Source organism: Monodon monoceros, unplaced genomic scaffold (genome assembly GCF_005190385.1).
Source record: "Monodon monoceros isolate NGI ecotype Baffin Bay Population unplaced genomic scaffold, NGI_Narwhal_1 Super_Scaffold_5, whole genome shotgun sequence".
Lineage (NCBI taxonomy): Eukaryota > Metazoa > Chordata > Mammalia > Artiodactyla > Monodontidae > Monodon > Monodon monoceros.
In genome coordinates, this window is record NW_021703782.1 from 6581907 (window position 1) to 6653995 (window position 72089).

Below are 72089 nucleotides of genomic sequence, written 5' to 3' on the forward strand. Positions count from 1 at the left end.
CTAATCTAAATCAAGTAAGTCCAAGAAGGACTCCATTGAAGGAGTCACCTTTCTAAGCCCAGTGGCTTGCTCAGTCATCTTATGTAACTGAGCTTCAACTTCCCCAGAAGTGTTAATCTAGGAGCAGCAGGTGGTGTTGGTCAGGGAAGTAGGGCCCAGCCAGAGGAAGAGAGTCCTGAATCACAAATGCCTCCTGGTTATTCCTGTTTGAATCAGGACTGAAAAAGTGACAGCCATGGATGCCAGTCAAAATTTTAGGGTCTGTAGACCACACAGGCAGTTTTATTCTTGTCTTTTTGTCCTTTTCTTTTTATAGAGCCTAGATGCAATGTTCACCAAGTTTGGGGTGTTAGCCAGAGAGAGGAAAACAGACCAAAGAAGAAATGGGGGACAAAGAAAGGATTTGTACCTGGGAGGGACCCAGAGAGTCCTATCTGGTTTCAATCCTCCCTTTTCTTTGATACTCATCAATCATGAGGAGAGCAAGCGTTGGACAAGAAAGGGAATAACGGATGGAGAGGTTAATCATATACTCGGCAGAGGAGCTCGGTTTTAGGGGGACTCAGTTGCACAATGGGTCTGGACTTGGAAAGGAGGAGACAATGGAAATTTTTATTTTTCTCGCTAGTCTGGGCACTGAGACAGACATCTGAGAGAGGTGACTTTGGCAAGAATTTTAACCTTACCTGGCTTCTGCCAGCTTTCCAAGGATATGCAAGATTTTTCATTAATTTTAGTTTCTTTGGCTATTTAAGGGAATAATGTAACAGCTTACTAGAAAATTCCTCAGAGTCCCATCAACCCTGGGAGAGACCCATATGAGTGCCCTCCTTCAAGGGTATATCTAGGGGCATCTGTAAGACCACTAACTTGACGGACTTCTGTTTATTGTCACGTAGTCTCCTCAGAGTGGAAAGACAATTCAGACAGAGAATTGCTAGAATGAGTACTTAAACACAGGAGGATAGAGGGGGGCAGTAGGAGTTATGTCAGTCTTTAATCTTTCATTTTAGGTACCTCTTGTGTCTTTCATTTTTCATTAGCCTTTAGCAACAAAACTTTTATTTTATTTTATTTTTATTTTACTTTATTTTATTTTATTTATTTATGTTTTAGGCCACACCACGAGGTATGTGGGATCTTAGTTCCCCGACCAGACATTGAACCCGCACCCCACTGCAGTGGAAGCACAGAGTCTTAACCACAGGACCACCAGGCAAGTCCCAGCAACAAAATTTTTAATGAAGCTATTTTGGAATTTTGAAGCCTTTCTGGAGGCTTCTGTATGCCAATTAAAACAGGCATTCCCTTCTGTTTGCTTGATTTTGGAGTCCTTGCTTTTGAGTGCACTTCTTAAGTAAAGGGTCTTGTCTAATTGGAACGTTTCCCATAATGGCCTTGTAATTCTAGGTCGTTTTTAGTAAGATTTTTGTCATTTTTGTAGATATCTACAGTTTCTGGGACCATAGTTCTTAGACATAAAATAAGTAGGTGTGTCAGAAGGCGATATACTTAACTTTTTAGGATTTGAGGATCTACATAAAACAAAACAAACAAATGTATGCACCTTAACACACCAACAGTGACCAAGAAATGTTACTGTAGAGTATCCAAGAGAAGGCCCTGTGTGCACCACCGGCAGGAGCTTGGGACAGGGGAAAGGGCCGAGCCAGCAGGCCCCCCGGAAACAGAACTGCAGACTAGTCTGGGTTTCCAAAAAGGGGAACTGTGGACTGGAAAGCCAATTAAGTAGGGAGCTCAACACAAAGAGATCATCCAATTTAGCCAGTGTTAAGGTCTGATGATCAGTCTTATAAAATTAAAATTAAAACTATATTTCCGTGAGTTTGGGGCATCCTGTGAATCTGATGGTTATCAATTGAATCATTTGACTCAATTCTTAAAGCATCTTGGTCTAGATTAAGTTTGTTTGATAATGAGCTCAAGGGGCTCATCAATTTTTCAACAGAGGATTCAGTTTATATCTTGCTTTCCTAATCTGTGCTAAGATACTGGAATTAAGGACTCTTAAAGTGAAGCGTGTTAATTAAAGCTTATTTATCAGGACCTCATAATCAGACAGATTTGTGGATGACTTTCCCATTCCAAGATGTAATAAAGCTAAAACCCTGAGCTTCCTTCAGAGGTGCGATTGTTGGGTTGATTGTTCTGCCATCTGACAGCACAACCTCTTATCCCAGAAGTACTGATTTAGTCATTTTACCAAGAAGTCAGATTTAGTACTGATTTAGTCATTTTACCAAGAAGTCAGAAGTACATAACGAGTTCTGTAAGGTCTTCCAAAATAAGTAGGACTCTGTCTCATATTACTTTGAAGCAAAAAGTTTTTTTTTTTTTTTTTTTAAACCTTTAAGATCAGAGTGATCAGGAAGCCAATTTGCTAACCTGAGAAAAGTAACCTTTTCGCTGGGCTGACGAAGTTTGGGAAGCTGTCTCTGAGCCTACACTGGTTTACTGGCTGATCTACATGTTGGCATTTACTTTGGATTGTGTGGATGTTAAGGTTTCCTTTTTCTTTATAGCTATACTTTGCTCATAGCAAAGCATAAGGGCCGGGCTGAGGAGTGCTCCTTTCCAGTATCCAGGTGTCCTACCTGGATGTCATACCATCACATCACAAAAGGAGAAATCCTTTCATAATCCTCTGATGTCTGAACTCATTAGAGGTATTATCTACACTTTTCAGATGAGTAAACCATACCTAATGGTATTTATCACGAGAGACTGTGATTAAATATTTTCCCCAATAGAGGGTGCATAGGCCAAACATTTTAATAGATCCAAGAAAGATTCACATAGATTAATTAATTGCTCTTTAGCCAGTCTGAAAAGGACAATAAGATAACCTGATTTGGGGGGGGGAAGATATTTTATTTTTCCACATTTTATTCTCTCATACACATCTTTAGATATCAAGGACAGAACATGTTGTCCTAATTAGTATGGCACTGAAAAATGTTAGAGAAACTTGTTCTGATTTACTTTAAATCCTGAATATAGAATATGATTTTTTTCCTTTTTATTTTGATAGTTTAAAAACATTTTTATCTTTGATTATCTTACTTAAAGGTAACCTACTTGCTAGCTATGTAAACCTGAGCAGGCTACTTACTAGCTCTGGGCTCCAATTTCCTCATCTATAAAATAGGAGAAAATAATAATAAATACCTCCCAGGATTGTTATCATAGTAATGGGTTAATTTTCAAAAAGTGACTATAGTAAGGCTTGGAACCTAGTAAGAGCTATGGGTTTGCTAAGTAAAAATTAAACAGGGATAACATGTCCAGAGAAATAAGCCTATTTTTTTCCCCAGATAATTTCTAATGAACATTCTTCAATTAGGAGAAATAAAAATATAAAAGGGTGACCCCTGAGTAGAAAAATCAGCATTTTCTTTCTCAGAAGTATTTTCAGGTGTTGATTTAGAGTGTGCTCTAAGGATTGCAGCTCATCCTCTCTGGGCTGTAACCAGAGTATCAGCTCTTCAAGGGCTGGAGGGGTATCTTACTCATTTTTATCCTCAAGCACAACAAAGAATCTTCCAGAATCCTGGTGTCCATGAAATATTGGTTGAATTAACAAGCATTTAATGTGTTCTTTTTTGGTAAGTTTCCTGGAATTTCCAGCTTGGTCAGACACCCCCTCTTCCAGACATCTCTGGTTAGTTCGGGTCCCTATGACTACGGCACATCGACCACAAAGTTGCCGTGGTGGGAGAATTCTGACATAACCAGGAGTGCCTGGAAGAGCTCAAGGTTGATAGCACAGAAGTAGAGGTTGATAGCTTATAAAAACCTTACTGTCAAGTTCATCGTCCTCCCGTTAAATACTTCTAAAATAAATTTTGAAAATAAGGCCATGGCTTTGGTGTCCTTCCGTTTGCATCAATGTGGGGAAGCATGTAATCAAAGTATCTCATGCAAAAAAAAAAAAAAAGAAAATGAAAAAGAAGAAGATTTTTGATAATGCCTGAAATTTTAAAACATTTTGTCTGATGGGTAGAATAGTTTTTAGAAGAGATCACTTTAGGGAAATTCAATACCTTAAAAAAATTATTTAGCAAAGTGTTTATTGAACAATCAGGAAAATAAAATAATCTCTTGTCCATATTTAAACCATTTTCTAGAGGCTGCAGAAATGCACTTAAATATTACCATTGTTTTTTACATACTTATTGATGTCCTAGGTTCTTATGGAGACAATGTACTAAGCATGAGAGTGATCAGTTTTAGTTATCATCGTCATTATTGTCGAATTTAACATCTTTAATACCCTTCATTCCTCACCCCCTCCTCCCAATTCCCACCACCATCCACTTCCTTCTTGGTCTAATCTAATCTTCCTCAGACTTGATCCCAGCCTGACTTAAACGAATTCACGCTGCTCTGCTCCACTAAATCCAGCAAGAGTTATGGTTGTGGAGTTTGCTGCCAGAAACCAAGCCCCAAATCTCCTTCATCGTTTCCTTGACCTGCTAGAAATCCAGTAGCTAAATGGGAGCTGCAAAACTGACCCTACAGCCACTTCTGCATACACTGGACCTCCTCCGAAGTTAATAGCAGCTATTACTGCAGCCTCGGAAAAGCGTTTGCTTAAGAAACTGTAAGAGGGTAGTGGGGGAAGACAAAGCGATTACAAGAAGGAAGAAGTGTATGAAAGCTGGTGAAAGTATGAATGACTACAGAGCCAAAGTTGATGGATGAGCTCGTAGGGGAAGGGATTCGTCTGGACTCAGGGGTCAGTGATGGAGGAAAACCTGTGCAACAGAGACAGTACATAGTGAAGTAACTATGGAGACAAGACCATTTTCTCCCAAGACTCTTCCACATCTTCTTTCCTTAACGATTTTCTTTTTGATAATATCATCTCAGGAAACCACCTTGTTTTAACCTGCCAGGGTTCTAGAAATCCATGTTTCTTCACGACACCCTTGTTATGGCCCTAGGATGCGATGCTGTTGGCAGTAGATATATTTAAGTGAGATGTCTTCCAGAACTGAGGAATCCCAGTGGCTTGTGTTTCCGGTCAGCTGTTAGTGTCTGCGGCTACCCTCTGCGATGTAGGTTGTTTTGTGGAAAACACAGGATTAAAGCAGACACACAGCGTGCTTGTTCTCAGGGCCTGCGCTAGTCTGCTACGGCTGCCACGACAAAATACCATAGACGGGGTGCCGTAAATAATCAAGATTTACTGTCTCACAGTTCTGGAGGCTGGAAGTCTGAGATCAAGATTTCAGCAGAGTTGGTTCTTTCTGAGAACGGAGAGGAAGAATCTTTCTAGCTTCCGCTGGTTTGCTGGCCGTCATTGGTGTTCCTTGGCTTGCAGAAGCTTCCGCACAGTCTTTGCCTTTATCTTTGCGTGCTGTTCTCCCTGTGTGTGTCTGTGTTCAAATTTCCCCCTTTTGTGAGGATACCAGGCACATTGGATATGGTGCTCACCCCCCTCCAGTATGACCTCATTTTAACTAATTACACTCGCAACTGCTCTGTTTTCAAACAGGTCACATTCTGAGGTATTGGGAGCAATGACATCATCCTGTGAATTTGGGGGGTGGTGCATAATTCAATCCATAACAGTGCCGGTTTGGGGAAATTTCACTTAATTTACTGTTATTGGAAAACTATCATTTTGATTGGGTGTTCCTTCTTGGATAGGCTTTTTCTTAATGAACAAAATCCATGAACTTAAAGACCTTTAATTAACAAAGTACGATTTCCAAGCTACTCAAATAGAAACTTTCATGTGTGTCTCACATGGAAAAACCTACCTATATGGGGTGAGAGTGGGGCACTGAGGTAACCTGGAGGTGAGTGAGGACAGGTGCAGCTGATCACTGGGGTCCAGCTTGCCTCTCTGCAATCACAGAGCCCTTCTCTTTCTTTCTTTCATTTTATTTTTATTTATTTATTTTTAAATTTATTTTTATTGAAATATAGTTGATTTACAGTGTTGTGTTAGTTTCAGGTATATAGCAAAGTGATTCAGTTATGTATATATCATACATATACATATCCAGGCCCTTCTCTTTTGAAGTCAGGCCAATTTATCCAAAAGAATCCTAGCAGTCTGTTTTTAACAGACTGTTTCTACACTACACTAACTGGAATGAATTCTCTCCAAACACATCTTCACCCCTTCGTCTGTTTGTTAAAGGAAGCCCTTCACGATGACTGCTTGTCTTCAATCTCTGGACATGGGGTCTAGTGACAGAGAACTTGTCCAGACCTTTTCTATATCACTCAGTCAATGAGGAGCAATGGGGCTGGGGAGAGGTCATTCTGTTTCTGTTTTGTCTCTGGAATAAATTTACAAACCCTGTGAAAACATTTACCAAATTTACTGTTCATGTATCACATCCTCCCTGCTCTCTGCATGTATATACACACACACACACTCTCTCTCTCTCTGCTGTGGGAAAGTCTTAGGGGCTATCATTGCTCATGGAATCTTCATTAACTCCCCTGAGAAATTTTAAGGTATTGGTTTATACTCAAAAATGAAGAGTATCTTATTTTTAACTCTGAACTCCTAGTACATGCAGGGAATAACACTGTGAGTCTGACTAAAAGAGGATGATTCAGGAAAAGCCATAGGGTTAATTCAAGCAAAAACAAGAAGACAATCACAAAAAGAATTTTATTTGGGATTTTTGAGTATCTAGAAGCTCTAATTCATTTTTTAAATACTGTGGAGAAAATATGCAACCTGCTTTCCCACCCACAAAAGCTGATGTCAGAATTCTCATTTATTACGATTCTTATTGGAAAAGGATTTCCATTATCCAAGTAGGGATTCTCAGTCTTACACACATGTGCTTGGGTGGTATAGAGAACTTTGAATCTAATTTTTATAAACATATAAAATATGTGTATTTATAAAAGGGAAGATAAGGTAAAATGTGATTATTTGTTTTGAGCACATTCTAGTTTTCTTATTTCAAAACTAAGAATTTTTTTTCGGGGAACTATACTCCATATTTTGTAGTAACCTATAAGGGAAAAGAATCTGAAAAAGAATATATATATATTCAGTTATGTATATGTATACCTAACTGAATATATATATATAACTGAATGATTTTGCTGTACACCTGAAACTCACACAGCATTGTAAATCAACTATACTTCAATTTAAAAAAAAGAATGTTTTAAAAAGTATTTGTCCAGACATTTTAAGATTCCTTCCAATCGTACTGTTAAATTAATTAAACAAGGAAACCATTAGAATGAGGGTGTCTAATGCCTTAGCAGCCTCTGTAAGCCACCAAGACCTAAGCCACCAGCAATTCCTGTGAATGCCTGCAGGGCAAGAACTACCAATCGCAACCCGCCAGCTCCACTTTCCCAAATAATGCAAGCGTGAAGCTGTAGCAGGTCAGATGAGTTATTTACTTTGCTTCTGCATTTTCTCCACAAGACCCTTGTCCCAGCTCCTCTCTGTGGAGTACTCCTAACCACTTCTGGGTTGGCACTGCCCCATTCACACTGATGTTTGCTCAAATAAACTCTTAGCAATGTTAACATGTCTCAGTTTATCTTTTAGCAGTACCATTGAGGCACTAGTCTTCTTTTATTAAACCTTGTTCCTGATTTCTGTGGCACTACGAGAGAGTGATTCAAGAGGGGCAAGTGAGCATACACAAACACACACACACACACACACACACACACACACACTATTGCCGGCATCCTTCTTTAAGGAACGTGTCTTGTCCTTAAAGAGTGTGTTAAGGATTGTACTGGAGACAGAGTGCTAACATTGCTCAGATTCTTTGCGATTACGCAGGACTTTGTGACTAGTTGTGGTCAATAGTTGTGGGTGGAAATGATGTGTAATATTTGTTACCTTAGCATAACGGCCTCTTTCTCAACTAATACAAAGATCTGCACAAGATACATCACAACACACTTTCATTTTTCAGATATCAGCAATTTTATCTTCCCGGTGTGAGAAAGATGGAGAAGGTGTATTCTGACAGTCAGGGGCTCTCAGTTTGGGATCATCTTTACAGCTAGGAAACAGGAGGGGACCAACCCATCTTTCTAGCTGACATATCAGATGAAAGATCAAAGGGACTGTCTTATCTTAAGAGGAAATGTCACCACTTAAAATTTCATGCTGCTAACTGATGACTTTTCACTTACAGGACACTCAGGACTACCCAAGATATTGTCTTTGCTTAATTTAAATACATTTTTAACTTCCAACTCCAATGTTTAAACATTTGAATCCTTCTGTTAATCATACATTTTAAGTAGCAGAGCCAACACTGGCAGCTGTTATATTATCTCAAAAAGACAATGTACCCTAAAATCAATTAGGCTCATCCCATTTGAATATTCAACTTATGATCATACAAAATTTAATCTCTTGAAAACGGGTTTTTGACAATAATCAGACCTACTAAAATTATCTTCCAAGAAAGTAATTGCCTGAAGGCATGGCATAAACGAAAGAAGCTGGCCTTACCTCCATATTGCCCAGAACAATGCACCCTCTCTCTCTGCCTTGATATTCTGAGATTGTAGCTGCCATAACACCCAAGAATGGGGGATATAATTGTTCCAATTGACATACTTAGGAGTATGAAAAAAGAAGAGAGGAGAGCGGAGTAAGAGAGGTTGGGATGCAGGGGCGGGTAGGATGGGACGTAAATGTTCACAGGGTGTCAGGGTGGGTCTCGTTGAGAAGGTGTGATCTGAATAAAGGTTGATGGAGGAGAAAGAGTGACCATGAAGGGATCTGGGGAAACAGTTCGAAGAGGAGGGCTCCGGGAAAGCCAAGTCTCTCCGTGGGAGCGTGGGGATCACGAGAACCGGCAGAGAGCTGTCCACGGCTTTCCCTCCATTGTGATGCCAGACCTGGGACTCTTCTGAGCTGTAGAGCTGTGAAGCCCAGTTTTCACGTCATGGCCAGAGGCAGGGATGGCACACACTCTGCCCCGGATTCCTTCCCTCTATGGCGTAACAGCACGCACTCTGCCATTTTTGTGCATGACTTTAAATACATGAGTCAATACTGCAAGCATTAGCTGTGCAAGTTCTTGGCTAAGGAAAGATTAATTTTTAACCTGATCTGAGCCTAAGCCTGAGGAATGAACTCAGAAATGGGGCAAATGAAACTTTACTTTGGGATTTGGATAATCGGAAGGATGGTTTCCTATCAGTATGAAATGTGTCACTAGGATTTTAAGTCTCTATTGGATAGTCAAAGTGGCACATATGATTACTAGTCACCCAACATATTCCAGTAACAAAATGTATTCTTAGTGGCTGATATGAGAATCCTTCTAAGGGAGAAATGCAACTTTTTTTTCTAAAACACCCGGCTGGATAAGCCCTTGAGGGTTCATAGGTTTTGATGAAGAGCGTGAACTGTTAGGCTATAAAATTGGAGGTCTGAGTCAAGATTGTTTATTGCTGCAGGAGACTTGGATCTGATTGTATAGGAGTTACAGGTGGAGTTAAAAGGCAGATGGATAGCGTAAACACTGGTCGTTTGTTGGTTATGTGATTGTACATTTTTTATTAAGCATTATTGACATATTCAAACCTGGCATGGAATGATTCCTAAAGCACGAGAACTCTTTGATAAATGTTTCCTGAGTTTCTATAATAACGAAACACTAAAGGACTTACAAAGATCACAACAAGCCTTTTAATCAACGATTAATTCCAGGAACAAATTGTAAAATTAAATTCATTACAGGAAAGCCTCGTTTACTTTATCATTGTAACAAATGAAAAATTTGCAAGAGAGTTTGAGGAAACTTATAATCAAAGACAAGGACGAAGCTCAGAAGCCAGGGTGTGAGTGACAGTGTCATTTGATAAAGTTCCCTGAGATGTCTGTAGTCATTTACTTATTGGGTTGGAGAAGCTCAGCTAAGAAAGTTTAATTTATCAAACAGATTTATCTTTTCAAGATGTTCTTATAAACAACATAAACACCATATTGTCTAAGATGAGCTTCTGGCCATACATAATTAGGAATTGACACTATAATATTTCAAGCCATATAGCTAGTGAAGTTAGAATCAGATAATTTCCACTAGCTGGTTAAGGTTATAAAGAATGGTCAGTATGACACTGGGTATTATAAGTGCTCTCAGCTCCTGCAGGAAAGTCTCTGATTTTCTCTCACCTGCTGTGTATTAGGATGACTGTTTAGAAGTCTAATGTGTTTGCTGCCTCTCTGTGAATTAGAAAAGAAGAGGAAAGGAGAGAAAAGAAAAGAGGATAAATGTCTTAGGCTGAGTGACCTCAATAAAGGGAGAATGCAAATCCAAACCCACTGCCATCCGAGTGCTAGATATTCAGGAGAGAAAAATTTCCAGCATAGACCATATAGATGGGAAAGAGACATCACCGGCCATTAAGCTGGGGCAGAAGGAATTCATTTACATCTTCACCGTGTCTGGAAATTAGATGGCGGAGGTGGTGCTGATGAGCAGGTGGACAGTATAGAGGTCGGGGGAAGATCAGTCCGTTCATTTATCTAAAGAGGACCAGCCTGAGCACGAGGCCAAAGTTCACGAGAAAATGCTGAAGGAGAGCGACAAGTCTCTGTTCCACAAATTGGGAACCAGTACGACCGAGAATGAGAATGAGTGTGTGGACAAATGGGAGAGCAGGTCAGAGAAGAAAGAAACCATTTCAGGCGTGGTGCCTCTGGACTCCGTCACCTGTACCTCTAATAACAATAGCAGTCACCTCCAGACCAGCCAGGTCAACGACAGCTAACCTTCATTCAGTCCTTTCTGTGGGCCGGGCACGGTTCTCAGTGCATTATATTATTTTATTCTCGCAATAAACGTATGAGGCTGGGAAAAAAATAAAGAAGGCCTCAGGGGAGAAATGGGAAGGATTCTTATCCAAGTGAACTTGAACTTCCAAGGAGGTACAGGCGGTATGCCTAGAATGCTTTAATTAGAAATGGGCTCTGTTGTTGGGAATGAATTTCCTGACAAAATACCATCTTTCAATGATCTGGTTAGTTACTCATCGCCCGCTACACCCAAGCAACAACCCTGGGCCACCACACTGGTGAAGAGTTATGTAATCCCATGATTGCCTTAAGTGAATACTGAAGACATAAGCAGTGAATCCTCCAAACTCTCAAGTGTTTTCATCCATACCATAACTCCTGGTCATGGCCGTTACTTTTTTTCTTCATGTATTTTCTTCATTCAGAAAGAATGATTCAAAAAATTTTTAAATGATGCCATATCATGCCACTCCCTGATTATATGCTTCAGTGGTTCCAGGACTCTGTGTTTCAAAGCACTCAATTTTACTTGATAGAACTTTCCTCAATCACGTGTTATTATTTATTTAATCTGTTTATTTGCTGAATATCTGTTTCTTCTATTAAACTATTAGCTTTACGAGGACAGAGAGCATATCTGTTTATCCAGCCATTATTTTTTATTCATACTTCTTGAACAAGATAAAAATGTTTCCTGACCACATGGACCTTACAGTTTACTAGGAAAAATTTTTAAAAATCAAACAGGTAGTAATATAAAGTATGAGTTGCAATTTTAGAGACAGCAACGCCATGAGGGTGCTTGGAAGAAAGAGCTAGCCAGTCTGAGGGATTGGATTAGGTCAGAAAAGAATTTCTGGTGTAAATGATACATAAGCCGAAACTTAAAAGGTGAACAAATGCTAACCAGGCAATGAAGATAGCTAAGAATATTTCTGGAAGAGGGGAGAGAAAGAATTATGCTATGGATGCTTTTGATACGGTTCAACATGGATGTGCTTGGTGTGTGAGGTGAGTGACAAAAAAGGAGACTAAACAGATAGGAAGGGTGTTGTGAGCCATCTCTGAGCTCTTACGAGCATCAGAAAAACCATTGAAGTGTTATAAATTAGGATTCAAAGGATCACAGAAACTCATCCAGGTACTTGGGCTTCTTTTTGAGAAAGACCTGGGAGAAAGGATAGAGGTAAGCAAGTCAGACAGTTTCAGTAAGCCAAGCGAGTAGCTAGGATGACTTGAAATCGGACAGGAGTGGGGCCGTTGGGAAAAGAGAAAAGTCTAAAAATGATTAGAAAGTAGGTTAAACAAGATTTGATTTTTGACCAAACGTGGGAATGAAGGACAGAAAAGAGTCAAAGGAGACTCTGAAGTTTCTGGCGTGGGCAGTGGGGAACACATAGGAAGAAGCTGGTTGGAGAAAAGGTGAGGATGATGGAGTTCAGTTTGGGATACATTGAGCTTAAAATGCCCAGAAGCCAGCAAAGTTGCAGTGTCCACTAGGCAGGTATGCACACAGCTGGGAGGCTTCACAGAGAAATCGGGCACAAAGATTTGAGACTTATAACCATGGAGTTGATAAAAATCACCAGGAGTGCCTGTGCAGAGCAAGCAGAGAAGATGGCCTCGGTAGGACTAAACCGTGAGGAAATGATTCATATTTAAAGGGCAAGCGTGAGAAGAGGACCTTTAAAAAATATCTGAAAGGAAAAGAGGTTAGGATTATGGAAATCAATGGAAGAAAGTGTTTCAAGAAAGGAATGGTTAACAAGTGGTGAAAAGTCCCCAGCAGATCTGTCAAAAGAAATTTGCCACTCACCTTGACAGGAGTGGTTTCAGTAGGGAAGAAAGCTGGATTGCAGTGGGGTACCAGGGATTGGGGATTAAAATGCATAACTGTTATAAGATGCTTAGCTGGACAGGAAGAGAGATAGGGGGATAGCTGGAAGGGAGTGTGCCGTTAGCAATTTTTTTAACTTTTAATGGAGGAGATGCTCAAACATGCTTCATACTTACACAAAACAATCAGTAGAAAGTGAGTGGTGGAAGACACCAGTGTAATTGAAGAAAAATGTTCAAATCTTTATATTCTGAAATATATGTGATTTTCTAACATGTGGGTAAAATCAAACATCGGGAAGTCATGCTAAGTATGGCAACAGTATTCTATTTTCAAGCGGTTTCCATTATCTGTCAAACATTGTAGAACATTTACGTTAGGCACGAAATTTATTTTGGCTCATAATGTCCTTAATATAAACTTTGTTTGGATTTCATTGTTGACAAGATGTTTGAAACTGGACATTTTGGAGCATAGCCATCCATTTGTTACGCATTTCGTGGTGAAAGTCTTCAACTTTCTGAGGAAAAGTATTGAGGATTATGTTAAACAGCTAGAGGCGGCAAAGCAAATTTCTTGTTCTGGGTCAAGTAAAGAAGTCTGTGGTATCAACTAGTTAGATATGTTACACTAATGAGAGCAAAATTAGCCTTGACCCATTTCTGGCAGGTCTAGAAAAACATGAGATATAATTTCTACCACACACAAAGTGTTGCATCAGAATAACATAGGGTATCACTGTTGAGCCTAGAAAGGGCCAGGCTTATGTTGTACTTGGACAGACCCTGCCTCCCAATGGGACCAGAAACCTCAATGACTCTCCACGTTGAATCAATTCAGAGATTTTGGAACTATGTGGAGATTCAGACTGGAAAGTCAGGGGCCACCATTGATGATCTCAAGAGGTGACAAATTCCACCAGGATATGCAGTTGGTGAAGACTTTCCATGTGAGCAAATCAGCTCTGATACAAGGTGCATAAAAATCACAGAGAGCTCTTATGAGGATCATTGGAAAAGAAAAGAGAGATGAATGTCACTCTCATTTCGTCCACATTTTCTTTTCTCTTCCTATAGATAAATTTGCGAGAATCATTCCAGAAAAGAAAATGAAAAATGAAAATCGTTGCTAGTCCAATAATGGAAACTGTTGTGATTAAGTTTTTGGAAAGTGTGAAATGGAAAGAGAGTTTAGTGCAGATAGGGTAAACAAATCAGCCCACCACCCGTTTTTGTTAATAAAGTTTTATTAGAACACAGCTTCACCCATTTGTGTCTGTCTTGACTATGGCTGGGGCACACTTTAGTAGTTGTAACAAAGACTTTATGGACTTCAAAGATAAAAATATTTTCTATTTGGCTCCTTAGAAAAAAATTTGCCAGCCCTCTAGTCCAGTGAATCAGTTTAGTTTTTCAAAACTTTCTTTCTGTAGGTTCCTCTTTTTCCCTGCCTATGAAAATATGCTGAAGCAAATAGCAAGTGCAAATGATTTAATTTATAATTGTGTATATGAGACTAAAGACATAACTACTTCTCAATCAGACTTCTCTGATTTCAGTGGAAACGGATGGGGCGCAATAGGAGAAAGTGAGTGTGTAAAGATAAAGAGTGACAGGAAAATAGCTAAGAAAGCATTGATTCATGAGGTCAAATGCACTTCCAAAGAAAATATCTTCAATTTTCATATCCTTTCAATCCTTCGTCAGATAACTCATACACTTGGCATTTAAGAGGCTTAAAAACAATCAGATCAAATGGGTCTCATTCTTCTTGGTTGTCTTGCCCTCATCAAGTGGTAATTTCTTTATAAGGAAGGAAACAAATTTAGGGGAAGAAAACATGGTGTGTATTGAAGTGGCTTTTTTTCTACTTGGTAGGAGTGACATTAAGTCAAAACTCTCCAAATAAAAGCTAGAATGCTATTTCCTATTATTTGCTCTGTCAAACTGGGGCTCTCCTATGTCCATACTCTTCAGAAATTTTTTTTGTGGTAGATGATCATAGAATTTGATAAATGAAGTTGGATTAATTTCTATTACTTGTTCTTAGGCAAAAATGATATCAAATGCTTAAAAAATACACTTTGCCCTAGTAATTCCTTTATTTCAAAATCATTCTAAATAAATTATTAAGGTTATAGGCAGCTACTTAAATATAGAATGTACAACAGAAGAAATCTTTACAGTAAGTAAACATGAAAAATATCTAAATGACCAATAATAAAGGATTTGGTTAAGTAAATTATGGTGTATACATTAAATGGTCTACTTACAGCCACTGAATGATATTGTATGTAAATATTTTTTAACACAGAAAATGTTCATAATATCATCTAAGTGAAGTAAACAGGATACAACATGGTATGTACATTTTGGTCCAATTTTTATTTAAAGCTATACTTTTACACCTATACCCCAGCTTTTTAATTTAAATTTAAATTTTTATTTATACCCCAGTTTTTAATTCTAAAGTGTATAATTTTTGTTATGGTCTAATTTAGACATATACATATCACATTTTTAATTGTGATTATTTTAACAATAAAATATAGATATTTTAAATGTTAAAAAACTATATATTCTTATTTTTCTTAAATTAATTTTTAAATATAAGAATATTATTTTACATTTTGTAAAAGGCTAATACTGTCCAATAATTAAATGTAGAAATAAAGCTACAGTATATTTTACTTTCACTTGGCTAATTTTTGTTCATTATTTAAGCTTTCACTTAAAATATTTGTGAAGTTACTTTAAAAGTTTCTGAAATTAAGGTGATATTATGTTTGAATCAGACTTATTTGAGTAAAAAGCTAAGAAATAGACCTCCTTTTATCTTAGCAGTCCTCACTGAGACATGACCAAGGGCACAGAACTAGATGAACTTTGAAGTTCATTTCTAGTCCCATAATTCACTGAAAGTGCCTGAAGATGTGAACTCAGCTTCTAATTTACAGTACATCAGAGACTCTGCTTTTAGAAGTGTATGGATACTGGTATATGTAAAATATGGTGGTTAAAAAATTCAGTCCCACAAATCAAGCATCAGGATTAGAGGTGATCATTTGTCAAAAAACAGGTTAGTTTAGCTTAATAAGGCTGTCCTCCAGTTCTTGAGTTCACAGTGTTTTAGTAAAGAATTGGGGGTTCTCACATCACACCACAGTTGGGGTCTGGTCAGGAATCTAGGGTTTCCCTTTGAAAGGATCTAATCCATGTTTATGTAACTATGATTTTTCTATAATTTGTAATCTGGTCACTTATTTGTTAGTATAAATAGTCAAGATTTAAATTTTACTGCACTTGTAACTAAACAACTTGTAAAACAACTTGAATTTTTTTCTAATCTGGTTTTCTGATTTTGGAGTCTGCCTGGTTGACTGAACATCGGATGAATGACTTGGGCTCCCCTGTCTTTGGTGAGCTGGACAGATGTGGTACTTGTGAAACGTTATGGGGAAAGATCTCAATTTCATCCTTTCCACTTAAACCTAAACTCAAAAACATTTTATTTTCCCTAAAAGTATACATCGCAATTTACCTTGGAAAGTCTTGGAATACAATATTTTAGTTTCTCTGGGAATATAATTATCTGCAATGAGTTTTTACATATTGTAGGAAATTAATATTTCCCAAAGGATAGAGGGTAAACCCAGCTGCCATTTTGAGTCTTGGATGCATTGGAACACGTTTTCCTGCTGCTACTTCTGATAGAGCTGATTTGACTCCAAATAAATTGTCAGTAAAGGGAGCATTGACTTATACTGGCTTGATTTTACATATTCTCGTATATGAAATGAGTTTTTTTGTTTTAACAAAAAGTAAGTCAAATGTCTGACTTGCTAGTTATATTTGAAAAACTTGGAAAGAAGAAATAATAAGGTAAAATTTTAATGTAGAATAAAGTGTCAGATTGGTTCCTAACAATATATCGGTATTCACTCATTCGATTACCAAATTTAATCAACATCGAAATTCCAAATCACTACCAATTTTTTGTTGTTGTTCATAAAACCTTTCATTATTAGCCTTAAAGCCAAGGCAAGGATGAACATGACTAGGTATTTTGCTTGCTGCTCTGGTCTTTTGCTACATACTGATGTGATAGAAATTGTCTTCCTGGGTAGGCTGCCAGAAGTTTTATGTTGCTTTATCAAAATCACTTAATTACTGCTGGGACTGGATTTTAAAGCTACATTTTCCTCTGACATTTGGGTGCTAAACTGAGCCACTATGTATATTTTTGAAATGTAAAAAGCTATATTCTGAAAGATTTTTTTGGTGTTCAACAAAAGTGCCTTGTTCATTGTTATGTAAAAGTATTAACCTCAATTACCTCAATTGTAATTAAACTTAGTATTAAATTAATTAGTATTCAACCTAATTAAACTCAAAAGCTTTTGCACAGCAAAGGAAACCATAAACAAAACAAAAGGACAACCCACAGAATGGGAGAAAATATTTGCAAACGATGTGGCAAACAAGGGATTAGTCTCCAAAATTTACAAACAGCTCATGCAGCTCAATATCAAAAAAACAAACAACCCAATCAAAAAATGGGCAGAAAACCTAAAGAGATATTTTTCCAAAGAAGACATACAGGTGGCCAAGAGGCACATGAAAAGATGCTCAACATCGCTAATTATTAGAGAAATGCAAATCAAAACTGCAATGAGATATCACACCAGTCAGAAAGGCCATCATCAAAAAATCTGCAAACAATAAATGCTGGAGAGGTTGTGGAGAAAAGGGAACACTCCTACACTGTTGGTGGGAATGTAAATTGGTGCAGCCACTATGGAGAACAGTATGGAGGTTCCTTACAAAACTAAAAATAGAGCTACCAGATGATCCAGCAATCCCACTACAGGGCATATATCCAGAGAAAACCATAATTCAAAAAGACACATGCACCCCAATATTCATTGCAGCACTATTTACAATAGTCAGGACATGGAAGCAACCTAAGTGTCCATCAACAGATGAATAGATAAAGAAGATGTGATATATATATACATATATATATGTGTACATATATATATGTATATATATATATAATGTAATATTACTCAGCCATTAAAAAGAATGAAATAATGCCATTTTCAGCAACATGGATGGACCTGGAGATTATCATATTAAGTGAAGTAAGTCAGACAGAGAAATACAAATATATGATATCGCTTATATGGGGAATCTAAAAAAAAATGATGCAGTTGAACTTATTCACAAAACAGAAACAGATTCATAGACTTAGAGAAGAAACTTATGGTTGCCGGGGGAGATAAGTGGGGAGGAGGGATAGATTGGGAGCTTGGGACTGACATGTACCCACTGCTCTATTTAAAATAAAATGCCTTCGCATGAAAAAAATAATAAAAGTATTTCACATTAGATGGTGAATAAACAAGGGCAATCATCTCCTTTCCTGAACCCAACTCTCAAGATGCCACAAAAGTGAGAGGGTGAAAATGTAATATAAAATCAAAGAGTATTCATCTGGGAAGGCATATATGCCTCATGTGTGACTGAAATTGAAGCCCAGGACAGCAGAGGACCTGGCACCATGGATAATAGGATAAGATTGAGAGTCCAGGTCTTTTATGTCCTACCATCGCTCTGGAGGTGGATGGTTGCCTGTTTAACTGCTTACAAAGCAGGAAAGCCAGAGCCCACTGGGCTAGGGAACTCTAGGCAGGCCAGTGGGACTCCAAGCAGGTCTTTATCATTCCTTCTCACATCTGCCATACTCCACGGGTGAGATTACAATTAAAGAAGAAAATTGTCCAATGGAAAAACAACAAAAATAAATAAAAAGAAGAAAATTGTGGAATCTTTGGAAAAGAGCAGGAATTGGGATGGGGAGTGGACTGAATTAATAAGAAATGAATTCGTGACAAGGAAAATTAGTCCAAGGAACTCTCCCAGAAGGCATCCCGCATAGATAAAGAGGTGGAAGGTATATAAGGAGAGGTAAGTGATAGGGGGGTGGAAGTAGACATGTTAAGAGCCTTGAAGGGTCACAGAGGCTGAAAATGAATGGAGAGACGTTAGCTTCTGCTCAGGATGTAGAAAGCTGGAAAGAGCATCACTCCTACCCTAACAACAAGAAAGACAAAACTGTACAAGTGATACGTGGTTTTTGAGTGCATCATAAAACTGAGACAGCAGGGTGACAAACTGGCCTGAAATCTAAGGAAAGGAAGGCACTTCCAGGGATGTGGAGACAGAGCTAGAAATTTCTTTCAATACCAAGATGTTCACGTTAGCAAAGTAGGCAGCATTTCAGAAGCTAGTGTAGTACAGTGTGCTGTGGAGGGAGTGTGGATTAGTCACGAGTGGGATCCTTACAAAGCAACTTTCTAAATGTGTACTTTAACCTATTTTACAAATCCGAACGATCAGAATAATAACACTTATTTCCTAAATTTGTTGTGAGATTTATATGCGCCCATGTGTGTAGCATGTCTTATAGATAACGGTCATTTTCAGAATGATTTTTCATCTCTCCCTTAGCAACATGTTCTTGGTTACAGTATTTGTACTTTCTTATTATCTCTCATATCTATTTCCTTATTTCTTCTTCTTCTTGTCACTTCCTTGGTTAATTTCTCATCTAGATTATTTCACTAACCTTGGCAATTTTAGTTAAGAAATTGTCTTCCTGACTACAAAGGCACCACACTCCCGCATCTCCTATCTGTCCCACACACTGCAGGAGAAGCGATAGGAATAAAGGGCAATCCTGATTTTATCGCATGGCTCTTTTAAATCCCTCAGCTGTTTGCAAAGATTAAAGATGACACTCAGGGCTTCCCTGGTGGCGCAGTGGTTGAGAGTCTGCCTGTCGATGCAGGGGACACGGGTTCGTGCCCCGGTCTGGGAGGATCCTACATGCTGCAGAGCGGCTGGGCCCGTGAGCCATGGCCACTGAGCCTGTGCGTCCGGAGCCTGTGCTCCGCAACGGGAGAGGCCACAACAGTGAGAGGCCCACGTACTGCAAAAAAAAAAAAAAAAAGATGACACTCAGTGTTAGTAAGAATGCCAGAAAATAGCATTCATCCATTACTAATGGGAATGAAAATTGTTATTTCTCCAGAAACAATTTGCCCTGTGAACCAGACACCTTTAAACAGTACTTGTTAGCCCAGCAGTGCCACTTACATGTACTTACTCTGAACGAAAAGTAGAAAATTTGCTCTGGATTTCCAGCACAACTGCTTCTACGAGCAAACTTCTAAAAACCCTTCTCAACAACTGATCAATCTGTTAGAAGGAAAACCAGAGGAGAAAATAATAACGGAAAAAGAAAACTATGTTTATTAGTGCCAAGAGAAGAAAACGGCAACTACGTACCACAAAATCAAAGAAATCTCTGCAAAGTCTAGGGAAAATTGAATCAACCTGAAGGAACCAAAACTGAGAGAATTCGTTGTTGTGGAAAATAAGTGGACAAGATATTTAGAAGCAGGGCTGTGGCATAAAATGTGTGTCAAGTCACATGATTATTTACCAATAGGATGTAAAGTAGATTTAATTTTCTTCTTTATGTTTTCCCCGTTTAAAAACATTTATTAATGAATGTGAACTAATTTGATAGCAAAAAAATCAATGAAAGTATTCCAGTGGCCCCTAAATACCCTAAATATAATGGGTAAATTGTTAACTTCTCCCTTTCATACTCCAGCTCTGCTGAAACATTTAGCTTTCCAAAATATTGTATGCTCTTTTTCTCTTCCACACCTTTGCAAGTGTTCTCCTTGCAACTGTCCAGGGAGTTCCTTGTAGTCATTTGTTACTCAGCTAAAATGTACCTCCTTTATGAAATATTCTGTGGTATCTCCAGGCAAGATGAGATTTCCACTTTGTTGATCGCATTGGACCCAGACCACACCTCAGCTGTGGTACTTACTTACGCAAGTGTGTTATGAGTGTGCATGTCTCTCCTGTACCATGAGAGCTCCAGGAATGCAGGGACGGTGCCACTTTAAACTTTATGTGGAATTTAATACACCTTTACTGAATCAACACACAGGAAATGGGCAGTAATACTTCATTTACTTCAGTCTCTTTCTTGGGTTTAGTGGGGACATTTCTCACAATATTGCCTAGAGGATGTGGTTGAGTAAAGAAGTATTTTTCTTGCATAGTGTTTTCTTTTATATTTATTGTTATATATTCATTTCTAATGAGAAAGTATTTAATTACTTTTTATTTTGTTCTATGTTTATTTATTTTCTGTTTATTCTTCCAGAACAAGAAGATCATGTTTCTTGTGTTTGACTTGCTTCACATACACAATAAGCTGTATGCACATGAGTTCGCTTAAATTATTTTGCAGTAGCATGAACATATTTTCATTCATCAGACATAAATGTCATTACAATTACTAATTGTGTTGCTCAGATGTAACCGGCTTTACGATGTGCTGTGCAGGGGTGGTGCATTTATACAGGCGCAAGAAAACAAACCCATTGCTTTCCTTTTTCTCTGTACGAATCTGCCAAGAAAAACTCTGAGCTGGCTTTTAGACTTTAGTAGATTAGATTTATGGAAATTAAAAATATGTTCCTATGCAAAATGTTTCGTTAAAAGATTTTATGCTGATATCTAGTGAATTTTCAGCTTATTTAACCTAAAGTAAACCACAAAGTTCTTTCCAGAACCTCAACTAAACCCAATCTTTGGAGAAGAAAAGAAAGGAAAACAACTTTAATTTTAGGAGAGAAATTAATTTTTTAAAAAATGATTAAAGGTTTTGACTTTATTATAACATTTTCATTTCTTTTTTAGCAAGACCACTAAATTGGTCCTTTCCGTAATTTAGACACTTTTTTTTTTTTTCTGATACGCGGGCCTCTCACTGCTGTGGCCCCTCCCATTGCGGAGCACAGGCTCCGGTCGCACAGACTCAGCGGCCATGGCTCACGGGCCCAGCCGCTCCGCGGCATGTGGGATCCTCCCGGACCGGGGCACGAACCCGCGTCCCCTGCATCGGCAGGCGGACTCTCAACCACTGCGCCACCAGGGAAGCCCGCTAGACAAACACTTTTAATAGTCCTCCACCTCCTTGACAAATTAGAAGGGTCTAGATTTTCATAAAGTGGGGAGCCCTGTCAAAACACTTCTATGTTTGCATTTTTTTCCAGGTAAATGTCACAATACCCATAGGTCATACTTAATTTTGGATTCTTATCTAAAATTGCCTTGAAATAACTGGTAACATGGCAAAAGCTTTTCTCAAAGTATGTAACATTTAACCTTCAAACTTTGGCTGAAAACTGAAACCAATGCGAGTTTTTTTTTTTTAATAAATTTATTTATTTATTTATGGCTGCATTGGGTCTTCGTTGCTGCACGCAGACTTTCTCTAGCTGTGGCGAGCGGGGGCTACTCTTCATTGCGGTGCGTGGGCTTCTCATTGCGGTGGCTTCTCTTGTTGCGGAGCATGGGCTCTAGGCGCGTGGGTTCCGTAGTTATGGCATGCAGGCTTAGTTGCTCTGTGGCATGTGGGATCTTCCCGGACCAGGGATCGATCCCGTGCCCCCTGCACTGGAAGGTGGGTTCTTAGCCACTGCGCCACCAGGGAAGTCCCCAGTGTGAGCTTTGATAGAATAAAAAGGAGAGAGAGGAAGAGGGGAAGGAGTGGAGGGGAAGAAAGGAAACACATTAAGTAGAGGACAATACCAGGTTGCTAAAATGTGATTTTTGCATTTGATTAAATCATATTTTATCAAAGCCTACTTTTCCAGTTTTAGTTATGATTCACAGTGTTATCTATGAATCACCGGCATGACCACATGCACACACGCTATGGATTACAATCAATACAAATGACGCAGGTTGCATTTCGAGTCTTCAGAACTTCTGGTTTGGTAGTTTGCCAGCTTTTTCAGGCTCCGCATGAAGGAGAAACAAAATTTCTGCAAAAGCATTTCTTTCAAAAACATGGTCCAGACTTGCATAGAACCATGGAATTTGCTAGTCAGGCTACTTAAGAAATGCAACTTTTTCTGTTTTGTGCAATTTTGCGTTTGTGCTAGAATGGTTGGCCTGTACAGAGTGTATTTTTCCCCATGTGTTCCCTGAAGCGATGAGTTAAATAAGACAAGCTGTGGGCATGTTATGGTCTGATCCTGTGACTCATGTGTTGGCAGTGGTCGTGTAAACAGAGCTACTGTGTCTGAAGGTGATGGGTAGCTAGTTAACTTCCTGACAGTTCAATACGAAAACCAACTTTAAAGACTTTCAAAACAAAGACTGTTAACAAGGATTTGATTTCTCAATCTTTGAATCTCGTTATGAGATTTTTTCATTGAAATGGAAAAAAGATCTAAACTTCAAAATCAAATATACAGTATTTGGGGTTTTTAATTCCTCTGCCCCAGTCCATCCTTTTAATTTTTCAAAGTTAATTACTCTTTATCTATTTCTGGATTTCCTACATTATAGATTCCTCTAGGATATTAAAAGTCTATTTTCTTTTTTAATCACAGCTGTCCTATTGCCAGGATACATAAGAGTGCTTGTTTGTCCAGAGCCCGTATTTGAATTTTATCCACTATCCCCGTAATGTCGTATAACAGCCGTTTTTTCCCAGTCTAAGATACTCAGAGTTATGAATTACACTTAGTTGTCATGTGTCTTAAGTGTCCTTTTATCTGGAATAACACCCATCAGTCTTCCTTTTTCCTCTCGTAATGCTGGCAGTTTCAAAGAGCACCTATTATTTGTAGAACGGCCATCAATTTGAGTTTCCCTGAGGTTTCCTCTGATGAGATTCAGGTTATACACGTTGTAAAAGCAAACAGATGTGACATTATATCCTGCTCAGGGCATCATATCAAGAGGCACTCGATGTCATTTGTTCCATTATTGGTGGTGTTGGCTGTGATGGTTCTGCCAGGTTTCTCCACTGTCAAGTCACTATTTCCTCCTCGGCTAATTAATACAGAATTTGAAAATAAATATTTTAAGGCAATGGAAATATCCTTTATTCCCCAAACTTTCACCTACTCTAAGCATTCATCGATAGCTTCTGCTTAAATCAATTTTTATAATGGTTGCAAAATGGTGATTTTTCTATCGTTCCTCCCATATTTACCAGTTGATATTCTAAAGGAGTAAGACTTCCTCCCCCACCTCCCATTTGTTTAGTTTTAATTAATTAATTAATATATATATGGATTCATGGACTCTTACTGAATTCAATGTATACACTGAATCTGTTACCATCAACATCAGGTTTCTTTCTTCAATATTTTCACACTTAAGGATACACGTTCTTTCTTTGGGGGCGCCTTTTTTGGTTTTGGGTTTTTAGAAAACTAAAGGTCTAATTCACTCAAAATTCTTCAGTTTTTACAGAACCAACAGGGTGGAGTAGGGTAGGGAGAAGCGGGGCAGGCAGCCGGGAGCCGGGCTGGGCAAGGCCACACTTCTGCCTCCACCTGAGGCTGGCCCCCTGCCACATGGTTCTTCTGCCCGTCCTTCACCTCCCTGTCAGCGGGCTGGTCTCCTGCAGCGACCCCGGCCTTGGCCTTGCTCTCCTCCCCAGCTAGCCTCTCAAATATGTTGTCATAGAGCTTCTTCTCCCATTCGAGCTCCTTGCGGATCCGCTGCTGGGCCTTGGCAGCTCTGTGGTTGGGGTAGAGCTGCAGGACCTTCTGGAAGTCAGCCCGTGCCAAGTCAAAGTCGTTCACCGCCTGCTGGGCCTCTCCCTGGCGGAAGAGGCCCTTCTCATGGTTGCTGTCCGGTTCCAGGGCCTTGTTACAATTTTCAGCGGCAGCAGAGAAGGCTTGCAGCTTCAGATGACACATGGCCAGGCGAGGCCAGCCGAAGGGCCTGTGTCTTCTGTGCGTCCTCATTAGAGAAAGCCGACTCAAATTCCAGCCAGGACACGATCTCGTACCGCAGCAGAGCTTGTTTGTACTTGCCTTCCTGGAAGTCCACGGTGCCCTGCTCCTTCACTGTGGTGCTCTGCTCCAGCTTCTCTGAACTCATCTCCTGGGACTCCTTGGCCTTCCCAAAACTCTTGAGTTATACATCATACTTCAGCTCAGCATTTGGGGGGATCTGGAACTTTTCCTTCCCAACACTGCCAAAAGCATAGCTGGGCTTGAGATACACAACGGAATGTTCTCCTTTTTCCTTGCGCTGAATGACTTTCTCCACCCCACAAGGCAGATCCACACACTCGGCCTCGCCGACCTCCCGGCGGTAAAAGATCTGGTCTTTGGAGTACCTTCCAGTGCAATCTCCCCGACGGCGCCACTCCACCTGGAACACAAGAGTGGCCTTGGGAGGGATCTCCGGAGGGCTGCCCGCCGAACCGTAGGCGTATTCTGGCTTGCAGGGGATGTGGCACACTTCCCCCTCCTTCATGGTCGCTACAGCAATATCCCAAGCCTTGATGACTTCCCCTTTCCCCAGGTCGAAGGATAATCTGTCCTTGCGGTCCAGGCTGGAGTCGAACTTGCTGCCATCGAACAGCCAGCCCGTGTAGTGGACAGAGACTCGGTCCCCGATCATGGGCATCCCTGTGCCTGTGCCCTCTCGCTTGAGGACCTGAAGCACGCCCTCATCCTGCTTGGGGCTGATGTCCACCCCCTCAAGGGACAGCAGCGCCGACTGAGCCCCACTCTCGGAAGCCTTCGTGCCCGAGGCGGTCTTCGCGCCGTTTCCCGGGCAGCGGGCGCAGGAGGCGGGTCTTAGGCGGCCCGGGGAGTGATTGGTCCCACCGCCGCAGAGGGGGCGGGGGGAAGAGGCTAGGAGGAGCCGGCCTGCGGCGAGGGACGCGGGGTGGGGAGAACTTTCTGGAGGCGGCAGCCGGTTCGGGCTTTGGAGTTCATTTCTGCGAAAGGTGGTTTCTCGTTCGTTCCTCCCGCCTTCCGCCTGGCCCCGCCCCGGTCCTGGGACCCTGGGAATCCCGGGCCAGCCCTCGACCCCGCCACCGCGTCCCCAGCCCGTCTCCCTGGGAGTGGTTTTATCTCAATCTTATCTTTCTTGTGCATTTTTTTCAGAACCCCTTTGCTCTCTGTGAAATTGACTCTGCTGGAATTTGGTGCTTCTTTCCCTACTTACAGGTAACCTGTAGTGTATAAGATTGTCTGTCTTCTAGTTATGCCAAAGGTGTGTTTTGTGTGGTGTTATTTATTCTTCTTGTCGTTTGGAGGTTGTTTGAAGAGATTTTGCATAGGCAGCTGCCATTGCCCCAACTGCCCAGGACTCTTGGATGCAAAGACTTTTAAAAGCTGTCACTGAATTTCCTGTGAGGAATTGTCTTTTGCATAAAATGATAAAACTTGAGAAGCTATTTTTTAGTATAATGTGAAAACAATGGCATGGATCATAAGAAAATACAAAGAGGGAGAGGCAATATTCTCTCAGAAAATAAAGAACAGATGTTAGGAAAAGAATGGTGAAAAGAGTGAGAGAATTGAGGAGAAAGGAACAGAGAAATGGCCCAGTAACATGACAGACGGCCATGGAGGAAAATGGACAGTGAGACAGTGTTGAAGGCAGGTCAAAGGATTATAAAGATTTAGGATGTTTAATATTAAATGATAACTTTTTTGAAGCCACGTAAATACACTTTTGTCATTGCAAATTATAAGTTAAACATATTACAATGGGTCAGCGTTTGTAGGGGTGTTGAAGCGCAACCTGTTACTTTCTGTGTCTCGGTTTGTCGCAGAGCAGGGGACAGAGAATAGCTATAGGGGATCAAATGCCAATGACATCAACAGTCCAGGGAGGCAGGTAGGCAAATCCAGAGTAACCATGAAGGTATTAACACTGGGGAGTTCTCGGAAATCTTGTTGAGGGCACTAGATTCTCACAGAACACGGGATACACGGCTTGACACAATTTTGCCTGACTTTCAAAGGTTGAGATGTCCTCAGTAAATATATTTATCACACTGTGAGGTTTTGTTCTATAATCGACATTGTAGAGCATCTCTTTATGAAGTCAACACCTATCTATGATGTGTCAACCCCATGCCAGGTACATTCTCAGAAGTGGAAATACGATAAGAAACAGAGTGAGTACAAATCCTGTCCTCATGAAACTTTTGTTATAGTGGAGGAGACATACAGTAGACAAGACAAACAAAATGTGTATCATGTTATATTTGATGGCTCTAAGAGCTAAGGAGAGAAATAATGCATGGAAGGAAATGTGAGGGATAAATGTGACATTTTAAGCAGGGTGGCCCCCAGGAAAGCTCACATTGAGAGAATGTGAGTTTTGAGTGAAAAAAGAAAGACATGAGATAGTTAGCCACATGTGTATTTGAGGTATATATGGTAGAGGGAATATCAAGTGCAAAGGCCCTGGGGTGGGAGTGTGCCTGTAAATTAGGGGAATGTTAAATTGGCCAATGTGCCATGAACAGAATGAATTAGAGGAAAGAATTAGGACACGAAGTCTGAAAGGTAACGGGGACCAGATCATGTAGGGCCTTATAAGTCCTAGTAAGGACTTTGGCTTATGTTCTGCTTGAGACGGAAAGTCTCAAACCTTTATAGGGAAGGTTTTGAGCAAAGGAGTGACATGATATGATGTACATCTATCAGGATTGTCCTGGCTGCTCTTATGAGACTAGAGTGTGTTTTGGAGCTGGGGAGGGGGCGGTAAAGTTGACCAAGTGCAGGACTAGGGAGACCATCAGCAGATTATTGCAATAATTCAGTAAAGAGATTATGGTGGCCTGGGCCAGTGTCGTGGTAGTTCGGAGTCTCAGATTCTAGACATATATTGAAAAAGGAGCTAACAGGCTTCACATGGGGGGTGTAACAGAAAGAGAGGTGTCCAAGAGGACCTCAGGAATTTTGGCCGAGTAAGCGAAAAAATGATGAATTCCTTTACTGAAATGGGGAGACTGTATGAGGAGCTATTTGGGGAGGGATTATCAGGAACTCAGATCTGCACAAGTGTGGTTTGAGATGCTTGCTGGACCTCGTAAAGGAAGTGTCAGGAAGTTAGGTGCGGGTTTGGGTGTGTGGGTTTGCGGTTCAGCATGTAGATGGTATTTTTAGGCAGGGAACTGGTTAGGACCACTTAGAGAATGTGGATAGGAAAGGGAAGAGGGCTAAAGAGGGCTGTGAGACACTCTAATATGTAGAGGTTGAGGAAATAAGAGAGAACCAAAATGGCATCATGGTATCCTGAAAGTCAAGAGGAGTTTGTTTCAGCTGACTCTAGTTATAGAATCCAGTGGGGCAAGGAGGGATTCACCATGAGGACTGGCTTTTTCACCATGAAGACTGCTTCAGATCAGGGCGCAGCAACATTTTCAAGCAAGAGAAGAACATCTTTTAAAAATTTTATTTATTTATTTGGCTGTGCTGGGTCTTAGTTGTGGCACGTGGGGTCTTCTTTCCCTCGTGTGGGATCTTTAGTTGCGGCATGCGGGATCTAGTTCCCTGCCCAGGGATCAAACCTGGGCGCCTGTATTGGGAGCAGGAAGTCCTAACCACTGGACCACCAGAGAAGTCCCGTGAGAAGAACATCTTTATAACACAAAGGTCTAAATTTCGATTCCATGGACAAAAGGAGGCTCATTGGGTGGTTGGAGTTTCAGGGAGCACACAGGACTCCAAATTCTGTGTAATCCCATTTCAATTCTCTAGTGCTCAGTTAATCCTGATCCCTGTGTTGTATTATGTATGGTTAGGAATATGGACTATGGAATCAGTCTGATTGCTTTAACCGTAGCTCCACCATTACCAGCTATTTGACCTATGGCAATTTACTTAAATTCTCTGTGCCTTTGTTTCCTAATCTGTGAAACAGAGAAGACAATAATACTTAAAAGGATTCTACTGAATGTTAAATATGATGATACAAATATAGCACTTAGCACAGTGCCCTGAACATAGGATTTTCTAAGTGTCAGCCATGACGATCTTTTTTTTTTTTTTAGTTTGTTTATTTATTTATTTATGGCTGTGTTGGGTCTTCATTGCTGCGCACGGGCTTTCTCTAGTTCCAGCGAATGGGGGCTACTCTGCATTGTGGTGCGCGGGCTTCTCATTGTGGTGGCTTCTTTTGCTGAGGATCACGGTCTCTAGGGCACACGGGCTTCAGTAGTTGTGGCTTGCGGGCCCTAGAGCACAGCCTCAGTAGTTGTGGCAGACGGGCTTAGTTGCTCTGCTGCATGTGGGATCTTCCTGGACCAGGACTCGAACCCATGTCCCCTGCATTGGCAGGCAGATTCTTAACCACTGTGCCACCAGGGAAGCCCAGCCATGACAATCTTTATGAGACTTGGCTGAGGGAATTCAACTGATATTATGATCTGACAGCCCACAGGATAAATCTTTGGCCACTACAGCCCTGCAGCTGCCTGAGCTAAAGAATCATTTTGAATGGTTTTAGAAAGTCCCTGGGTTTCTGAATGTCTTTGAGGTGAGCCAAGAATTTAGGCTTTTAAACTCTTGGGTGAATGGATATTTTTCTGTTTACATTCTATTTCAGAATTGAAAAGGATTATGATTTTTTTTCATTATAGGAGTGATACAGTTTATTGTAAAAAAAATTTATCACTACAGATACATGTAAGTAGAAAGGAAAAATAATACAAAAGCTCTTTACCCTGAGCTAACACATTGGTGAATACCCTGTCATGCATCTCTGTGTATATCCATGAAGCTTTGTGGGTCTGCCTCTTGCTGGGGGCCCCCAAAACTCCATGCCCGGTTCTCTCATCTTCAAGTCTCAGCTTCTCCTCTGGAACAACAGGATCCAAGTCCTGTTTCAGAATCCTCTTCTCTTCAATAAACTGTCTAGTGACAATGGATTAACCCTTCTCACCCTCGGTCTTTATAGTCTGCATGCACTTCATGGATTCTATGGGCTGAGCAATTCGATCCCGCAAAGCCTTACCCCAGGAGGTACTTCATCCTAGAACACCACAGGCTTACAGATTTTCCTCCTAACAACTGTTTGTTTATAACTTTTTTTTTATACCATCTCTTAAAAAGTTTACCTCTTTGTGAATGACTCCTTTCTTTTTTAGTGCAATGACTATTTTTTCCCCCAAATGTGCTAAAAATATATACTACAAGAAGGAATATTTCCACAGTATATTTTCAAAGATATACTCATCCATAGACTGACACAACAGTTGAGTGTCTGAGAATATTGTATAGAATATTATATAGAACAACATTTAGATGAATTCAGAATTGTTCTTTGTGAACATACGCCAAGGGAAAGGGGGTGACTCATGAGTCTGTTCTGTGCAGGTGCTGTTTCTGTTCTTTAAAGAACTCTCATGCACAAAATTTTGGTGTTCTAAAAGTGGTTTCTATGGTATAAGATAATTTTGCAGTGCAGTTTGACATTGACAACTAGTGAATAAAATGGCGCAAAAGAAGAGTGTCCCTTCCAAAGAATGGCTGCCTCAAACCCTTCCTCCACTACTTGCCATCCGCATCCTAGTCTGCTCTTCCTTTTGTGGTGAGGATACTAAATCTTCATTGCACTAATTTTTAAATAAACTACTTTCAGTTTTTATCATTATGTAAACTTGTTTTCATTGTGCAATTGATACATCTTTCTATCAAGTGAAAATTGTTTGGGTGTCTTAGTTTGGGATGAAATAAATCATAATTTGTTCCATTGAAATTCATAACAATTAAAAAAATTTAAGGGCTTTATATTTAGCGGCAAAGTTTTCAAGAATGAATTGAAGCTATCAAGAAAGGTATAGATGCATTTATTTAGCTGCTTCACCACTGTTTCCCATGGGCTGCCAGATTCCCATTCAGGAATATTAAGGAGACTGCCTCTCTATATTCTCCCCTCAGTTGGATAGTAAATCCTAGATTCCCCACGTTTTCATTTCTTGAACCCCTCTTCCTATTATTCATATCTGTATTAGGATTTTTTGCTCATAAGAGAAATCAAATCTCTGTGTTATGGCAAAACTGGGACTTTCTGGAATAACGCAAGGGGTTCAGAGAATTGAAGAGAGCCTGACAGATGGAATCAAAGCTGCAGGTGAGTCTGTTTTGGAATTACAGACCAGAGCTTCTGGGACCACGGCCACTGCTTGGTTGTGGCTGGTGCCATTGGGTCTAATTTTTGCACCATGAATCCTAATCATCCCTTACTCATTGTCTTATTTGGTCCAAATTAAAACTAGTAGGTAAGACAGTCCACTGATTGGGACCCTTGTGCCTGGGTCCCAATCATCAGTGTGTGAAGTGTCTTCTCCCCTTTGGATTCTGTAGTGGGAGGTTGGGTACCACCTCTTTTCACTATTGTAGCCATGGGGGCTTCTCCTGAAAGAGAAGAGATTTTACTTCTTCAAATCTTCACTCTCAATTCTGGGTCTTTGTACACACACTACACTATCTACGTTAAGCACCTTCTTCCTTCGCCTAAAGTCTATTATTCTTCATTCTTAGTTGGCACTTCCTTCTGGAAGAATAAGGCCCCAGTCTTAGCATTTGTCACCAGGTAATTGTCTATTTGTATTTCTCACGTGACTGCACGTTGCTCGGAAGTGTGGTTTGCATTTTTGCTTGTCCAGCACTGTATTCTCCGTGAACAGCAGTGTCGAACACATACTTCTGTTTATATTTGTTGCATAAATGAATAAAATGTTTATTAAGACCTTGGAGAGATAAATTGGAATAGTAAAAACTTCCAGTTCTGTCTCTGGATTAAGTGTGATTACCTCGATTAGGAAACTTGTAAGGAAAGGAAACCCTAACTGTGAATATCGTCTCTAAATCCGTTTGCAACTGACTTTCCCCATGTCTTTCTTAAGCTCATACACTGATTTTCATTGTGAAATATCCCGTTTTTCCAGTTTAATATCTTTTGGTCCAAAAGATCCCCAATGCAGAGCAAAAATATCTATTACTGTACTACTAGCATGAAACCAAGTTCACAATTTAAATAATTATATGTATTCAACAGAGTTTCTCAAAGAACTTTCTCAGAAATTGCAATTTAAGAGACGAAAAATATTTTTATAAGCTGACACATTTAATTATCATTTTAGATAAATCTATTTTGGAGTCTGATATTTTTGTATTTATTTCACCAGTATGATCCAGACTCAATGTGTTTACTGGCAACAGAGTCCAGGGATTATACTCCCACATTGAAACAATAATCATATTGCAACGTCAGTGCTCTTCATAATGCATTTCCGTCAGCATTTATTTGGCACCAAGTATGCACCAGCTACTAGAAATAGAAAAATCTCTGGGACATTAGGAATGCTAAGTAGCCTTGCTTTGGGATGAATAAAATAGGGTGTGGTCTGCCCTTCAGTGGGGAGAATCTAGAGTGGGGTAATGTGACACTGGGTCATCTTTTGGGGTCTCAGTAAAAATGGTGCCAGTCACACCCCAGCATGGGACGTTGATGGCCATTTTTGTGGGGAGATGGTATGAGTAGGAAGCAGAAGCGGCAGCAGCAGGGATAAGGCATCTCAGCTTCAGGTGCCTGCCCATGAGAGTCCAGAGCCAAAGGAGGGGGGGAGGGTCCAGCAGCAGAGATGGATGGCTCTCATAGGAGAACATAGGGACACAGCTTGAGACTTTAAGTAAGTGTAGTGTCTTATTCACATTTCCAGTGAACATGAGAATCAGGGCGAACTTACTTGTACCAAACTTGTTACTTCACAGTTGAAACACTAGGTTGTAAGGCTCTGCAAAACACAAGTTATTATTGTTGTTTTCTGAGGACACTTCCCCCTGAAGTTATATGCTTTCGATTATATGCCATAGATATTTTTTAATTCTGTGATTTTATTTATTATTTAAAAAAATTTTTAATAGATCTTTATTGGAGTATAATTGCTTCACATTACTGTGTTAGTTTCTGTTGCACAACAAAGTGAATCAGCCATATGTATACGCATGTCCCCATATCCCCTCCCTCTTGTGTCTCCCTCCCACCCTCCCTATCGCACCCCTCTAGGTCATTGCAAAGCACTGAGCCGATCTCCCTATGCTATGCTGCTGCTTCCCACCAGCCAACTATTTTTTACATTCTGTACTGTATATATGTTGATGCTACTCTCACTTCGCCCCACCTTTGACCTCCAACCCCATGTCCTCAAGTTCATTCTCTATGTCTGCCTCTATATTCCTGCCCTGCCACTAGGTCCATCAGTACCATTTGTTTTTTTTTTAAGATTCCATATATATGCGTTCGCATATGGTATTTGTTTTTCTCTTTCTGACTTACTTCACTCTGTATGACAGACTCTAGGTCCATCCACCTCACTACAAATAACTCAATTTCGTATCTTTTTATGACTGAGTAATATTCCATTGTATATATGTGCCACATCTTCTTTATCCATTCATCTGTCAGTGAACACTTAGGTTGCTTCCATGTCCTGGCTATTGTAAATAGTGCAGCAATGAACATTTTGGTACATGACTCTTTTTGAATTACGGCTTTCTCAGGGTATATGCCCAGTAGTGGGATTGCTGAGTCATGTGGTACTTTTATTTTTAGTTTTTTAAGGAACCTCCATACTGTTCTCCATAGTGGCTGTATCAATTTACATTCTCACCAACAGTGCAAGAGGGTTCCTTTTCACCACACCCTCTCCGGTATTTATTGTTTGTAGATTTTTTGCTGATGGCCATTCTGACTGGTGTGAGGTGATACCTCACTGTAGTTTTGATTTGCGTTTCTCTAATAATTAGTGACGTTGAACATCTTGTCATGTGCCTCTTGGCCATCTGTATGTCTTCCTATGTGAAACGTCTATTTAGGTCTTCCACCCATTTTTTAACTGGATTGTTTGTTTTTTGAATATTGAGCTCCATGAGTTGATTGTATATTTTGGAGATTAATCCTTTGTCTGTTGTTTCATTAGCAAGTATTTTCTCCCATTCTGAGGGCTGTCCTTCTGTCTTGTTTATGGTTTCCTTTGCTGTGCAAAAGCTTTTAAGTTTCATTAGGTCCCATTTGTTTATTTTTGTTTTTATTTCCATTTCTCTAGGAGGTGGGTCAAAAAGGATCTTGCTGTGATTTATGTCATGGAGTGTTTCTGCCTATGTTTTCCTCTAAGAGTTTTATAGTGTCCAGCCTTACATTTAGGTCTTTAATCCATTTAGAGTTTATTTTTGTGCATGGTGTTAGGGAGTGTTCTAATTTCATTCTTTTACATGTAGCTGTTCAGTTTTCCCAGCAGCACTTATTGAAGAGGCTGTCTTTTCTCCATTGTGTAGTCTTGCCTCCTCTCTCATAAATTAGGTGCCCATATGTGCGTGGGTTTATCGCTGGGCATTCTATCCTGTACCATTGATCTATATTTCTGTTTTTGTGCCAGTACCATACTGTCATGATTACTGTAGCTTTGTGGTATAGTTTGGAGTCGGGAAGCCTGATTCCTCCAACTCTGTTTTTTTTTTCTCAAGATTGCTTTGGCTATTCAGGGTCTTTCGTGTTTCCATACGAATTGTAAAATTTTTTGTTCTAATTCTGTGAAGAATGCCATTGGTAATTTGATAGGGATTGCATTGAATCTATAGATTGTTTTGGGTGGTATAGTCATTTTCAAAATATTGATTCTTCCAATCCAAGAACGTGGTACATTTCTCCAACCGTTTTTGTCATCTTTGATTTCTTTCATCAGTGTTTTATAGTTTTCTGTGTACGAGTCTTTCACCTCCTTAGGCAGGTTTATTCCTAGGTATTTTATTCTTTTTGTTGTGATGGTAAGTGGGAGTGTTTCCTTAATTTCTCTTTCCGATTTTTCATCATTAGTGTATAGGAATGCCAGAGATTTCTGTGCATTAATTTTGTATCCTGCAACCTTACCAAATTCATTGATTAGTTCTAGTAGTTTTCTGGTGGCATCTTTAGTATCATGTCATCAGCAAACAGTTACAGTTTTACTTCTTCTTTTCCAATTTGCATTCCTTTTATTTCTTTTTCTTCTCTGATTGCTGTGGCTAGGACTTCTAAAACTATGTTGAATAAGAGTGGTGAGAGTGGACATCCTTGTCTTGTTCCTGATCTTAGTGGAAATGCTTTCAGTTTTTCACCATTGAGTATGATGCTTGCTGGGGGTTTGTCATATATAGCCTTTATTATTTTGAGGTAGGTTCCCTCTATGCCCATTTTCTGGAGAGTTTTTATCATAAATTGGTATTGAATTTTGTCAAAAGCTTTTTCTGCACCTATTGAGATGATCATATGAGTTTTATTACTTAATTTGTTAATGTGGTATATCACATTGATTGATTTGCATACATTGAAGAATCCTTGCATCCCTGGGATAATTCCCACTTGATCACAGTGTATGATCCTTTCAATGTGCTGTTGGATTCTGTTTGCTAGTATTTTGTTCAGGATTTTTGCATCTGTGGTCATCAGTGATACTGGTCTATAATTATCTTTTTTTGTGATATCTTTTTCTGGTTTTGGTATCAGGGTGATGGTGGCTTCATAGAATGAATTTGGGAGTGTTTCTCCCTGTGCAATTTTTTGGAAGAGTTTGAGAAGGATTGGTGTTAGCTCTTCTCTAAATATTTCATAGAATTTGCCTGTGAAGCCATCTGGCCCTGGACTTTTGTTTTGTTGGAAGATTTTTAATTACGGTTTCAATTTCATTACTTGTGATATGTCTGTTTATATTTTCTAATTCTTCCTGGTTCAGTCTTGGAAAATTGTACCTTTCCAAGAATTTGTCCATTTCTTCGTGGTTGTCCATTTTATTGGCATATAGTTATTTGTAGTAGTCTCTTATAATCCTTTGTATTTCTGCAGTGTCAGTTGTGATTTCTGCTTTTTCATTTCTAATTTTATTGATTTGCGTTCTCTCCTTTTTTTTCTTGATGAATCTGGCTAAGGGTTTATCAACTTTGTTTATCTTCTCAAAGAACCAGCTTTTAGTTTTATTGATCTTTGCTGTTGTTTTCTTCGTTTCTACTTCATTTATTTCTGCTCTGATCTTTATGATTTCTTTCCTTCTACTGACTTTGGGTTTTCTTTGTTCTTCTTTCTCTAGTTGTTTCAAGTGTAGGGTTAGATTGTTTATTTGAGATACTTCTTGTTTCTTGAGGTGAGATTGAATTGCTGTAAACTTCCCTCTTAAAACTGCTTTTGCTGCATCCCATAGGTTTTGGGTCATCATGTTTTCATTGTCATTTGTTTCTATGTGTTTTTTTAATTTCTTCTTTGATTTTTTCAGTGATCTCTTGGTTATTTATAGCACACTGTTTAGCCTTCCTGTATACGTGTTTTTTACAGTTTTTTTCCTGTAATTTATTTCCAATCTTATAGCATTGTGGTCAGAAAAGATGCTGGATATGATTTCAATTTTCTTAAATTTTCCAAGGCTTGATTTCTGACCTAAGATGCAATCTATCCTGGAGAATGTTCCATGTGCACTTGAGAAGAAAGTGTATTCTGCCACTTCTGGGTGGAATGTTCTATAAATATCAGTTAGATCTATCTGGTCTCGTCTGTTGTGTCATTTAAAGCTTGTGTTTCCTTATTTATTTTCTGTTTGGATGATCTGTCCATTGATGTAAGTGGGGTGTTAAAGTCCCCTACTATTATTGTATTACTGTTGATTTCTCCTTTCATGGTTGTTAGCATTTGCCTTATGTATTGAGGTGCTCCTATGTTGGGTCCATAAAAATTTATAATTGTTATATCTTCTTCTTGGATTGATCCTTTGATCATTATGTAGTGTCCCTCCTTATCTCTTGTAACAGTCTTTATTTTAAAGTCTATTTTATCTGATACGAGTATTGCTACTTCAGCTTTGTTTTGATTTCCATTTGCATGGAATATCTTTTTCCATCCCTTCACTTTCAGTCTGTATGAGTCCCTAGATCTGAAGTGAGTCTCTTGTAGACAGCATATATATGGGTCTTGTTTTTGTATCCATTCAGCCAGTCTATGTCTTTTGTTTGGGGCATTTAAGCCATTTACATTCAAGGTTATTATTGATATGTATGTTCCTATTACCATTTTCTTAGTTGTTTTGGGTTGGTTTTTGTGGGTCTTTTTCTTCTCTTGTGTTTCCCGCTTAGAGAAGTTTCTTTAGCATTTGTTTTAAAGCTGCTTTGGTGGTGCTGAATTCTCTTAGCTTTTGCTTGTCTGAAAAGCTTTTGACTTCTTCATCGAATCTGAATGAGATCCTTGCTGGGTAGACTAATCTTGGTTGTAGATTTTTCTTTCATCACTTTAAGTGTATCCTGCCACTCCCTTCTGGCCCGCAGAGTTTCCGCTGAAAAATCAGCTCATAACCTTATGGGGATTCCTCTGTATGTTATTTTTTGTTTTTCCCTTGCTGCTTTTAATATTTTTTCTTTGAGTTTAATTTTTGTTAGTTTGATTAATATGTGTCTTGGTGTGTTTTTCCTAGGGTTTATCCTGCATGGGACTCTCTGTGCTTCCTGGACTTGGGTGACTATTTCCTTTCCCATGTTAGGGAAATTTTCAACTATAATCTCTTCAAATGTTTTCACAGACCCTTTCTTTTTCTCTTCTTCTTGTGGGACCCCTATAATTAGAATGTTGGTGCATTTAGTGTTGTCCCAGAGGTCTCTGAGACTGTCTTCAATTCTTTTCATTCTTTTTTCTTTATTCTGCTCCTTGGCAGTTATTTCCACCATTTTGTCTTCCAGCTCACTTATTCGTTCTTCTGCTTCAGTTATTCTGTTATTGATTCCTTCTAGTGTATTTTTCATTTGAGTTATTGTGTTGTTCATCTCTGTTAGTTCTCTAGTTCTTCTAGTTCTTTGTTGAACATTTCTTGTATTTTCTCAATCAGTGCCTCCATTCTATTTCCGAGATTCTGGATCATCTTTACTATCATTACTCTGAGTTCTTTTTCAGGTAGATTGCCTATTTCCTCTTCATTTATTTGGTGTTGTAGGTTTTTACCTTGCTCCTTCATCTGTGACATATTTTTTTGCCGTCTCATTTTTTTTCCTTTTTTTTTAATGAGTGGGATTGTGCTCCTGTCTTACTGGTTATTTGGCCTGAGGCTTCCAACACTGGAGTTTGTAGGCTGTTGGGTAGAGCTGGGTCTTGGTGCTGAGATGAGGACCTCTGTGAGACCTCACTCCGATGACTATTCACTGGGTCCTGAGGTTCTCTGTTAGTCCAGTGATTCGAACTAGGAGCTCCCACTGCAGGAGCTTCGGCCTGACCCCGAGCTCCTTAATCCTGCAAGCCATGTGAGGTGGCCAAAAACAAATTTTTTTTAATTATAAAAAATAAAATTAGACTAGGAAACTAACAGATATGTTAAAAGGAGAAAACTAAAAATATAGATGGATGAACAACCAGAGAGTACATCAGTACCACAACAGTAAAAAAGAGGAGGTGGGAAAAGAAAGAAAAAAAAAGGGGGGGGGCAATGCCTTGACTGTGGAGGGGAGGGCCTAAGTAAGAGTGAGTTTTGGGTGGTGGGCGGGGCCAATGCTCAGGACCCACAGGGCTGGAAAAGGCCCTGCGGGCTGTGGGGAGTGAGGCTTAAGCTCAAGGGACAGAAGAGGGCCAGGCGTGTCCCCCACTCCTGGTCTCAGAGGGCAGGGGACCTCACCTGGGAGCCCAGCAGGCTTCCTGGGCTCTAGTGGTGGGACAAACACCCTCCTCTCCTTTCCTGCTCCTCTCGTCTGGGGTCTGGAGGGCCCCTCCCGCCTGCCTCTCCTGATCTTCCTGGCCTCCCTCCTATGTCCCCGGGACCAATGTGGCCGGGGGGTGGGAGGGCCTTGGAGGGCAGGGGATCAGCCTGGGAGCTCAGCAGGCTGATTTTTTTTTTTTTTTAATAGAAAACATCCTTAGATCCTTGCTCTTCCCCGTGCCCAAGTGGGTGGGGCGGTCGCCCTCTGCTCCTCTCTGGCTCCTCGCGCAGGGCCCCTCCCACCTACCTCTCCTGATCTCCCTGGCCTCAGGGGCAGTGATCCTGTCTGGCCTCCACTTCTTCTCCCTGCTCAGTCCCCGTACGTCCTACTGGTTCACTTTGGGGTTCCTCCCGTCTCCTTGGGTGTTAGAGTTCCCCACCAGCGGCCAGCAGGTGCCCTAGTTATGGGGAGACGCTAAGTCTATGCCTTCCCACACTGCCATCTTGACTCTGCCTCTAATTTATTTATTTTTATTGAAATATAGTTGATTTACAATGTTCCGTTAGTGTCAGGTGTACAGAAATATGCTATAGATATTATCTTACTGATTCTTGCAATAGTCCAAAGTGGTTGGAATTGGCCAGAAATAATTGCTTTTACTTCGCAGATAAACTGATGCAGACAAAATCTTTATATCCAGTCCTGCAATAATCAGTCAGTCAATCCAGGAACAAAGCCAAGTCTCTCCAACTTCTGACCTTACTTTCTCTTGACCATGACCCTCCAGCCTTGGAGGGGAGAGGTATGGACAGACGTCCAAAATCATGATTGTTTGTGGTTATTTAAATTCCCAGCAGGGCCCACAGGGCAGATTCGGACAGTTGCTAGTCAGGGAAGGGAAGGGATGCAGAGACAAGGGAGGAGCAGTCAAGAGACAATAGCACAGCCTTGGGGCAGGTCCTGGTTCTGCCTCGAGGTCTATATGTAACAATATCCTTGAGCTCTTTACAGAACTAAAACCCCCCAACAAATGGAAGATGTTAGCATTCTTCAACCAGATTAAAGGAAGCACAGAAACTCATCAGACCGCCTGAGGTGAGAATAAAGGAGTGCAGGCCCTGCACACACCCTGATCCTTATCAACACCCCATCCTTGAACCATTGCTATAAAACTTCTCACCAAATTCCTCCAGGTTGAGACACACAGTTTTGAGGGTCCTGAGCCTGCTGTGTCCCCCTTTTCCTGGTGAAGAAACAAAGCTATTCTTTGCTACTCCACCCACTAAATAAATAAATAAATAAATTCCCAGTAGGTAGTAGGAATGTGTGGGGTCATGAGTTAGTGAGGAAGTTCCATTTCCACGGTGTCTCTGCTGCCCTTTTGCTGGGTGACTTCTATTTCAGCCTCTCTGGGTTTCATTTCTTCCTTTGCAGGTAAGATGCTTGGGCCAAATCAGAGATGGCTCACCTGAGGTCCATGGATCCCTCCCTTCCCACCCTAGCAGTTGCATCATTTATGAAGAGCTTTCAGGGAGTTGACAAATCTAAACTTCTGTATGACGGACATGTGGAATACGTGCAGTTTTCTAAGCAGAGAGTTGAGAGATAATATTAGATTTCCAAAGAAGTCTGTGATCAAAAATGACTGACAACAAACAAATTAACAAAATTAGAATATATAATTTCAAAGGCCCTAACTAAGTTGAATACCTATGTATATAATCCTAGTATTCTAGGATTAAATGTTACATGTATTAAGAAAAGCCTTTTCCCAGTGTAATTTCCAAGCACTAATAGTTATAGGATTTCAAAACAAATAGCCTCAAAGCCAATCTGTGAATAAATATGAGAGGGGAGCCCATGATATCACTATATCTGAATGTGTCTGGAATTCTAATACATTTAAGTCTCTTCATTTGTTCTTATTTCATGTGATAAGCCTACATGTCCTTTGTGAGAACTCCTGAGGAATGGTTGAATCATTTGTTTTGCAGACATGTGGGTGCTCTCACTTATCACAATATGTTAATGCTTTTTTAAAAAAATGTTCCTGAGAAGACAAATTTGCTTGGGATCCCAATATATAAAGCTCGTGTTTTTGGTTGCAAACTCAATTAAGTGCATCATGTTGAAATCATACAATCATTTCAGGAGCTCTTTATCACTTTTTTGGGGAAAAAAAATATTCTGGCAGCAAATAAGGGAGTTTCCTTAAAGTTTCTGAATGCTTATATTATTCTCAGTGGGAATTTGCCAACAGGACACTTGGAACTTGTCTGTTTTTGGAAAGCTAGGGAATTCTTATCATTATGCACATGGGAAAATATAAAAACTTGTTATTTGGAGGATGCAAGGAAATGAATGGTGGTCTAGCTGGTTGGTGGTCAGGGACAGGTTGAATGATTCCCAAGTTAATTTTTCTTTCAGCCCCAAGATGTCTTACATGCACATTGCAGTGCAAATGCCCTCAAAACTCTCTTTGTAGGTGACAACAGCAGTGACTATGACTGCATTACTGCAAAGGCTGAAACCGTTGCCTCAAGGTCACGATATTCTGGTCTATTAGCGGCAGCTCCATCTCATATCACTGTTCTTACCTTCTCCTCCATCATGATGTCCAACTCATTCTTCATGCAGATATTTTCTAGATTTCTCTTTTTCCTTCCACAATCACGATCTAGTCTTAATTCCATTTCATCTCTACTACTCTTACTTCTCTAAATGCCCTACCATTTTTTTCCCATAATCTTTCCTCCTGTGAGTTCAGTTACACTGAGCAGTAAGAAAATTACCTTCCTCATGCATTCTTGATCTGTTACCCACCTATCTATCTATCTACCTACCTACCTATTTCACGATCCTTTAATATTTATCAGTAAATACAAACAACCTGTAAGTAAGCCTTATTTTTTTCTGTATCACAGTAAATTTATCCAACACTTATGTTCTGTGAGGCGCTTGATAGTAAAAAGAGAAAGATGACAGAAATGAGCCTTTAACATTGCAAGGAATCACAGATTTGCAGATTAAATAGACATTAGACAATTATACTTTTCTTCTTAGCACTTGTCAAAATGATAAGTAATTGATTTAGTGTTCAATTTTATCTCCCTCACTGGGGAATGGATGATGGCTGTCAGTTCAATCTTATTCCCACCACCTAGCACGATGCCTGACACATGATAGGGGGAGAACACATATTTGTTGAATTAATTACTGAATCATAGCTAGGACAATGTGGCACATTCAAGCTTCAGTGAAGACAGCTAGGGTCTATTTTCTTCTGCAGAGAGAGATCAGAGAATGTTCCACAAAAAGGACAGTGTCTGAGCTGAGACTTATAGAAATCAGTAGGAGTTGAGGAAAACAGGTAAGTTGGCTAGTGCTGTGGCAAAGGATAAATATAGGAACTGTTAGGAGAGAGAACTGGAATGGACTCTTCTGTAGGTCAGCATTTCTGAAAGTGTGTTCTGAGGATGCTGGTCCTGCCTGTTGTTCAGAGAAGATCGTTTTTCCATGGGCAGTAGTGAGCTGGTAAATGGTTAACAAGTGGCTTTCTTGGAAAAATTAAAAGTCTGATTCATAGCATTTGTTGGGAAGAGATGCAGTGTAGCGCCCCATTGTATAGTATTTCTACCATATAGATAACAGACATCAGTAACTTCAAGATCAGAACTGTATGGGAGGAAAAACACATTTCCCTCTACCTTATGAGCTTTACCACACAGATTAACAAGAGGAAAACACACAGAAGTTTATTAACATGGATACCTCAGGAATACATGGGAGATACTCAGGGAATAATGAGTCACTCCCTGAAATGGCTTAGCATTAGGTTTAAATGCCATCTCAGTAGGGAAAGGGGAGAGGGGATGTAGGCCTCTTAAGGGAGAGGAAATGATTGTTAGGAAAGATGAATGGGCCCTTAGAAGAATGGGTGGGAGGTATGAGAGTTTGTGACAAAGTTTGACTCGGTGTGGTGTTGACCTCTGTTCTCTCCTGTGAGAAGAGTCCCTCCTTCCTAGTTGATGAAGCTCCCAGGGAGGATGGTCTGTGACAACTGAGTCCCTTTTGGAGGCCCTGTCTTTTGACAAATAAGGGGAGTTCAGAGAAAGCCTCTCCCTGCATTTGCTGTTTTTCGAGAGCCTACAGCTCAAAATAATCAACACACCAAAGAGGCGTATTTGGAGGTGCATATTCTCCCACCCTTCATAAGATAATTAGAAAGTGATGAATTTTGAGTATTCATTACCTTAGTTTTTAATATAATTTATTTACTTGTAATTTTATATGATTTAATTTTTATACTGGCTGTGTATAACAACTGACCTTCAAAATTCTTGAAACTTCAACAGTAGGCTTTTTTAAAAATTTGAAGTATGGTTGATTTACCGTGTTGTGTTAGTTTCAGGTGTATAGCAAAGTGATTCAGGTATATATATAATATATATATATACACACATACATACATACATATATATATTCTTTTTCAGATTCTTTTCCATTATAGGTTATTACAAGATATTGAATTTAGTTCCCTGTGCTACACAGTAGGTCCTTGTTGATTATCTCTTTTATATATAGTAGTATGTATCTGTTAATCCCAAACTCCTAATTTATCCTCCCCTCCTTCCCCTTTGGTTACCATAAGTTTGTTTTCTATGTTAACAGATGGCTTTTATAAGCTAATAGCTAGATCCAACATCCTGGTTAAGTATTCTTAATATACCATAGTTTCCTTTAAGAGATTCACCATGAATATTTGTTATAAAAAATATTTGACTTCTGAGAAACTTTGAATCAAAAACACATATCTATCTTAGTTTACCGATTGGACAATAAACTTATTTTTAGAGTAATAGGTACTAACAAGTCTCAGAACAAGAGTGACAAGGTGTCATATATCTCGGGGGCATGCTGACTCATTGCCCAATTTGCTTATCTCTGTTACTAGAAATAGTGATAGAATTTACTGTTTCCTATTTTCCTTTTCCCTTTTTTCCTAATTCCTTATAAATGTAATATAAATGTAATGTATCCTCGCTGGAATGCCTACTCCAAATCATATTCTACCTTCTCAAATTTCTGCTTGAGCCACATTTCTTCCAAGAAGTCTTTCGGTTTGTTTCCAGATAACTGTCTGCCAGTTGTAGTTTTGCCCATTACCCTGATTTTTAATTTTGGTCTTTTCTGCCTCCTACCTTTATAATTTCTACTTTTGTCCAACGGTTAATTATTTTTTTCCTATTGTACCATTTCTGTTGGATATATGTAGCTGTCAACATAATGTACTTATAACATGGATTTGTGTTCATGCTTTTCTCACCTCTGGTAGTAGATCACCATCTCATAGAATGGACTCTGTACCTTCCGTATTTGTATAATTCTAACAATGCTTGGTGCAGAATTCCATCAAGAGTGTTCGCCCATAATAGTATTTCTAACCTCCGAAACAAGTGATTATAGAGAAGCGATTCTGACACCTTCAGAATGCTCAACTTTTGTTCCCAGCATACACAGCCTTGTTAACTAGAGCTGGAAGCCAGTTGGTAGCACCTGGAAAACAATTCTGAATCTACATAATGGTTAGCTAGAGCAGAGAGGGCTGGCTGTCACCCTCTTATTTGTCATCTGAACCTACCTCTGGAAGTGTGCCAGAAGAACAAACAAAAGAACCTTTACTTTCCCATTTACTTTTTAATCTCTTCCTCCTCTCCCACCCTTTCTTCTGCTCCCCATTCTCTTTTTTTCCCTTCCCCTCTCCTTCCTACTTCTACTATTATTACTGCCACCCCCTTCTTTTTCTTCATTAATTTCAGGGTTACACTAAATAATTTTGCAATTCCAGTCATGCTCTGGGAATTACAGAAATAGACCTGTCAACTTTAGAAATGTAAAGTGGAAAGACTTAAAAAATAAAACTGAATTGTCATATTTTTTGCTTTGGCCGCTGTTTTTCTTACCATCAGACTTTTTATTTCCCTAGAAATGTGAGAAGCATGGCAGGTAGCTCCATAGCTCTTAGAAGAGCAGACAATCTTCTATAATGCTCTTGTGCTTAATAATGCTACTGAGAAATAATCCAGCCTGTTTATGTTAGTATACTTTCATGTTGAACATGTCCCTATATGTAGAATACACTTAAGAACTTTTCCTTTTACTGTTGCATTATAGGACTTCCCTGGTAGCTCAGTGGTTAAGAATCTGCCTGCCAATGCAGGGGACATGGGTTCGAGCCCTGATCCGGGAAGATCCCACATGCCGTGGAGCAGCTAAGCCCGTGCGCCACAACTACTGAGACTGTGCTCTAGAGCCCATGAGCCACAACTACTGAGTCTGCCTGTCAGAACTACTGAAGCCCACTTGCCTAGAGCCCGTGCTCTGCAACAAGAGAAGCCACCACAATGAGAAGCCCACACGCTGCAACAAAGAGTAGGCCCCGCTTGCTGCAACTAGAGAAAGCCTGTGCAGAGCAACGAAGACCCAATGCAGCCAAAAATAATAAATAAATAGATTTTTTTAAAAAATATATTGCATTATAATATTAGAATATTTTACTACTGAGTAAATTTATGTATTATATTAGCTCTAGAGGAAATCCGAGAAACCATGTTGTTTAACTGCATCTACAGTATTACAAGGAAGAAAAACTTAAAGGCACATAACAGGCTTGCTGAAGTAAGAGGTAGAAAGCAGTTCTATTCTTTCCTTAGAGCCATGGCACTTTTTTTGTAATATAAATTAGTGTTTTTATGGAATATTCATTCCTTATTCCCCAAGAGAGTCCTGTGATTCTTTCACTTGACTTTTGGAGCCCTATTCCTTTACTTCACACTCTTTCATTTTTAAGAAATTTTCTCCAAAGAGGAAGAAAACCTTCCTTGGTTCTGAATGGCTTCCTGGAAGATGAGAAGTTGAGTGTACCTCAGGGGTGACTGGGGAAGAAACCTGGCTTTTTCCACAGAGAAGACTCCTGAGGAACTAGATTTAGAATGAGATGTCTTCTCATTGTTGGTCAGCTTGAGTGGACAATCAATGTCTCTTGGAAAGTGACCCAAGGCATTTTCACCTGGGAACAAACTTCAAGCAAGAATAGCTAAAGGACCATCTTAACCACAAGAATTTTCAATAAAATACTGCAAGATTGTCTAACCTAGGCCATTATCATTTCAAACGAACTTCTCTAGATAATTATTGTAAAATATTTTTCCAGCTAACTGCATGATGGGACTTTCCCGTTGGTTAACCATAAACCCGTAAGAATTTGAGGATTTTTATCAAGTATGATGCTCTGGTTGTAAAAGTATTGGTCTGAAACGAGGCTTTCTGAAGCTATGTAGAAAGTGGGGCCAGCCTACAGTTTGAGAGATATGAAGCTACCTCATGTTGATGGCACTTTAGGCTCTCCATTTCTCCTAGTTCAGGCTGGTTTGGTGACAGTAGCAGAGTTGCTTTCCTTAACAAAGCTCAATGTAAAGGCCATAGCAGTTTACGCAGAAGAAGTACATAAAATAGAGTGTCTGGACGTGAAGGCACCAAGGTGGGGAATTTGGAGAGATGATAACACAAAAGAAATCTCCTAAGAAATCTCTCATTGAAGAATCAAAATGATTGAGTAAAGCCTGTGAGGGAGACCTAGGAATACCATTCAGACAGAGTAAAACTAGGGCAGTGAAGTAGCTTGGAATCAAGCCATTAGGGAAGAATTTACTTGAGATTCAAGAGATACCTTATAAATAAGGAGGGAGAAGAGGCAGGTGAAAATGGGGTTGTTAGGACAGGTGAAGGGATTAGTTTTAAAAATGGGAGCAGGGCATTTCTTCCTTTGTGACAAAATTGAAGAAGTGTATAGGAGGAAATAAGGTAAACTTTTCAGATTAGAAAAGAGAGGAAGTCAATCAAGCTTATTAATGACTTAAACCTTTTCAGTGAAATAGCCTCTGGGTTTGGGTGTAGAAGACATACTAGGAATTTGAGGAATGTGAAAATTATTTAAAATAGACTCTAGGGGAAATAATGAAGAAAAGATTGCCAACTAATTTAAGCCTGGTTGAATTTAATTAGCATGATTTTAAATGAGTACAATCAACCGTCATGGGTATGAGAATGATGGAAACCATAGGATTAACCCAAGACAGGGGATTATCATTGCTGGTACAACAAAATGCCAGAGGAACGAAGGATTCTACGTTGATTTTGGGGCATCTCTGAAACGACTTACCATGAAGGCTAGGCTGGGACAATAAAAAATGGGGCAGAGATACAAAAGGACTGTGGAAGGAAAATAAAAATGGAGTTGGTGTTGCCAAAAGAATCTCCAAAATGGAGCCAGGAGGCCATTAATAATGTGTGACTTATGTATGTCTCAGCCTGGATGGATCTGACCTTTTGACCACTTACTGTCCTGATGATGTCATCCAAAACATCTGCCAGAAACTCAGGATACTTATTGGACTCTTATTCTAAAATACCTTGGAACAGCCTGTATACTTATCAGACCCCTACCCTAAAATAACTTGTGATTCTTAAGGACAAATATTTCCTGACTCATATCGGAGACAAACACAATTCTCACCAGGCAACTTTTTCGGTACGCGGGCCTCTCCCGTTGCGGAGCACAGGCTCCGGACGCGCAGGCTCAGCGGCCATGGCTCACGGGCCCAGCCGCTCTGCGGCATGTGGGATCTTGGCGGACCGGGGCACGAACCCGTGTCCCCTGCATCGGCAGGCAGACTCTCAACCACTGCGCCACCAGGGAAGCCCCCTCTCACCAGGCAACTTTTAACAACCTTGTGGCATTTTGTCTTTATAAGCCCCTGATTATTTCTCTTCCCTGGAACACTCTTTCAGGGTTACCTGAATCTGTGCCTTCTGAATTGCAATTATTTACACCCTAAATAAACTCTTCTTATTTGCAGCCTCCTGCGTTATTTTTTTGGTCAACAGAACATAGGAAGAGCTTAGAGGGAGCTCTCTGAGATATAGTACCTTCTTTCTATGGGGTAAAATGTTCTGGTTTATCTTGTTATGCTGTCATTTAATGTATGCACAAACCATATAATCTTATTTCTTTAGCTAAAAATTAATATTCTTTACTTTAAAATATTCTATTGCCTTACAGAAATATTCGATCTTGCTCAAAAGCTTCAAGAAAGGTAGCCAATTACAGTAAATAGCATCCCTCTCTCCAATATTCTTTATTGTAAATGTAAATTGTAAAGGTCCTTTCTTTAAAGGCTAAGCCCAATTTTTCCTTTAATGTCCTCAATGGAGAGACCTACCAGTTGTTCAATCACTATTCAGGCTTCTCTTCACCAAGATTATGTGGCTATAGTCATATCACGTTTTTAATATTCTCCTAACAATCTATTAGATTGAACCATATGAGACTGTCATTTTTGTAGGTCATGACTCGTTATGTATTCAAAGTTTCAGTGGTTCAACCTACTATTTCAAATTTCTTTTCTTTAACTTTGAAAATATTAGAATTAGACGTAGAGTCTGGTTGTTAGTGAGTAAAGAATTACAGTTTGCTTATGCCACAAACTATTTTAAATATTAAACTTCCAATAATAGTACAATAATAGCACCACTGACTTTCAAAGGAAGTAGCACCAGTAGTTTCTTAAGACAATAAAAACATGGTTCATCTTCAGAGCCTTTCAGTCACACTTACTCAAAGCCTAATCCCTGTCTTTCGTTTCTGTTGTTTTTTGTGTGTTTTTTTCTCCTTGGTTCTCTTATGCAACTCCTATTCCATTTTATTTCTTCCCCATCAACTTCAATTTTATACTTAAAGCACCAAATCAGCTCACAAACTTAATGAAAATGTGTCAGTATTTCATTATTCAAATAGATAAAAAATTGTATAGCCTCAGAGGCAGACCCTAATCTCTTGTTTGCTTCCTCTAACATTGACATGATGAGGGCTATCTGTTTCCCAGGGTTGTGAATTGACAAGATGCTTAAATGAACAGTTTGGCTCCCTGGGCAATAATGGAAGAAAATGACCACAGCTAGCACAGTTCTGTAAATCAACATCCAGTGTGGCATGGCTGGGTTCTCTGTTCAGAGTATCACAAGGCTGAAATCAAGGTGTAGACTGAGTTGAGTGGTCATCTGGATTTTTCTGGGGGAAAAATCCACCTCCTAACTTCATTCTTATTGTTGGCAGAGTTCAGTTCCCATGACTGTAGGACTGAGGTCCCTGATTACTTGCTGGCTGCCAGTCAAGGATTGCTCTGTGCATCTACAAGCTGCTTGCATTCCTTGACACACCACCCACCTATTTTCAAGCCAGAAAGGGAGCATTGGAATCTTTCTTCTGCTTGTAATCTCTGACTTCTGTCCACAACCTTCTTTTTGTAAATACAAAGTATAATGGGGATTGTGAACCTGCTGAAAGCCCTATAATACATCCCAAAGTCCCGAATAAGTCATTTGAAATTACATACGGCTTTGATTGCCCTATTACGGTGTAAATTTGTACTTTAAGTGCAGCTATTCCAATGTAATGATACTGAAGGATATAAGAAAGAATCATCTAAACTGCTATTTTCTAAAAAAAAATAGTATACAATCTGTAGTTTGTGCATAACCCTTTGGATGACTAAATTCAAATTCTTTGAAAAATAATGACCATCTTTTCCTTTTTGTTATATAATGTGTTTTTCTAATGTCTGTCACAGTAAGTTCTAGATGCATCATAGAAGAAATATCCATCTTTTTTTTTTTTTTTTTTTTTTGGCGGTACGCGGGCCTCTCACTGTTGTGGCCTCTCTCGTTGCGGAGCACAGGCTCTGGATGCGCAGGCTCAGTGGCCGTGGCTCACGGGCCCAGCCGCTCCGCGGCATGTGGGATCTTCCCGGACCGGGGCCCGAACCCGCGTCCCTTGAATCGGCAGGCGGACTGTCAACCACCGCGCCACCAGGGAAGCCCATCCATCTTTTTTATACACACTGTTACATCTACTTTGACTTTGTATTTATGACTCATACTTTCAGTCATTATTTATGCCATCTATGTCAGAGAGCATTTGCATTTCTTTTTGATTATTTTCTATCTAGTGTTGGCTTATGAATATGCAATTATATTTCCCCATTTCTGTTGTTTTCCTTAACCTGTTTTTTCAGAACAAATTTTTTTCATTGAGTAAAAATGCCAGGTTGAGTCAAGCTGGATCCTACTGATAACCTTGGGAGTGCTTATCTAACATATACTATCACTTTCTACAGCAAAGATGTTAGTTGAAAGCATCAATTATAAAATTAGTAGGGTCTAACAATTTAACAATATTTTACATTATTTGCTTTTGCATGGATTGATAAAACAAGAAATGATGTTAACTTTTTGCTTTCATTTTAGAAAAGGGATGAATTTCTAATTTTTAACTTAGAATGTACCATCATTAGATACCTTTAAGAAATTAATTTGTATAGCTGGTATTTGTCACTTAGATTTGCCGTGTGTATAATCCAATCATCTAGATATTGTGCGAACATCTCTGAAACTTGGCGATAGAGCATGATTTTCCATATCCGGTATATCAGCCAAGTCCCCGAATTCGCATTGTTTAGAAATATCTGTCCTCCTGAGACAACTCTGACTAAAATGAAACGCTTTCTGGTGAACAATTTTCCAGCCTTCAGGAATCTGTGCACTCTGTTCAGTTCATCCCAAACAGTAATTCAAAGGACTTGGCGTTAGGGAAATGATTGTAAACCATCAAAATCATACATTAAAAAAAATTTTTTAAGCGGCCACAAAAATGGCAGTATCTGTGCAAGGGAACATTGGTTTATTCTACCTGCCAAATATATGTGTTTACCTCTTGGAAAAGAGAAAAATGTATAGGTTAAATAAATTTTAAAATATTTTTATCTTGTAATGTCATTGACCCAGCATTGGGGAGGGTTTTTCTTTCCAGGTGAAAGATGTTCTTGAGTCGTCGCTCCCTGTTTCATTGCTAGGCAACAGATCTCCCACTGGCTTTTCCTGGATTTTTATTCTTCTGCGTCACTACCTGGATGTTTGTCCCAGTCTCAGAGATGGGGGATGTATGTGAGGAGCTAGGTAAAAGTTCCAGAAGCAATCTTGTTTTGCAAAATGTATGCAGTTATCAAGTGCGTTAGGCTACATATCTCTGAAATGTGTGGCAAGTTACAATTTCTCAAGAATCAAATTGATTTTATTCCACTGATTTTCTTAGGAAACAGTCATATGTTGATTGCTCAAGTTTTACATCATCATTCCCTGGAAAATTGTGCTTTCATTTTGTGGTTGAGAAACGAGAAATACGCCACTTCACTAATTAAGTCAGATAATAACTGGAGAAGTGGAGATGACTGTCTGCCCAGCAAGGAATGGGGTAACCAGAAGTTGAGCAGATGGAGAGCTAAAATGACTCTCCAGCTTTTCTGAGTTAGTTTTCTATGGTCTTTTTATTACTTTGTCTGAAATGCAAATTCCCAGAATGCCAGACACACCCGTATTCCAACACAAGCACAAAAACAAAATTGAAAGCCAACCACAGTTGAGTTTATTGCCTGTCACTTTGATTGGTCTTGTTCCCTCGCCCCTGCTTCTCACCCCAACTAACTTGGGTAATCAAAAGCTGTCTCTGTTTAATGGGGAAAACACATATATTAAGAGGGTTAATATATGGGGCTTTCCTGTGTAGATAGATACTCAACTGATCAGAGCCCCCTCTTCTTGCTGACTCTGAACACTGCCAGGTATTGTTGATATGGTGTTTTTGGGGGGGGCACAGCTGACCTTTACTGGGGAAGGTAATAGAGACGAACCCTTATATCCAACCCTTGTCGCTGTTGGGTTTGTTTTCTCTTCTCACACAAGATTAAGGGGTAGGCTAACTTGAGATTCTACGTTCTGGCAAGCCTTATTGCTGAACTTGGCAGGAGCATTAAAATACCTTTATTAGAAGCCATGAATCAAGTTCCATGGCAGAATTCATAACCTTCCAAATCTGGCTGCCTTCTTTTGTCAAACTTCATAGAAAAGTGTGGCTTAAAATAAAGTTTATTTTCAGGTGCAGACATCCAGTGATAATGGTAAATCTTGTTCTATAGCAAATGTGGGAAGTTATCATTTAAATGAAAACACATCAACCTGTGATTTAAAAATCTGTCTATGGAAGTTCTGAATATAAGCCAGAGGATTTTGCCTAGGAAAAGAGTTGGGTTGTAAAGGAACTCTGATGGATTTTGAAAAGCACCAATATTTTCTTTGAGCCTGAAGAAAATCCATTGGCTTTGGTTCTTTAAAGATACATGTTGGAATAGTTATAATGGGAAATTCTGTTAGTTCTTTCTTAGAGCAAAGGTTTGAAATTGCTTTCTCAAAATTGCCTCCAAGTTCTAGAAATCTAGCCTGAGGGAGCCTAAAATCTCAGAGATCTACAAGACTTAACCTGCCACTCAGGCGTGGGTCCAGCTATCAAGGGAAGCTATAGACAATGAGGGGATTTTTAAAATATTGGCAAGAGAGTTTAGCGTGTGACTAGGCTCTCCTCTGTCACAAGTAAAAGGTGACATAAAACAGACAAATCTGCAGAATGGGTCCCAGAGAATCCCAAATGCTTCTTTGATCTTAGAAATGGCGGTGGGAGTAGTGGGGAGAAGAAACTAGTCTCTTGACCAAGGGGAAAGGTGGGAAAAGATAGCCTGTCGGTCCACAGAGATCAAGAGAAGCATCTTCAAGTTTGCTTTTGGTATGCACTATTATTCTGTATGAGTGACAAGAGTTAGATTAGAATAATCATCCTGGGTCAACTCTGAGAATCATAGAATTGTCCAGATAAATAGGGTTGAATGGCATTTTTAAAAGACTGTTAGGTACCAGATCATTGTCTTTGTATGCTACAGTTGTGGACATGAATGCTTTACAGACCCGTTGCTTCGTACAAAGTAAAACTACTCTGTTTATGAAAGTACTGTTGGTGAGTGGGAGGCATTAGCTTTGTATTAAAAAAATAGTGCATTTTTAAGATTGGATGTGATTCTCTCATAGAGAATAATTCTATGTTAGCATAGAGAAGGAAGGGGATTGGCTATTTCAGCTCCTATGACTGATTCTTTGATACCTTGATAACTGAGCTGTGGATTTAGTGGGCTAAATGATTCATGTATATTATGTCCCTTTAAGTCTCAGAGGACCCAAGAACGCATTTTCTTTCAGTTGTGTAATAGCAGCTGTCTGAAAACACTGAAATAGGTTTGATTCCTGTTACCTCCATTGTCTGTCTGTTGCTTTTAATTGTTCAGAGCACTACGCCAGGGTGTGACCCTGTTACTTTGAGACACGTAGATTAGGAAATGGAACACCTTAGCTAAGTATGAGTGTATTTAACACGCCACCTGGCACGTCTCACAGCCACTGTGTGCTGTAAACACACCTTATTTATTAAGTCTTATAGTACAAACTTGACCGAATGGCCGAGGAAACAACACGCCATTGTTTCTCCCTCAGTTGGCATCCATTAAGAACATTTGGCTTGGAAGCTTGCTTGTCCTTCCCTTTCTATATATCTAAACCCTCTGTCAAAAATTAAGTGGAGTTTGAGCAAACTCTCAAAGATCTGGGAGGTGTTTGATGAAACTCTGTGTTTTTTTGGTTTTCTTTAGGTAAATTGCTATGCCATTCCTCTCTGGTACAGACTGTCTGTCACAGAAATTCCCAGAAATTAAACTTCTTTCCATGAGGTGGGGAGATGAGGAAAGAACACCTCTGTTTTTGTTTCCTCCATAGAATAATGCATATTTGCTTTATAACATGCGAGGCTGACAGGTTTGGACTCTGCTTCCAGATGTCCAGATGGTTTAATAAAAAAGGAATAATAATACATGACATATTTTCTTTTTCTGATCCAGAAAGAAACAGCTTTGTGTCAAGTCAACTTGTAAGTTATAAGTTGAAGGAAACTGTTATGTAAATAAAGAAGACTGATAGGAGAAAACAGGGCAGGTGAAGGCACTCTGCCCAGAAAAGAAAAAGGCATATAATAAAAATGACCTTTTTTTAAACAAAGACTGAAATGTTTATATGATTTAGCACAGTCTGAATTATATGTAGCTCTAGCCTCTGAGGTCATCTCAAATCCAGTATATTTGCAAACAGCTAGTGTCCTAGAGTCTTTGCTATACACTTCAATAAAACTATGTTTAAAGTTAAAACTAAAAAAAAAAAAAAAGAGGAAAGAAACAGTATGAATAAGCAAGTTAAGACTATGACGGCTTACCTAAGGCAGACATTCATCAATCCAGATACATACTATGTGGAATAAATTTATAAACATAAAACTTCTAACTCCTAAAAATTAAAACTTTCCTTTTCAATATAAAGTTTAGTATTTTTAAAGCCTCTTGACTTTATCTTTTAGCAAAAGCATGTATATGAATTTCATACTTGCTCTTCTGTTTTACAATATCCACTTTAAACAAGGAAGACTGAAAAAGCCCTTAGTTAAAGATTTTGCAATTCCATCTTGGCTATATCAACAATTTAAAAATAACAAACTAGTGTTTCCAGAGATAAAATGGAATGGAAAATGTTAGATATATGTATTTAAAATGGAGAACTAAAAAGTTCAGTATCATACACTATACATAGTATGTGAAGCCATATTTAACACTGAAATGTTGAAAGGAAATCCATTTAACCTTTAAAACAAATGCTTCTTTTCTTTTATAATCATCTTCTGCCTGCATTTAAACATACTCATTTTATTCCTGCTGAACATTCTTAATTCTTGACAATTTAATACATGGAGATTTCTTTCACATTTTTATTGAATATATATTACACACATATATACATATATAATACATATATACATGTAATATATGAATATACAGTCACATAATCTTCAAACACCCATATTTTGAAAATATTCTGAATATTCTGAGAATTCAATAGAAAAATTCATGAATGAGTTTTACCACAGTTTATATATATATATTTAGATTCAGGAACAGCCAGGCTATTCACAAATAATTTCAGCTTTGAGTAAATGTGCTAGGATGACCGCAGTCATTCTGCCGAAATTTCCTAATCATTTTTTTGGAGGGGCAGGGTAGAGTAGGAGTAAAGGTCTATGTAGGCTGCAATGGGGCCCTGACAGTCCCTGACCTGGCCAGCTGGTGTTTCTGAGCTCAGTATTGGACCTGTCGGGATAAATCCTAATCAAGATAAAAATAAATGATACAAATTAAAAAATAAGAATAAAATAAAATTACTTGAGCACTCATGAAACTTACACATACATATAGGTAATATACTACATATACTATGTTTTATATATATGCTATATGGCATATATATAATTTCTCTTTAAAATTCACAGGAATCCTGTGAGATAGTTATTATTAATTTGATTAACCCAGTTTTCTATATTAAAAAAAATTAAGGTAGAAAGAAATTAGTTACTTATAGTAAATGGAAATTCTCCCATTCATTACTACCGAGACCTGGCTTCCTGGCCTGGATTGTGCTAAGGTCCTTTTGCTTATCTGTGTAGGAAGAAATGTACTAAAACGTATTTGGCAGACTCAAGGCCATATTAGGCAAGTGATGGACTTGAAGTTAGACCCCAAGGCAACAGCTCAGACAGTTCTTTCTTTAGATAATAATTATGCAGGGAAAAGCAAGGAGCTGATTTTAAAAATCAAAATTAGCTCTATCATGAAGGAACAGAGCTCATACCCAGAGGGAAGGAAAGTAACCTTAATTGCTATGACCTTCTGCTGTTATTCAGAGGCCTTTGGACTCTGTCTCTCAGGTGGCTACCTTATGAATTGGCCAATATATAACCTAGTGGAATGAACCTTAGACATCCATGTGGGAGGCTGAGGTTCGAGACTTAGCTCTACCGGTGAGTCAAGTAGCTTGAAGTATGTCATGGGAACAGTGGGTAATCTATTAACAGGACAAACAAAAACAACATGCTCAAATGCTTTCAAAGAAAGACATTTTAAACACAAGATGTTATCATTATTGTTTTTAGAATAAGAAAATAAAACCCATTGCTATAGTCCTAAAATATTTCCTCTGGAGCTTAATTTTCCCAGTGTTTAATGAATGTTTTGGTCCATTTCCTTGCAAATGTGTGAGAAAGCCAGAGGAGAAGTACAAGAAGGTAGGTACCTGGGTTATCCAAGAACAGCACGTTAGGAAAATACAGGAGCATTTAGATATTCAAAACCTAAAGGTTGCTGTTGAGTTACATTTATTATTTATCTGTTTTTTAGTATTTAGAAGTTGTCTACCGATGTTTGGGTAGCTAGAAAGGTAAGAATAATAAATTGTTTTTTAGATTTTAAATATATTCAGTATTTTTTCCGTATAAAATCTCATGACTTCTGTAGTTGTATTTTGTTTTTGTTTTCTTCCTCTTGGAAATATGACAGTATACTGAAGGTTAGAAGTCATACTGAGGAATTACTTCTCTAAGATTTTAGCAAATGTCATATTTTAAGGCTATCGTTTACACAGTCAAAGCTTCTATCTTTGAGGTAGACATTTTCAGAGGGAAATAAAAAATAAGTTCCTGAGTTTGCCTTATACTATTATTTCAAGTTCTTTCTGATAAGTACTTCATGTATTTTCTAGAAGTTGGATTCAGATTCTTTGGCTATAAGAATAAAGTATAATTATCAACTGATCACAGGGGCCATTGCGAGAATGGTGTAATGAACTTTCTAAATATTAATTTTTCAGCATCATTCTTAGAAATTTTTTTTAGAGATTTATAAACCAATTTAAATAGATACTTCTGCTGAGTCTAGGATTCTCTGCTACCCTCTATCTGATTTAGTAACTTCAAGGTTCCCTTCTGGAATGCATTACTAATTTCTAGGGTGGGAGTGGGTGGGTGGGTGGATTGGGGAGAAATGAGGGAAAATTAAGACTCTGTGGATCCTGTGGCTTGATAAACTTTGATATTCTACCAGGCTTCTACCAGAACTATGGAGGAGAACAGCCTGCTGGCAAACCAGCTGATGTGAAACCTAGAAGCCTAAACAGTGTAATTTAAAATATTTCCTGATTAAACAAAATAAAAGGTCAGAATCTCAAAAATAGGACAATATGACATTAATCTACTGGTAAATTGTTACCATGGTTCAAGTGAGGCTTGAATGGTACACCTTTCTTCCTGAAAGCAAACCATAAACCAGATATATAGGACAGGAGTTTTCACTTCCAAAAATTGTACATGGCATTAGTTTTTCTTAATAGTCTAATTTTACACACCAGAGAGTTTTGTTAGTATTATCATTTTTCTATATAAAATATTAACTCAATACCAAGTGGTCAGGTTGTAGTTTTATACCTTAATATAATCTGTCTCTCTCTTTTGGTTAGAAAGAAATTAGAGCATATTTTTTAAGGTCTTTTATCTGTAGGGAAAAAAATGTTTTTCCCAAACTGATGTTATAGACATTCTTCTTTCAAGCTACTCCATAAATATTTGGAAACCTCCCTTAAATCAAATGACCTTTTATTTGATATGTTACCAAAAAAAGGCAGCTAAAGATGTAGTGGACAGATAACAGAATGGAAGGTAAAAGAAGGACCCCATTTCTTTTGGAAAAGCAAAGTTTATTAAATGAAAGCTGAACCAGCTTTTAACTATGTCTGGTTGCAATTCTAGTAGTTAATTATTGCTTTTTGTCCAGTGAGACAAGTAGAAGTTTTTCGCAAAGCTGGTGCCTTTCCAGTTTGGATGGAAAGGGCAGCAGAGAAATCATGTAAATATCTTGTAAGGACAGATTGCCAAGAAAATCACTGACTGGCAGGATTAGGTGAAGCGAGGGGGTGGGGAAAGGGAGTAGGAAGGCAAAGCCTAAGGTTTAAAACGTGGCATTGATTCAGTTTGTTTGTAGCAGGTTTTGGCTTGAACCCTCTTCTAGTTCAAGGACATGTTCTTAGGACTTTGCCAATTGTTGGTGTCAGGGTTCATACTCAAATGTAGACATACATAGTCCAAATATTAAGATATCATTTATCAACATTCTCTACATACATAGACTGGGCTCTGGAGAAAATTACGGAAAGTGAGGTTAGGGTTTTGAATACTCTTTGTCACTTTACTACTCTTTCCTCACCCCTACCTTATGATCTGGTCTCCCCTGAGACCTGCCTTCCCCTGTAGGCTCGCGAGATCCAAAACTCTCTTCCACTCCATTCCTCCACCTAATAATGTTTGTATTCCATTTCCTGAGGGTTATTTCTCTGCTGGACCTAATCTGATAAGGTAATGCCTGCTGAGTTGTTAAGTAATAAATAATTGCCCCTACTTTGCCCATCTAAGATCATAATTTTGAATAGGAAGATCTTTCAAAGCTTTATCTTTGAAAGCATGACTAATGTTGGGTATTTTATAGAATAGAGAAGCTGGTTAGTAGAGAGAACACATTAGATTAAGCAACCTCCCAATGGCGCACTCCCCTTTCTGGGCATATTTTTCAAACAAGACTTTCAAAGTTGGCATCCAACATTTATTAAAAAGCACTTGAATTGATGACCACATATATATACTATCAAAGGAGTGCTTGGTCCTGATAAATTTAGTTTCTTTCTATCTGATATTCTTGAATTCATGAAATGCTGCAGTGACTGAAAATAAACAGTAGTGATTAATTTAACCTTTACTATATTCTAGTATTTGCTCTCTGGGTAAGTCCACCTTCCCAGATGATTTATGTATTAGTTGGGATGTTTTTGGTTGTAAGTAACAGACCTCCAACACAAATTAGCATAAATAACAAACCAGATTTACTGGCTCCCATGTCTGAAAAGTCCGGGTGTGTTTTGATTAAGGCGGTTTCCCAGTTTTCTGTGATTCCCTTGGCTATGCCCTCCTCTGCATGCTGGCTTCATCCCATTCTCACTCTGGTTCCCATCACATTCTCAGAATGGCTGCCAGTAGCAACCAGGGCAACATGTTAACTTGATTCACATCCAAGGGGACAGAGATGGTCACTTCCTATAACCATTTAATAAAAGTCTTGAGATTTACTCTGATTGGGCCAATCACTGTGGCCAGGAAGAAACCAAATGCTGATTGATCTAGGTTTGGATGAAAGCCTCTATTGAACCAACCTTTGTTTTAAGTGGGGAAAAAATAATATACCTTGGAGCTGGGATGGAGTCAATCCATTCCAAAGATCATGGCATATGGCATACTCAGTGAGGGACATTTCCAAAGAGAATCTGAGGGCAATTTGCCAAAGTGGAATAAATTCTAAGTATGTAACCAAATATTATTCACCAAGTTCCTTTATGTGCAGTGCATTCTTTCAACTTTTTGACAAATGCACAGGAAAACAGAGGTATAGAGTTAATCTCTTGTCAAACAGGAAAATTGTATGTGACTCATATCTAGTTCAGCAAAGAAAGCTTCCTTTCTTTTTTTTTTTTAACATCTTTATTGGAGTATAATTGCTTTACAATGTTGTGTTAGTTTCTGCTGTATAACAAAGTGAATCAACTATACATATACATATATCCCCATATCTCCTCCCTCTTGCATCTCCGTCCCACCCTCCCTATCCCACCCCTCTAGGTGGTCACAAAGCACCGAGCTGATCTCCCTGTGCTATGCGGCTGCTTCCCACTAGCTATCTGTTTTACATTTGGTAGTCTATATATGTCCATGCCACTCTCTCACTTCATCCCAGCTTACCCTTCCCTGTCCCTGTGTCATCAAGTCCATTCTCTACGTCTGCATCTTTATTCCTGTCCTGCCCCTAGGTTCTTCAGAACATTTTTTTTTTTTTTTAGATTCCATATGTATGTGTTAACATACAGTATTTGTTTTTCTCTTTCTGACTTACTTTACTCTGTATGACAGACTCTAGGCCCATCCACCTCACTACAAATAACTCAATTTCGTTTCTTTTTATGGCTGAGTAATATTCCATTGTATATCTGTGTTACATCTTCTTTATCCATTCATCTGTTGATGGACACTTAGACTGCTTCCATGTCCTGGCTATTGTAAATAGTGCTGCAATGAACATTGTGGTACATGACTCTTTTTGAATTATGGTTTTCTCAGGGTATATGCCCAGTAGTGGGAATTCTGGGTCATATGGTAGTTCTATTTTTCGTTTTTTAAGGAACCTCTCTACTGTTTTCCATAGTGGCTGTATCAATTTACATTCCCACCAACACTGCAAGAGGGTTCCTTTTTCCCCACATCCTCTTTAGCATTTATTGTTTCTAGATTTTTTGATGATGGCCATTCTGACCAGTGTGAGATGATACCTCATTGTAATTTTGATTTGCATTTCTCTAATGATTAGTGATGCTGAGCATCCTTTCATGTGTTTGTTGGCAACCTGTATATCTTCTTTGGAGAAATGTCTATTTAGGTCTTCTGCCCATTTTTGGATTGGGTCGTTTGTTTTTTGATATTGAGCTGCATGAGCTGCTTGTGTATTTTGGAGTTGCTTCGTTTGTCAGTTGCTTTGTTTGCAAACATTTTCTCCCACTCTGAGGGTTGTCTTTTTGTCTTGTTTATGGTTTCTTTTGTTGTGCAAAAGCTTTTAAGTTTCATTAGGTCCCATTTGTTTATTTTTGTTTTTATTTCCATTTCTCTAGGAGGTGGGTCAAAAAGGATCTTGCTGTGATTTATGTCATAGAGTGTTCTGCCTATGTTTTCCTCTAAGAGTTTTATAGTGTCCAGCCTTACATTTAGGTCTTTAATCCATTTTGAGTTTATTTTTGTGTATGGTGTTAGGGAGTGTTCTAATTTCATTCTTTTACATGTAGCTGTCCAGTTTTCCCAGCACCACTTATTGAAGAGGCTGTCTTTTCTCCATTGTATATTCTTGCCTCCTTTATCAAAGACAAGGTGACCATATGTGCTTGGGTTTATCGCTGGGCATTCTATCCTGTCCCATTGATCTATATTTCTATTTTTGTGCCAGTACCATACTGTCTTGATTACTGTAGCTTCGTAGTATAGTCTGAAGTCAGGGAGCCTGATTCCTCCAGCTTCATTTTTATTTCTCAAGATTGATGAAAGCTCCATTCTGCTCTAGTAACCAAATCTTTACTCTTTCTTAGAACTGGATATACATACTTAATCATGTGAGAGATTCCAAGGAGCACATGGTTAAATGACACTTCTAGTCCCCAGCCGTGGGGGTAAGTTCTGAGATGCCGCATATGATTAATTTAAGAGGAAAAGATGGTAGCCAGCCAAAGTTATGAATTCCACATAACTGGTGTGAGATTTACGTGCCCATCCTGAGACTGAATGCAGGTCATGTATGTGTCTCCTATTTATAAAAGGGTAATTCTGAGGAAAGAACACATTCAGTGCTTAAAGAGTTACCTAGGAATCGATTTCCTTTATTCTCATTTCTCTTCTTGATTCTATTGCTACTATGTCTTCTAAAAATCAATCATTAGAAATTTTAATTTGATGTCCTTACGATAGCTCTTACTTTACTACAGTGAAGGGAAAAGGCAGAAGAAAACCTGTCTTCAACTTTCAGATCATCATGTTCAAATATTTAAGACAATCCAGGTAGCAGAAAGCAGCAAATAAGTATTTTTCTGCTTGGTATTGACAGGTAGGCCTAGAGCAGCCATGCTCCAGTCCCCAACTTTATGGCTACCAGAGTCTCTACATCTAAAAGTACCTCTTTAGCTTCCTCTAGTGCCTAGAATTCTTACCTGTAGGATCATTCCTTGTTTGCTTTTAGACCTTATCCCAGCAAGTTACTTTTCAGAATTCTTAATGCAGACTACAGAGTAAAACATGCTGTTCATATGCAACTTAAATCACGTGCCAAGCTTAGAATGTAATATGGTTGGCCCTTGCCTATCTGGCCCTGGCTGTGTGTCTTTTTTCATTGGACAGGACATACCTGGACCAGATCAACTGGAATCCTTACAACAGTTTTAGAAATAGAAATGAAGTTAATATCTTTCAGGATGCCAGACATGTAGGTATAAAGGTAGAAGCATGGGAGCTATTAGTGGCCATATTTTCTACTCTGTGGACAGGACAAGCCAGGATGCAGTTACTACTGTGGTATTTGAGTCAAACAAAAGCATGAAGGATATGCAAGCTCCAACAGATATACCTAAATCTAAAAGGAAACAAACAAAACAATACAAAATCCAATTAAATGGTGAAAAAAATGTAGCTAAAGCCTCAGGTGGTAAAATTCCATTTATCCAAATCAGATGGAAATATATGCTAAAGGAATGTCTGAAGCCTGCTTTCAGAGGCAGGAACGGTATCAGTCTGTACGTCTGCTGTCCCAGACCTTTCATCCTGACCCCAAATCACACAGGTCAGTAGCAACGTTGACACACTGAGATGACAATACCAGTTCTTCTCTGAATCACAAAACAATCTCCTTGAAGAGGTTTAAAGTTAAATATAGACATGGTTAAGTACATACTTTGGTATTAATGTAGGAAAAATATGCTCATATTTGGTAATAAATTATTTATAGTTTTAATATGTGTAAATTATTTATTGATGCTATGATGGTTGATTTCATATGTCAGCTTGAGACTTGGCTCGGGTGCCCAGCTGTCTGGTCAAACACCAGTCTAGATGTTGCTGTGAAGGCATTTCTTAGATATGATTAACATTTAAATCAGTAGACTTTGAGCAAAGCAGAGGACCCTCCATAGAGTGGATGGGCCTCAGTTGAAGGCCTTAGGAGAAAAGACTGAGGTCCTCCAAAGAGGGTGGAATTCTGCCAACTGCCCCACCCTCAACGTGCTCCCTGCCAGACTGCTTTTGGACTCAAGGCTGCAGTGTGAACTCTTTTTGGAACTACCATCTGGTCAGTCTGCCCTTTGGACTAGCCAGTTCTCTCTGTCTCTCTTTCTCTCTGTGTACACACTGCACACACACACACGCGCGCACACAAGCTATTGGTTCTGCTTTTCTGGAGAACCCTGACTAGTACATATTTATAACAAATGACTCCAAAACTTTGTGGCTTAAAGGCACAAATATTTATTATCTCACAGTTTCTGTAGATCAGGAATCAAGGTGCAGCTCTGCTGAATACCTCTGCCTCAAAGTCTCTTCAAGGCTGCAATCGAGGTGTCAGCTGGGGCTGCAGTCTCATTTGAAGGCTCAACTGAGGGCAGGGAGAGGGTGGTTCTGCTTCGAAGTTCATTCACCTGGTTGCTCACGAGATTCAGTTCCTCATGGTTTGTTGATCTGATTGTCCCAGCTCCTCACTGGCTGTTGCCTGAAGGCTTCCCTCTGTTCCCTGCCACATGGGTCTTCCATAGGGAAGCTCACAACACAGCAGCTGGCTACCTCAGAGTGAGCAATCAAGAGAGGTAGGAGGTCACCAAAGACAGAAGGCAGTTTTTTCATAACCTCATTTTGGAAGTAACATAGCATCTCTTCTCTTGCATTCTATCCACTAGAAGTCACTAAATTCCAGCCCTCCAAGGGTAGGGTATTGCACAAGAATGTGAATACCAGGAGGGGAGGGTCATGGGGGGCCAGCTTAAAGGTTGCTACCACATTTAGCTTGTTAGAGAATCTGACAGTTGAGGTTTTTAAATTCTAATTTAAAATCATAATTAAAGAATTGATTTGAACTTGGGATGTATGTTGCAAAACGAGAGACTTTTTTTCTAAGATTGTAAAGACTACTGAGATGCTTGAGGGGACTTCAGATTTATCATATTTATGAATTTAATATATTAGGTTTACTACAGTAGTGTAAATACTTGAGAAAGTACTTGGGGGAAACTTCACTTGTCAGGTCAGATCAGGCAACAAATGTATTAATCTTACGGATGCATCTAAAATGTTGAAGGCAATTAAATTAACTAATTTGTGAGAAGCCTGTGTGTTTACTGAGTTCTGTAACTTGAGTGACTCAAAGAGCAGTCAAAGACCAATTTGAAAGTTATTGTTAAATTTTACTAAATTTATAAATAAAAGTATATGATGTATATACATATATATATATGATTAAGGGCTTAAGGGAAACTAAGTTTAGAATTTTTTACTTTAGTAAATTGAATATCAATTGAAGAGAATCCCAGTAGCTGTAATTTGTCCTTTCTTTGAAAAAAAATTAATGCCCTCAGAGAAAATGAAATCTGACATTGATAAAAGCAAGTCTTCAGAGAGAGAAACAGAGAGAAGATTCAAATAGATGAGAAGAAATGGGCAGTGCCGATATTTTGGAGATCTTGGTCCCAGGTGTTCCTGCCTGCCATCAGCTGCATTCCTGCCCTCGAGCTCTGGAAGATACCTTGATGTCCTTATAATTGTTTTCTCTTGAAACCAAGAGCCCAAACTCATGTCTTTCCCTATAATCTCTTCTGCAGAAATGTAATTTGTGAAACACACACTGGAGACACTCTCATCTCTGATAATAGTAACTATGAGAGTCAGAAAACCTCTCCAGGATGGGAATGATGAGACACTGTTTCACTCTTGACCTGCCATCCTTTCTTCCCAGATCTGTCCATTTCCCTATTCATTAAAAATAAGTAGATTTGATAGTTGAGCCCTGCCTCATGTGGCTGTGGAGGAAGTAATCCATTTCACAGTGTGCTGAAAAGAACGATTCTGGTTCAAGGTTGCTGACGCTACTGCTGCATTTCAGTGATGCTGATGATGCTCTTATAAACTCTGTGGTTTTTTGAAACTTTGAGTTGTCTTCCTTGTCACTGCTCATTTCTCATGTGGCACTGCTGATTCTGATTCCTAACTGTGCCCCTGTCTGTGCTTACCTCTTCATCTCCATGGTTACTGCAGGTACTGAAGCCTCTATCATCTCTCCTATGGAATTTTGTGATGTTTTCCCACTAAGCTGCCCAGATTTTCAGGTCAGCTTTTATCTATTCCATCCTGAAACCGCCCCAAGCTCATCTTCTCAAACACAAATCAGTCCATATTACTTCTTCTCAACGTCCAGGAAAGGTCCCCAACTGCCAAAATAAAGTGCAGACCTCTTAGAATGACTCACAGGATGCTTTACACCAGCTTTCAACCCTAAGTTTTATGCTGAAATCGTAAGGAACTGATTTTAGTTTGTTGAACCAATTATGCACTTTCCCTCTCCTTGGAACATCTTCCTCCAAATTCTTAAAAATCTGTCAAGGCTGGGCTCAAGTGTCTCCTTCTTATGAAGTCTCTCCTTCCCTGACCCGCCCAAGCAGAGTTTCCATTACAATTTTCCCATCCACCTTGTACAGAAATCTGTTACAATCTTTATAGCATGGAATTGTAATTTTTTCCTCTACATGTTTGCTTCGCAAACATGATTGTGAGCTCCTTGAAAGCAGACACATAACTTATTCATCCTTGGCTGCTTGGTTTCTAGGGCTGTGCTTGAAACAAGGAGGTTATTCAGTAAACGTATGTGAACTGAAGGTAGATCTATTACTATTCTTGGAATTTACAACATTAAATGTAGTTTAAATTTAAAAATTCACTCAGGAAATACCCTACTTCAGAGCCCTAAGAAAATTATTTAACTTTCCTTACAAATTTCTCTTCTATGGGTAGAAAGGACTGGTTTAGACTGTAACAGAGCACTAAATTAAAGTAAAGCAAGATTGTCTCTTTCTTGAGATAGAGGGACAGGGAAGAATAGAAAAGTACTTTATTGCTTTAGTTTTTTACATGCAGGTCAAAACGTCATTAAAGTAAGATTTGTCACAAATAAGCTGAAACACAACAGGGTTGATTGACTATATGTAAGTTAAACAAGGGGGAGTTTAAAGAAGGGCTAGTTTTCCCCTTTATTTACATTTTGTTTCGGTGTAAAGGGGGAGAACACAAGCAGGGATGGACTCAGGGAAGCTTATGACTGAGAATTACTTGGGCTGACTCAGCCTCTTCTCTTTTCTATAAAATGCTTAAGGAGCCATGAAGAGGTGAATGAAACAAGATACTAGCATTTGCCTTAGAAACATCTAAAAGTGAGGAGCCTATTAAAGGAGACAGTCTTAGAAATAGAGTCACAGGTATAGAAAACAAACTTACGGTTCCCAAGCGGGGAAAGGGGGAGGCAAGGATAAAATGGGAGAACTGGGACTGACACATACACACGACTATATATAAAATAGATAACTAATAAGGACCTTCTGTAGAGCACAGGGAACTCTACTCGATGCTCTGGGATAACCTATATGGGAAAAGAATCTTAAAAAGAGTGGATATATGTATACGTATAACTAATTCACTTTGCTGTACAGCAGAAACTAATACAACATTGTAAATCAACTAGACTCCAATAAGAATTATTTTAAAAATGAGAAAGTTGTATTGGAAATCTGCCATTTCTCTTGTTTCTGGTTTTCTACCCAATCAAGTTGTGCGTTTGTGTGTCTGTGTGTGTAGAGCTCTCCAAATAGTGTTATTCTGCTTAGTTTTTTTTTTGTTGTTGTTTTTTTTTTAAGTTTTGAATATTCTACAGCAATGACAAGAAAAATAGGATTGCTCGGAGTTCAGCAATCCTCATTAGTCACTCACCACAACTGGTAATTAGATGAAAAAGATAATGGGAAGCAGGGACTAAGCAGGACTCTGTCATCCTGTGTGTGAAATGATGCTGAGAGACCGAGCAACCCAGCAACCCTGGTGCCTGACTTGTTTTAGACATTTTAGAACACAAAGAAAGAATTGGCAGGGATAAAGCCCTATGGTGGATGGGCCGTTTCGGGTTATGACTGATCACCCCTCACCACTAAACAGTTCAGGTGAACCAACATGTAAAAAAGCACTTAACTATGTGATAAGCACTTAACCAGCGAGGTATTGGGCACCATGGAAAGGCCTGCTTTTCTGTCTTAGGTGCTGTGATTATAATAAGAAAAGCTTATTCATTGTTCAGTTGCATCTGAATCAACAATGATTACAAACATCTGTATGCAGATAATTCAGAAATCTATTCCTTATGCTTTTATACTAGGCTAAATATGAAAACCATGTTTCTCTGAAATTTATCCAAATTTTTTTCCTAGCATCTTTACCCTAAAACTTCCATCATCGCCTCCCCCACCCCCAATTTTAATTTTCTTCCACTTGCAGGAATTCTATCCAAAACATCCCCTGGCACATTCTCCTTCTCCTTTCAATATAGAGAAGATTTATAGATGAGGATAAAAAGGGAAGAGAATAAGCAAAAGCTGGGGTGGGGTGGGGCTGGATTTGGGGAAGCCTATAATTTGATAAGGATGAGCTCAGATAAGGCAGGACTGGTGAGTGGTGGTCAGATTGGGAAAGGTCTGGAATGTTCGGCTGGAGGTCTGGACTTCATGCCTCTGGAAACAGAAGGCAGAGGTTCTGAGCCGGGGAGTGACCCAGTTAGAGCATGTGTTAGGTTACACCACATCAGTATTTCGGGTTAATAGACTAAGACAGACACTGGGGACTTAAGAGCAGTTAATGAGAAAAGTAAAATTACTTTAGCACATGTAAGATGTTATGAGAACTTGATTTGGGGCAGTAGAAGTGGGTCAGAGGGATGAGGAAAACAAAAGATCAAAGACCAGAAAGATGCAACTTTCTGACTCAGTTTCATATAAGGCAGCACGTTCATCCCCATAAAACCCTAGGTGTCTGCTTGTGTTGTTCCTGTAAACTTTCAACATCCCCTCACTGGTAAGACATAGGAAGTGACCAAAAAGATCATTTTCACCATAATACTTGAGCAGCCATTAGATAAGGGTGATAAAGTTTACTTAAGAAAACAGTGCTCAAAACATCCTCCTTGTCAAGAAAACCTCCCCCCCTCCCATCCCCATGGGCAGGAAGAATGGAGCAGGCCATTAATCAACTAACATTTTGTGAGCCTTTTGCCACGCCATCTGAATAAAGTAGTCTTTGGATTTATCCAAAATTAGGCAGCCGCCGTGATTCATTTGAAAAGGTCCCTGCCGTAGGCTGGAAGTAGGCACCTGACTATACGATGGGGAAGCAGCAAAGTAGGTACACAGTTCTGGAAAGCCTCCTACCAAATACTTCATCTATTAAATAGATAGGGGAAACCAGACATTAAAAAAGTTAGAAAGGAAGCAAAATAGTGCAGGAGTACCATAATGACCTTTTGTGACTAAGGAAAAGTATCAACATTATCATGGATGGTATTTACTTTGTATAAACTGCACAGACCATTATATAGTGCATAGAATAGAAACAAAAGTTAAAAGAGATTTAAAGCTCTTTTGGTCCAATTTCCCACTTAGGTAGAAATGCTGTGCACAATATCCCTAATAGGTGGCTAACTGGTATCAGCCTCCATCATCTCAATGAGCAGTGAGTTGTCTGCTTCCAGGGCAAATGTATTTCATTTGGAGTATCCTAATTCTGATGGTACCTTATACCACGTCACTTGGACCTCCACTTATTCACAGTTCTGTTCCTTGGAGAAAACTATGTCTATTCTGTCTTCCTTACAATAACTCAAATGAGAATTTTTGTTCTAACTGCAGGGGGAAGCCAAGGGGGTTGTAAAGAGAAGTGTGGGATGACAAATTACGATTTGCTCGCTCAAAGACCTATTTGTGTTCTGTTGGGTCCACCATTATATGTACTGTTTTTTCTTCTTTCCTTTGGACTCATCAGCTAATCATTATTAGTAAGATCTCTTCTCAATTAGCTTACTGGTTATACATGATTTATCTTATATATTACCATAGGCATGCTCGATTTATTGATATCTAATATTAATTAGTGGTTTTTAACCAAATTTTAGAAAATACAGATACCTTAGAGCACCTTAACTCTATTTACTCTTAACTTCTGTGCTTTCATATATGTTAAATCCTGAAAGTCAGTAGTTTCATTGCTTAATAAAATAAATACTTATTTCTGTTTCCTCACTTCCCTTTCCTTTTCCAATATCCTTCATATCTCCCTGCATTTCTCTTTCTCCATCTGGGGATCCTTTCTGCTGCCTGAAAAACTCCTTGATTGTATTTCTTTGAATGTGGATCTGTTGTGATAAGTTCTCCCAGTTGTTTGTTTGTTTGTTTGTTTTTTCTGGAAATATCTTTATTGCACCTTCAATTTTGAAAGATTTTTTTTTTCTGCATGTAGAACTCTAGGTTTTTTGTTTGTTTTGAAACTTTGAAACATTATTTCATTGTCTTCTGACTTAGGCAGTTACTGGTAAGAAGTCAGTTGCCAATTTTATTTTTGCTCCTTTGCTTCCCTCTGGCTGGTTTTACGATTTCATTCGGTCATTGGTTTTCAGTGGGTTTTACTATCTATTTGGCAAGGCATGCTTTTCTTCTTGTCATTTGTATTGATTCTTGAATCAGAAGCTTGAATTACTTTTGGAAAATTCTTGAACATTGGCTTCAAATGTTGCTCCTACCTCAATTTCTGTTTCCTTTTCTAGGACTCTTAACTGCACCCATGTTAGACTGTTTGAAGGTCTATATTTCCTTTATACTGTTTTCCGTATTTCTCATCCCCCTTCCTCTTTTTGTTTCAGTCTAGACATTTTCTGCTGACCTATTTTCTTATTCACAGATCAGACTCACAAATCCTCTCTTCAGATATGTCTAATCTTTAATTTCATCTATTGTTTTCTAAATTTCCGTTATTGTATTTTCAGTTCTAGGACTCTTATTATTTCTAGTTCTTTAGCAAAATTCCCAATCTTGTCATCTAATTTTTAAATATACTAATCATAATTATTTTAAAGTCCGTTTCTGATGACAGCCCTTAGGGACTATCTTTTAAAATACATTATTATTTTATCACTATCTGTTTTTATGTATATTAATTTGTATTGGAATGCTAGAAATTGTGTATGAAAAGTTATGGAAGCTTTGGCTGATAATTTTTCTCCAGAGAAGGTTTTTAATAGCGTATGGCAGACCAGGAGAATAATATTATATCAGTTAAATCTAATACGATATTAAGCTGATTTGAGTCTGGGTTTTAGTCTTCATAAGGCCTGGTCTCTATTTCTGGTTTGCCCTTACTTATAAAGTATAACCTTTTGGGGGCCTCAGATGAAAGCCTGGGCTATTTTTTATTACCTCACCACCCTAATGGGAACTGGCGTTTACTGTTTTCTCCCTCACGTAGTGATACTGATGAGAGCTATGCTTAGCTTTTCACCAAGTTTGCCTGTCTCTCAAACCAAGCTGCAAATGGCTTGGGGGGGAAACTGGCTCAGATCGTTGGGCTTTCTTTTCTGTATATCCTTTCTTTCCACAATCTTTTCCTCTTAAGTCCTGGCTGTTTGATAGTCCTAAGCTCCATTTCTCCGCGCCATGTAACTCTTTTAAGTCTGTTCTATTCTACTTCTCTGCAGTTTAGCAACCATGCTCTGCTCAGTAAAAGCATCTCTGTGCTTTTACAAATTGGTGGTGTCTCAACAGAAAATAGCAGAAACATCATGCTCATTTCAGTGGGTTTATCTTCTCTCCAGCATCTTGGTCCCTTAAATTCTGATTGCCTGGATAGCTTTCCTATGCCATTAGTGAGACGATTTTTTTTTTTTTTTTGCATTCAGTCAAGCTTTTTTTAGTTTTCTTTCTTTCTTCCTTCCATTTCCCCCTCTCCTCTTTTCTTCTTCTTCTCCTTCTTCTCCTTCTTTCTTTCTTTCTTGAAGCCCATCAAAGCCAGAGGCTACTTGGTAATTTTTATGCTGTTGAACATACTATATATATTTTTTTTTCTGGTTTTAGGAATTTCTCATATTTTTCTATACTCTCTTTGTTTTCAGAGACTTCCTGCATTAGTTAGCATTTGTTGCATAACAAAGAACCCATACATTCATGGATTAAAACAACAATTTATTTATCTTGCAATTCTGGAGGTTGGTGATTTGGGCTGGGCTCAGCTGCTTTGAGTCAGGCTTGGCTAATCTTTCAGTGGGGCTCACTCATGTATCTGCTGCCGGCTGGGGGGATGGCTGGGAACTGGCTAATAGGAGGGTTTTGGTTCCTCCCTATGTGATGTCTCATCCACCAGCAGGTTAGCTTCAGGCTTGTTCATGAGGTGGCGGGATTCCATGCACAAGAGCAGAAACATGTGAAGGCCTCTCCCGAAATCACACGATATCGATTCTCCTGCACTGTTGTGACAAAGGAGGTCACAAGGCCAACCCACATTCAGGGTTGGAGAAATAGACTCCACCTCTCATTGGGAGAAGCTGCAAAGAATTGTGGCCACTTTTTGGTAGTCTACAACGCTTAAGTCATCGTTAATTCTAATAATTTAAATTTCTTAGACTTTTGCTCATGGATAGTCACATCCATTGCAAACAATGATAGTTTTATCTTTTCCTTTCCAATGTTTTACAATGCCATTTCCCTTCATTGCCTGATTGCACTGGATTGACCATTCAGTACAATTTAAAATAAAAGGAGAGAGACTGGACATCCTTGATTTGTTCCCAATTGCAGAAGAAAAGATTTTGAAAAACTTTTCAATATTAATATGCTGTACTTTGTGGATACTTGTATTTTTTCTGCATATATTAAAATGATTTTTAAAGTTATTTTGTTAATATGATAATTTCACTGATTCAATTTGAATATTAGACCAAATTTAATTACTATATTAACCAATTTGTTGATTTCTGTTATTTTTTGATGTGGAAGAGTTTTTTGCTAACTTATTTAGAATTTTTGTGTTTATTGTGGCACAAGTGTTATTGAGCTACACTTTTTAAAATAATGCCTTTGGGGCTTCCCTGGTGGTGCAGTGGTTGAGAGTCCGCCTGCCGATGCAGGGGACACGGGTTCGTGCCCCAGTCCCGGAAGATCCCACATGCTGCGGAGCGGCTGGGCCCATAAGCCATGGCCGCTGAGCCTGCGCGTCCGGAGCCTGTGCTCCGCAACGGGAGAGAAGCCCGCGTACCACAAAAAAAAAAAAAAATGTCTTTGGAAGGTTTTGGTGAGAATTAATAAAGGAAAACCTCACTAAGATGGAGTCAGGAAGCCAGAAGGGGGAGCTCTCAGGCAGTACCACCTGATGTCAATTACAGGAAGCATTGTCAATTGCAGACCCCAACAGAAGAATCATCAACAGGAAAGAATCATCCATCACAGGTCCCAACAGGAAAAGATGTACATGGTGTCTCCTACAAGAAATTGACTACCCCAGCAACTCAGCCAGTGAGAAACCGTCATCACCCTGAACTCTCACTTTTCTCCGATGGACTTTTTTCAAAATAACCCCTTCCATTTTGCTCCTTTTCTCTCTAGAAAATAACATTCCTCTTTGTTGTGTGTTGGACTTGCCTATGGCTTTTGCCATAGCTTGCTTTTCCTGAATTGCTATTCCTCTGCTATTCCCGAATAAACCCATTTTTGCTGGTAAAATAACTTTTATTTTTAAGGTCCGTATTTGAAATCAAGGTTATAAATTGGGAATTGGCTTCTTCTGTATTCTGGGAGAGTCAGCGTAACATTGGAATTGCTTCCTCCTTAAATATTTGAGAGAATTAACCAGTGAAGCTATCTGGGTAAAGACTTTCTTTATGGGAAGTATCCAATTATAGATCAAATAAATTGGCTAGTTTGCAATCTCTTTAGTAGTCATTTGACTAATCCAATTTTCTTTCTCTACTTGTGTCCATTTTAGTAAGTTGTATATTTCTAGGTATTTTCCCATTTAATGTATTTACTATTGCAATTTGTTGTACTATCTTTTCATTTTCTACAGAACCTGTTTTTATTCCTGAAGTTGTTATTTGTGAATTCTCCTTTTACTACCAATAGTATGAGGTGTTTTACCCCAGTTTCACCTAATTTAAACTCCATCGACAGGGTGCTACTGAGTGAAAGAGTAACAGCTCTAGCTAATAGTCATTTGATAAGTTTGAGTTTATTAGTTATAGTTCTGGCAGGAGAGAAATGGCACTCTCAAACTGGGCAATTTGAAGAGAGCT

General features: G+C 39.1%; 1 pseudogene; it reads right to left on the reverse strand.

The window, feature by feature from the left end:
• Positions 1-23976: 23976 nt before the first annotated feature.
• Positions 23977-40889, reverse strand: LOC114883887 (annotated as a pseudogene).
• Between the last annotated feature and the right edge of the window lie 31200 nt (positions 40890-72089).